This window comes from Citrus clementina, unplaced genomic scaffold, assembly GCF_000493195.1.
Source record: "Citrus clementina cultivar Clemenules unplaced genomic scaffold, Citrus_clementina_v1.0 scaffold_2, whole genome shotgun sequence".
NCBI lineage: Eukaryota > Viridiplantae > Streptophyta > Magnoliopsida > Sapindales > Rutaceae > Citrus > Citrus x clementina.
Window position 1 is genome coordinate 22787238 of NW_006262688.1, and position 72089 is coordinate 22859326.

At 34.0% G+C, this 72089-nt stretch overlaps 3 protein-coding genes and 1 non-coding gene across 4 annotated transcripts; all 4 read right to left on the reverse strand.

The window, feature by feature from the left end:
* Positions 1-4233: 4233 nt before the first annotated feature.
* Positions 4234-6706, reverse strand: LOC18050934 (plant UBX domain-containing protein 4). The gene is made up of 4 exons (XM_006447560.2): positions 6181-6706; positions 5225-5504; positions 4835-4933; positions 4234-4747 (listed from the first exon to the last, which is right to left on the reverse strand). The coding sequence occupies exons 1-4, from the start codon at positions 6663-6665 to the stop codon at positions 4388-4390; spliced, it is 1224 nt and encodes a 407-aa protein (XP_006447623.1). The 5' UTR covers positions 6666-6706; the 3' UTR covers positions 4234-4387.
* A 13779-nt stretch (positions 6707-20485) lies between these two features.
* On the reverse strand, positions 20486-24166 carry LOC18050936 (pyrophosphate--fructose 6-phosphate 1-phosphotransferase subunit beta). The gene is made up of 16 exons (XM_024191306.1): positions 23907-24166; positions 23612-23776; positions 23381-23502; positions 23247-23300; positions 22998-23104; positions 22788-22893; positions 22578-22641; positions 22375-22463; positions 22053-22184; positions 21786-21956; positions 21567-21682; positions 21348-21459; positions 21171-21255; positions 21033-21077; positions 20873-20941; positions 20486-20739 (listed from the first exon to the last, which is right to left on the reverse strand). The coding sequence occupies exons 1-16, from the start codon at positions 24076-24078 to the stop codon at positions 20645-20647; spliced, it is 1704 nt and encodes a 567-aa protein (XP_024047074.1). The 5' UTR covers positions 24079-24166; the 3' UTR covers positions 20486-20644.
* A 7948-nt stretch (positions 24167-32114) lies between these two features.
* Positions 32115-32218, reverse strand: LOC112101259. Its single transcript, XR_002907386.1, has one exon. It is a non-coding gene; the product is annotated as a small nucleolar RNA R71 (small nucleolar RNA).
* A 16710-nt stretch (positions 32219-48928) lies between these two features.
* On the reverse strand, positions 48929-51275 carry LOC18050937 (protein NRT1/ PTR FAMILY 6.4). Its single transcript, XM_006447566.2, has 5 exons — positions 51215-51275; positions 51003-51117; positions 50693-50910; positions 50040-50587; positions 48929-49937 (listed from the first exon to the last, which is right to left on the reverse strand). Exons 1-5 carry the CDS (start codon positions 51215-51217, stop codon positions 49100-49102), a joined length of 1722 nt encoding a protein of 573 aa, XP_006447629.1. The 5' UTR covers positions 51218-51275; the 3' UTR covers positions 48929-49099.
* Between the last annotated feature and the right edge of the window lie 20814 nt (positions 51276-72089).

The following is a 72089-nucleotide window of genomic DNA, read 5'->3' on the forward strand; positions in this document are numbered from 1 at the left end:
CAATGATGATGAGGATCTTGATCCAAGGATTATGGAGGAGTGTCGACATAGAAATAATTGGCCAAAGTGAAAAAATATTATTTAACCAGAGCTAAATTCACTTCCAAAATTAAAAGCATTTGGACCAATAGTTTTGACACATGAATATGTCAAATTTGTTGGATATAAGTGGGTATTCGTTTAGAAAAAAAATATGAGATTGTAAGATATAAAGCAAGGTTAGCAGCAAAAAGTTTTTCTCGAAAACCTGACATTGATCATAAGATGTTTTCTCCTATTGTGGATGTAGTTACATTTCAATTTATGGTTAGTCTCGTAACCTTTAAAGGACTTGATATGTACCTTAAAGACATTGTGACTACCTATCTATATGGTTCTGTCGATGCATATATTTATATGAAAATCCTTGAATGATTTAAAATGTAGGAATCAAACAAAATTTAAACCTCTTAGTTTATATTCTTTAAAGCTATAATGTTCCTTGTATAGATTAAAATAGTCTGGGCGTATTTGGTATAATTGTTTAAGCTACTTTTTATTAAACCATAGATATGTAAACAATCCAATTTGTCTTTGTATTTTTATTAAAAAATCTGAAATTAGATTTGAAATAGTTGCATTATATGTTGATGACTTAAATCTCATTCAAACTCTTGAAGAACTTTAAAAAACAACTTCTTATTTGAAAAATGAATTTGAAATAAAAGATCATGGAAAACAAAATTTTGTCTTGACTTACAGATTGAATATTTGCCAAGTGGAATGCTAAGTCGAACACTCTTACATCAGTTAACATACACTAAAAAAGTTTGAAGCATGTTTATATGGATAAAGCCCATCCATTAAGTACTCCAATTGTGGTATGATCATCTGATGTGGAAAAAGATCAATTTCATCCTAAGGAAGATGATAAAACAATTCTTGGTCTTGTAGTACTATATTTAAGTATAATTGGTAGGGGTGTTCGCGGAACGAATTTTGCGGACTTCAATCCATATATAATCCACGATTTTGTGGATTATAAATTTTCAATCTAATCTAATGCACAGATTAGTTAAACTCAATTCAAATCCAATTTATATGCCTGCGGATCGGATGCGAATTTGACCCAATTCATATCCAATCCATCATTTGGCGGATTGATTTGTGAATTAAAATTTTTAATTTTGTCCAATCTATGAAGTAATTTAATTTAAAAAATATAATACAAAAATAATTTATTAAATTAAAAAAATCTAACGTAAAAATAATTTTACTACCAATTAAATTCAAAATTGAACAAAATTTAAATAAATTAATTGTTTAAATAGAGCTAGAATAATACATTCAAAATTTCAAAATACAACACACCGAAAAAAAAAAATCATTTGTTTAGATCAATAAATAAAAATTAACTAAAATTATGAATTTAAATGTTGAAACTTGAGAGTTTGGATGTAATAGGAAGAAATTAAGAAACTTGAAGAGCTTGAAAAGAAAGTAAGAAATTAAGTTTAATTACCTCAAGTGGTGAAGTGAAACAGTGATGGCTTGTGTGGGCGGTGAGGTAGAGATTTGGTGTTATATGCCAAAATGTTTTGTTTGGCTTAGAGTTTTTGTTTTGCTTTAGAATTTTTAATGTTTAGGAAGCTATATTTGTTTATTTAATTATTCAATTATTTAATTATTTTTGAGTTTATATTGTTATCGAATAAGATATAATATTGTGTTAATTTTGCTATACTTTAATTAATTAATTAATTTATTAGTAAGTAGCATTGCTAAATTTGTGAGTTTTTTTTTTTGTGGATTCACTGATTTTTTCAGATTTACAGAAGTAAATCTATATCCAATCCATCGACTGTGGATTTTTAAATTTTCAATCCGATCTGATCCACTAATACACGGATCAGATTTTTACAGATCAAATTTTTACGGATCAGACAAATTAAGTGGATCAGATTGGATTCTGAACACCCCTAATAATTGGTACACTCATGTATCTTGCAAACTGTTCTTGTTGTGATATTACATTTTCAATTAATTTATTAGCAAGATACAATTCTGCACCAACTCATAGGCATAGAATATATAAAGCATGTATTTCGCTATTTCCATTGAACATTAAAAAAATCCCTACCAACTATAACATTTAAAAAATTAATAGATAAAATTGGGATGCGTCAACTCAAAGATTTTGTCCAGATCTTGAAGCATTTACATCAAGATGAGGGGTAGTATATTTGTTGGGAAAAATAATTTATTTTGGAGGAAATTTCATGTGTGTACTCTTTTTTCTCACTAGGTTTTTATCTCATAAGATTTTTCCTAATAAAGTTTCAATGAGACAACTTTATACCTTCAAAATTATTTGTTTTAAGACATCAATAAATAATATGCTCTTTTTCCTTTACTAATATTTTTTTTTCCTATAAGGGCTTTTTTAGTAAAGGTTTTAATGAAACATTTTCTTTTGTAATGAACATTCAAGGGGGAGTGTTATGCATTTTAAAAATAAATGTGGATGTTCATAAACATACATCTCTTAGTCTCCCCTCAAGAAATTATGATCTATAATGTTTCCATTAATTTTATGTAATGATTATATAACAATAAAAGGAGAGCTCATCTCTATGTTTTGTGTACACTTGAAATGAATAAAATTATTTTATAATATATTGCTCTCTTATTTCACTCGTTATTTTATGTTGCTGGTTAATAGCTTTTTCTAATAAATAACTCCCTTCGTTAAATACTCTCCCTTCAAAATGATATGCCTACTTCAATGATCAACTATATTTTATTGTAATGTGAAATAATTTACAAGGTCAGTACCATCCTTTAAAAGTTCTATAATTTGATACATAATCATTAGCCCCATTTGCAAATTTACCATTGTAACTTCATCATTTCAAACTATGTAAGAAACTCTGGACTACTTAAACTTCTAGTTCATTACAAATTATTTCAATTTTTAATTTTTTCACTTCGGGTGGTTCAATATATATATTGCAATCATTAATACTTAAAATGGTGAACATTGTAATGTCGATAACTTTAGTATGGCACGTCTAGCACTAATCCCACAATTACCAAATAAACATTTGCTTCAAGGAATGTAAATATATTACTAATAATAGTAAGATGAGACCAATTATTTATTTCAAAAACTTAATATTTTGTTCATATATAAAGAGAAACAATGGCTTTAATATACATTTTGACAATCTCAGTTTGCTACTATAGGAGCATAAATGAGCCATAAAAACTTTTACACATTATATGTTCTCTTTATATATATTGTTGATGATTTTCTCCTCATATGTAAAAGTTAGAAAAACATATGAATTTTTGTTCGATATTTTGGTGCTGACATATTTCTTTAAATTGTTTTAAAGAAACAATACCCATTTGGATATTCAATTTTCATTCCTTCAAGAAGATAAAATCAATCACCATTTTAATTCAAACATTGAACTTTTCCATTTATTATATTATTTTTTCTTAATTTTCTTTCATTGTAATCAAGGTGAAACTTTTAATCCCAAAAATACAAATTGCGAAAATTAAGCATATATAATTCAAAGCAAATCATGTTAAATTTATACCCTTCGAAGAAAAAACTCTAGCTTGAAAGACGGCTACATTTTTGTTCAAGCTGGGTCTTTGGAGCACTGAAGGCTTGAGTTTATGAGGCCGTTCTCCATCGCCTCTATTAAAGATGCAGCCATGATACAGTATTGAAAACTTGTTCCTAACACTTAATTATCACCATTTCAAATTACTTCACATGTCATAATTAGTTACAACAAGATCAGAAACAGTGTAATAAGTTAGATAGCAAATAAAAAGCATAGAAATAGAAATAGTTTAGAGACTATTTTATATTCATTCTTAAGTATATACAAATGAGGAGATGAACTATCCTTTTATAGTTACATAATCATATACATGAAATAAATGACTAATAAATATATACATCATTAATTATAAGTTTTTATGAGATAATGAGAGTTAAAGAATTGTTTGATAGGGAGATAAAAGCTTATTTTGATGATCAGCCACATAATTATAATTGTTTCAGGAGGAAAATATTAAGGATAATTGAGGGGTGTTAGGAGCCCGTCTCGTTTTCTAACTGCGATTTGTGAAGTTGGACGAACCCAAAACACAGACACACATGCAATGGGCTTGAAATCAGTTTCCATGTTATGGGGCCAAGTCACTGTTATCAAAGAATTGTGAGACGCTAAATTCTCTCTAAAAAATAAAACTAAAAATTAAAAAGAAAAAACCACGGACACTGAATCTTTACCTCAACAAACAGAAATCCAAATCAAACTCTGAGATTTTTTCTGTATAATAAATATTAAATTAAGCAAGTACTACTTGGAAGCTGACTAAGTAACTACAGTTTCTGGATAACCACTGAGTTAGCAATGCCAGCTTGCTCTACAGTCTGGTCTAGATCGGTGAGTTGCTTTGGAGGGAACCCCATTGCCTGTAGTTGGTAGTTTCTTGCACTGCCGGGTCTTGATGCATCAATGAATCTGTGAATATCTCTGATAGTATGGTGGTGGTTGAAGCGAGCAACCATGCGAGTACCATCTGCTAACCTCAGCTGGACAGAGGTAGTCGGTAAAGTTGCATCCACAACTAGACCAGATGATGGTGATGGAGCAGTGTTTAAGGCAGCAGAGGCAGGAGAGTCACTGCCACCCAAAGTTCTCCCTACACCCTGGAATGCAGATCGGCGCTTCGGTGGTTCCTACATGAAACAGTGGAGTTAAGTAGTGTTGATGCAAGATGGAAACACGAGAACAAATATTCAGAAATGAAGGGAGCAAAGGCGAACAGAGTAGTCCTCCTCTCGCTTATTGATGAGTTCAACATGCACACGAGTTTTCTTATCAGCTGGTTCAAGCTCCCTTGGGCACTCGGACCTCATGATGCTCTGCATTGAGATGCAACCAATACATAAGTATAACACATCTGTATAAGTAAAAGAGAGAACCTACCCAGTCCCCATAACAACATCCAATTAGGAAGCCAGGTTTTGAGAAATCTCAGTAAATCGTTATTCCCTCCTACAGTAGGTACAATTCCTTTTCATTTTGGAAGTTGAATGTGAAGGTCAGGTTGCAACTCAACTCTTGTAATACAACTAGCATAGCACAAGCAATTTTCACAGTGACAATGATAGCAAAATCATGAAAGTAAGGGAAATATTATTGTCAAATACTACCTCCAAAAAGGAAGCATTTGCAGGATCATCCATCCCCCGCAATGGACCATCATCTACAGTGAACCCATTCCTCCAAAAAGTGATGTTGTGTGAGACATTTTCAGGCGGAGGAGCTGGAGCAGATGATACTGTCTCTCCAGAGAGTAACCTTGCTGTTCCAGTGAAGGCTTTTGAGCTTGATGATGCTCGAAGGTCAGGCCTTTCTACAGCTGATTGTCTAGCTTGATTGAAAATTTCATCCACTTGATTTCCTTTGGTAGGATCTTGGACCAGCATCCCGCTGCAACCATAATAAAAGTAAAATTTAAAAATAGTTACTTTTAGATGAAGAAAAGTAGAAAACCCCAATAAAATTTTTAAATCTAGTGTTAGAAAAGGGTTGAATTAATGAACAGTTCAAAAAAATAAGCCATCAAATTTATCATGCAATGTGAATACTTGGTACCATATGCCCCCAATTGCATTTCATAAATGGATTATGAGTGTCTGTGGATATATAAGTTCTCAGGCAAATATGATTAATCAGATTTCGAAGAAAGTTTCCATGTATTAAATAACAATCTTCTCAACTTTGTTTCCACTCTTCAGCGGAAAAATCAAGATAAGTTATCAACGTAGATGTCAACATACAAATTTCAGCCATTAAATGAAATCGAACAAACTAAAAAATCCAGAAAAGATTATCACATTTTTCATTAACCCTCGTATAAGCTAGACATTAAGCTCAAGGGTTCATATAAGTATCATACAATTACAGAAAATTTAGCCATTCCCATTAGAGAAAAAAAAACGAATATAATTATTAATAATCAACCACATTCATTAATTAATCATAACTAAGCAGTTAAAACTGCTGATCATATGAAAAAAATTCTTAATTCTCATGGAATTAAAGCAGAATGAAAATTAAAAAATTTTCCCTTTTTTTTTTTATATTTAAAACATTTTAATTATACCTCTTCTCACCACCAGTATAATACTGCTGCGGCTCGTCGTCGTCGTCATCGCTATCGGCCCCACCAGGAGGAGTCCTATTCAGATCAGCAAGAGTCCGAATGCCCCCACGTGATGTCCCAGTCGCCGCCTTCTTATCCTCCTTCTTCCCCGGTCGGCTTCGGGAACGCAGCTCGTACGGATCGCGAGCCGCAGCAGGTGATGGCGACCGAGACCGGGACGGGGAACGAGACAAAGACGCAGACGGAGAGGTCGAGGGGGAGTTTGAAAGCGATGGGGAGTTAACGGCAGGGAGAGTAGCGACCGATTGAGACGCTTCGGGGGAGGCAGTGGCAGCTGCGGCGTTGTCTAGAAAAGTCGAAACGGCGGCGTCTAGATTCCACTGATGAGACTCCAAGAAGAAGAGAGCTTCGTCTTTGGTGGATGATGTGATCTCCACGAAAGAATTGATTAAAGAAGAGTTAGCTTCTGCTGTTGGTTTCTCCATTGATCCGATTCGTTTTCGATTTTTCGATTCGCTGAGGACGATGTCCGATCGATCGGTTTATATATGTATCTGTTTACTTGGTATTGCGGGTTACGTCAAACGACGTCGTTTCCAGAAACAGTAGAACAGATATTGTTATTATTATTTTATATACGAGCGTCTTGTGCCGTCGGAGTTTAGTCCCAATACAATACTAGTATGACATTGATTAGGGGTGGATAAAAAAATCGTAGTGTTAAAAAAATCGAATCGAATTGATAGTTTTTTTTAATTCGGTTCGATTTTTATTTTTTAAAAAAATTAAATATACTGTTTGTAAAAAAAATCAAAATGTTGGTTCGGTATTCGGTTCACTTAGCTGAACCGAAAAACCGAATTATTTTTTGATTTTATTCAAATCAAACATGTGTTAATAATTTTATTCAAATCAAACATGATTTTATTCAAATCAAACATGTGTTATTTCTCTTTATAACATTATGATTATGTTTATATAGATGGAATATTAGAGTTTGGTTATGTATTTTGAAATTTTAATATTTCATATTTTGGGAGTATCTTATTAATAATTAGTAAGATATTAGTGATAAAATGTGTTTTGAATACTTTGCATTTATTGTTAATATTTGTAATAAAATTAGGATAAATTAATTGTTGAAATTTTTTTTACATTCATGAGGCCCAATGGACTAAAAAATTAAAAATTCAAAATAAGCCCAATAGGCCCAGAACCGAAAAAACCGAACCGAACCGATCCGAAAAGAACCGTTTGAGTTCGGTTCTTATTCGGTTCTTTTTATAAAATAACCGATTTAAATCGGTTCTACTTAATTTCGAACCGAACCGAACCGTAGCCACCCCTAACGTTGACTACACTACCTCTACAAGAAAATAATCATAATTTAGGGACTATAATATTTTGAGCGCGGATATTTATGCCGGGTCAAACTCCAGGTCAAATTTCAAAACTGACTGAAACGACACCGTTTTGTATATTGATTTTTTTTTTTCATTTGCTATGAACGACGACGTTTGGCTTGGATAAACATCAACAGAACTTAATTGCTTCTTCTTCTTTGTTCTTCTTCTCCTCATTTCACGAGACAGCCACGTTTCACCAGCAACTCAACTGCTCAACCACAACCCAACTGCAGATCGTCTTGCCGCAGCCTCTGCATCATTATCATTTACCAAGCCCTGGAGTCTGGGCCACTTTCCCAGGAAAACTGGCAGTCATTTTTTTTTTTGGCTCCACGATGCCACCTTTTTTTTTTCCCTCCAAAATGATGGTTTGTGTCAATTATTACAATTGTCAGCATCATTTGAATGTGAAACTTTTGGGATTTGATCACTAGTCACTCCTTTTGACTAATTTAATTAACACGCAAGAATCAACAATGTTATCAACACGCAAGAATCAATCTTCTATCAGGGACGATGCCAAAAATCAATCTTCCAAGGACAATGTCGAAACTTGTCCAAGTTGAAGCCGCTGATGTTTGCCTGATTAAGGGTTCTGCAGCAACGAAGTGGAAGAAGCAATTGGGTTAAGAAAATGAAGAGGAAGGAAGAAGCAGTGTTCTGTTTTTTTTTTCACTTTATACAAGGCAAAATGACATCGTTTCACAACAAGTCAGGACAAAAAATAAAAGCACTGAAACGATGCCGTTTTAGTTGTTTCGGGGTTTGACTCGGGGCAAACATCATTTTCCTAATATTTTTCATTTACAAATAAAAAGAATTTTCTCAACTGATAAGAAAGAAAAAAGCTTTTGTATTCCATGAGATAATTATTTTTCAAAATGTTTAATTCAATATGAAAAATAAGCCCATTTCTGATTTCCTCACTTCAATTCAATATAATGGATATAGTTGATTATTACATTAGATTAAGATGGTAATTAAAGTTTTGATAATCGACCAAGTTCATAAAATTAAAAGTATATAGGAAAACAAGTTTATGATAGTATATATATGTTAGAGCAATGATATAGCCACAAATTCTTGTACAAATTTATTTTGTACAAACTGATGTGACATTAATTCATTGGTTGAATTAAAAATCTCTTGGTCCACATGATTTATTTCTATTATTTTATATTTTCATTCAACCAATGAATTAATGCCACATCAATTTGTACAAGAGTTTGTAGCTGTATCAACACTCATATATGTTAACAATATTGTTTACATCAAAGCTAGTAATCTAAAAGGTTGTAAACAAGTGTTGAGGGGAGTGAGGTTTCATTGTGAACCTCCATAAGGCATAGATGGTTCATGAGTAAGGAATAAACTATACTTTGCGGAAAATGGTAAACAAACAAATGAATGAAAGAAGGATGACAAAAACAGCAGCCAATGTTGTCGTTTCATGCGTTTCTTTTTCCAATTTTTTTTGTGTGGTTGACAACAGATAATAAATAAGTTAAGAAAATGGAAACAAATAATGAAATATTTTCTGATAAAGGAAACCAGATTCACTCGTTCCTTAACACTCACTCCGTCCTCCCTTTCTTCACTCGTTCCTCAACACTCACTTCGTCCCCTCCATTTCCTTTCTCCACTCATGCCAGTCACCAACCAACGCTCTAAACAGTATCATTTCTCGTCCTCAACGCTTGCTAACAATCGATCTACAATGGAGCCGCCACCAGTAGAACAAATGCCATAACATTGCAGCCAGAGTTGCCACCACCACATCGACCTATAACGGAGCCGATAGAGTCACTACTACCACGCCAACACTATCAACGTGAAGGTCCCATTTAACTCTCTCTGTCTTTCATAATCAATTTTTTGTCAAATAATTAAAAATAATAATATTTTTTATTTGAATTATGTGATATATTTAATTTGTGATATGATAGTTGTGTGAAAGGAATAATGATAATTATGTAAAAAAAAATTAATTACGTGATTTGTGATAATTTTTGTCTGATAAGTTGATTTGGGAAATATTTGGCTCTGAAATGCACTAAATTTTTGCATGATATTTGATTTGAATAGTCGTTTTTCATTTTGCATAATGTTTAATTTAAATGCCGATATTGATCAATTTATACATATTAAGAAATAATTGGTGATTATTTGTTTTGTTTATATTTTTGCTTTTATCTTTATTATTCAAAATTTGTTATTTCTTTAAAATGTTAATAAGATGCTCCTATAGTGTCCTTGGTTTTTCTTGTTTAGTATGTTGTTAATGAGTTTTATGTTATTGTTATTGTAAGGAATGTTGGAAATGATTGAACTACATTCAATTCTTCTCTCTGCATTTGCTACCCAACACGATTGTGTGAAGTGTCCAAGTGTAGTTTTGTATTGTTCCTTAGCCTTCACTTAAGTGAATTGCCCATGCTATACATTTATAGCTTAGAGGTTAGTAACGGTTGTAAGCCGGAATATATGCACGCCATTGTATGATTCACACCATTAAATGAAGAGGATAGTTACTGAACTTTTCACTCTAGCAGTTCTATATTAAGAAGATCATGAGATGCATGCTTAGAAATTTAAATTTATTACTAATGTTAAGGAACACAATTCTATAGTTCAATATTCCTGTCAAGTTAGCTCTTACTAAGCATTTTGCATATAATTAGGAATGCAAGTATTAATTTGGGCATATAATATTTGATCTGAATTTTTCAATGAAGAAACCAAATTCCTACTCAAATTTGTTATGTTGTTTTTAAAGGATGAAAGTCGGTCATATATAATTCTTGGCCTGAATGCCAAAAATAGGTAAATGGATTCAAAGGGAATGCTTAGGCCCCGTTCGGTACCCTTTTTCAAGCCATGTTTTCGTTTTCATTTTTATAATACACACATAAAACATGTTCGGTGGATTTTTTTCACAAAACAAATTACAAAACACAAAATCCGGATTCATTATTATAACTACACAACTAAAAACAAGTTAAACGTGTTCTCCAAATTTTACAGACTAAACCTAAAAATGAATTAAAAAACAACAAAAAAATCGTGACCCTGCAGCCCTCACTTTTCTCTTTACTGCAGCCCTCACTCTCAATCCAGTTCACTGCAGCTCCCTCTTTCCCCTCAATTTTCTCAATCCAGTTGCAGCAAATCTGCACTCTCTCCCTCCCCTTATCTTCATCCAACATCTTTCTCTCCCGATCCACTCTCTCTTGGTCGCTCTTGGTGTGCTAGCCACTGCCGCTGCTCTTTCTCTGCCGTAACCGTTGCTGCTCCGACTCCGTCTAGCTGCTGCTACTCCGACTCCGTCCAGTTGCTACTACTGCGTCTCCATCCAGCTACTGCTACTTCGTCTTTGCTCTCTCGGATCTGCACTTGCTCTCTCGGATCTTCGTCTACTGCTGCTTCGTTGTTGCTCACTCGGATTTGTCACTTGCCGCTATTTATTTTGTTTATGAGCTGAAATTTTTTAGAGATGATTTGAGTGATTTTTAAAGCTTCTGGAAATTTTTGAGGTTGTTCATATGTAGTGACAAATTTTGGCCAACCTACTAGGATTTTTCCTCATTTATTTTAGAGATTAAATCTATTAAAACAAACAATTGCTTGTGAGAATTCTTTTATACAGATGCTTAATTCAAGCTTATTGGTTTATTAAAGGGATCTCAAACAAATAGGAGATGTTGAATGTGAAATTATAATGCATATTTGACGAAATGGCAAATGTTTTAATTTTTATTCAATTATTTTGTCATCTCACTTTAGTTTCTCTAAGAAAATATGGTAAAAATTACCCTATAAAATAAGGAATTGGTCATGACTGGTGATAGAACTCGTGGGTTGAATAGGTTCCGAAACCCCCTTCTTTTTTTTGTTCAGCTAATTAATTGTTTTTAATACGATGATATTGTAGATTAATAGCATGTACTGAAACTAGAGTATTGTAGATTAATCGTATTGGGGGTTATTACATTACTGAAAATTGAGTGGGGGATTAATAGCATGTACTGAAAATTGTTTGTTTATATCTAAAAATTTAATAGCAGTGTTTTTAATTTGATTAATATTTGATATATGTTTTATTTTTTATTTTTTCGGGTACCATTCAGTTTTTAATGTATGACATTTTGCTGAAATATGTATATGTTATGTTGAATTTGATCATTATTTGATATGTGTTATTTTTTCTAATTTTTCAAGATATGGATTCACATGATGTTGATGTTGAGGATAAGGCTGATTGGTCTAGTCGGATCGAAACCGTTTTTATTCGTATTGTACATGACCATGTTAAAAAGGGTGATTTACAAACATCAACTTTCACTAAGAAAATTTGGAACACTATAAGTGATGAGTTGTTAGAACAATGCCAAAAAAGATTCAATGTAGGGCAACTTAAGTCCAAGTTTAATAGGTTGCGCAAAACACATCGAGAGTTTTCTGACTTAGTAGCTCATGCTGGGTTTGGTTGGGATCCTGTTTCAAATACGGTCACAGCATCGGAAGCTGTTTGGGCTGAATATATTAAGGTAAAACTATATTTGTAGTATATTAAATAGTTTCGTATAAAATTAAAATATTATTTTTTGGTTTTATACACTTATTTTTTTCCACAGAGAGTGCCTGGAGTGAAGCCATATCGTTAAAAAGAATTAGAGCACTATCAAACCTTAGGGGAGATATTCAACACCACCACAGCTTCTGGCCATTTACGTTTTTCCTCTAGCCAAGTTCCATTGTCCTCGGATGAGGATCGTGAATTGGAAGAAAATTTTCTTGGTCATGGAGTTCATGTTGATATTGAGGATGATGATTCAATGGAACCTCTTTCCGAGACTAGGACAAAAAAAAGACATCGTCGGCCAGTTACAACTTCAACTGACCGTGGTAAAAAAAATAAGAGTGAGTTCGACAGTTACTTTAAAATGGCTAGTTCAGTGATGAATGCTAGAATGAAGATGGTTAAATGCAAAAGTACGGAGTCAACTTCTCAATGTATTGAAGAGTGGTCTATTGAAGAGTGTATTGAAGCTGTGGAGAAATTGGGAGATATTGATGGAGATACATACAACAAATTGATGGATAAGCTAGTGCCCAGTATTGAGTGGAGAAAAACTTTTTTGAGCATGCCTGAGCATAGGAAAAAATATTGGTTAACTAGTTTATAGTTTGTTTTTTAAAATGTAATGTGTTTAACTTAGATTTTATTGGTTGTGAACCGTGTGCTTGTTCATTTTATGGTTTGAACTTTGTAGTACTTTTATTTGTCGAACTTTATGTTATTTTTATGAGATGAGATGTAATTGTTTAACTTTATTTTATTTTGGTGAATTGAACTTTCTAATGTTTTTATTTATTTATTTGGCACAATATTTTTAGATGGTGAATGATTTTGTATTTGTGTGTTTATTTAATTTTTTTTTTGGATCAATTATCATATACTTGAGATATAAATTATGATTTTTTTTTAATCAGAGTAGAAAAATGAACAACAACAACAACAATGAAGATGATGATATTGATAGTTTAACAGATATTGAGGAAGAGGTTTTATAGGTAGCTATTGCTATAAAAATTTATGAGAAACAACAGCGTGCTATTAAAAGGCAAGTGTATACAGGACAATTATCTGGTATTGAATTTGTTGAAGAATTGTTAAATGGTCATCCGGATAGGATGTATAATATGTTTCGAATGGATAAGGAAGTTTTTATTCGGTTATGCTATACACTTGAACATCTACAGTTATTAGAGAATGACAAGGAGGCTGTAGCAATGTTTGTATCAAGGAGGCTGTAGCAATGTACTTGTATGTATTGTCCCATGGTGCTGTTGTGCGGGTTGTATTTGAGCGTTTTCAACGTTCAGGGGATACTGTGTTTACACACTTTAAGCGTGTGTTAAAAGCACTTTGTCAATTGGCAAATCACATTATAAAACCAAAACCTCAAGGGGAAACGCCATCAAAGATTAGAAACAATCCAATTTTTTTTCCATATTTTGAGGTAAGAAATTCAATACATGTTACTTCAATGTTTATGTGACATTAACATTTCATATTTTCACAGAAGTGTATCGGTGCAATTGATGGAACCCACATTGCTGCATGGTCACCAGCACATAAACAGATATCATATCGAGATAGAAAGACTCAGGTGACTCAAAATATCATGTGTGCATGTTCTTTTGACATGATGTTCACATTTGTATATACTGGCTGGGAAGGTACCGCCAATGACTCAAGAGTGTTTATGGATGCCTTAAATAGACCAGAATCTGGGTTTCCACGTCTGGACGAAGGTAAGAATATTGAGATTTTTATATATGTGTGTGTGTGTGTGTGTGTGTGTGTGTGTGTTAATATCTTTGGCCTTTATTTTTTAATTAAGTTATGTTTTATTGTTTCTATATTTTAGGATATTACTACGTTGTGGATTCTGGATACATAAATATGAAAGGATTTTTGACACCATATAGAGGTGAGAGATATCATTTACGTGATTATAGAGGATCAGGTCGAGCACCTAGAGGTCCCCAAGAATTGTTTAATTATAGACATTCATCATTGCGTAATGTAATTGAGCGATGTTTTGGTGTTTTAAAAGCGCGATTTTCAATTTTAAAGGATATGCATAATTATAGTTTACGTAAGCAACGTCTAATTCCAATTGCGTGTTGCGCTTTACATAACTTTATTCGACCAGAAAATGCAAGTGATAGGTTATTTGGGGATTTTGATGTGCAAGATTTGGTTACCAACGTAAAAGGAGACACTAGTAGGCCACTTACTAATATTGATTTATCTCCAACAAGTGTCGCCGAGATGAGTGTTACAAGAGATAGAATTGCAGCTTCTATGTGGCATGATTATATACGTAATGTATAATGTCTATCATGTATTTTTTTTATAATTATTTTGTTTAAATCATGTGTTGTAATATATATCTTAATTATGATGTAAAAACAATGACAATGTAATTTTTTTTAATTAATGTTAATTCTAAAACTTTATCATTATGTAAATTTTTTATAATTATTTTGTTTTAAATTATTATGTTGTATTTTTCGGATCGCCGTTATCTAGATGTCGGCTCGCCGTTAGTGTCCAGAGACTAATCTTCAATTTTGTTCGATGTCGGATCGCCGTTATCTATATGTCGGATCACCGTTAGTGTCCAGAGACTACTCTTCAATTCTGTTCGATGTCGGATCGCCGTTATCTAGATGTCGGATCGCCGTTAGTGTCCAGAGACTAATCTTCAATTCTGTTCTATGTCGGCAATCCGTTATCTAGATGTCGGATCGCTGTTAGTGTCCAGAGACTAATCTTCAATTCTGTTAGATGTCGGTGAGCCGTTATCAAGATGTTGGATCGCCGTTTTATACAGTAACTGCTACAGTAACTATTTTGTAAAATTTTATTTTGACCCCAAAACTTTATAAAACTTATCGATTAGGTCCATTTTTAGGATTTTAAGCAATACTTGTTATTATCAAAAATCTCAAAGCTTTTTCAATTGAAACCATTAACATGAGAATAACCAAAAATATTTTCATAGAATATATAATAAAGCCTTTATAAAGTGAGAATGATGATTTAAAAGTATATGAAAATTATTTTGAGCTTTTAAAAGATTAATAATAAATCTTAATCAAATTTGTTATCATTAAAATCAATAATAAAGAAATATTTATGTTAACAGTAAATGCTTAATAGTAAAAACTGTTTTTGAAAAAAGTATTACTGAACGCATATTCTCTGTTTTTATCATTTTCAACTGTGTCTACCGAACGCATGTTACTGTTTTCAGTTTTAAAATACAGGATACAAAAAATAATACCAGACGCATACTTAAATTCGAAATACAGCAACTGCAAAACACCATTTTCATTTTCATTTTTATTCTCAGAAAATCAAAATTCAAAAACAATACCAAACGAGCCCTTATCAATCTTATAAATCTTTGTTAGATGTCGAAACAACATACAATGAGTACAAACAAATGCATGAAAAATTGCTAGAGACATCTAATACATTAGAAACTACAAAATCTATCGTGGAAACACGTGAAAAGAGGGTGCAAACTAAAGTGCCTACATGCGACAAAGCTGTACAAACTGATAAAGTCAGAAATGATTCCAGTATTCTGCCTATTTAATCCATTGTCTATTGTATTTTAGGAATAATCATTGCTATATGTATTTTGCATAAATAAAGAGATTGTACCCCTTGTTATGTATGAATTACGATATTTAAACAAAATGATTGTTATGTATGAATTGAAATGTTTAACTGTGGGAAGAAGGGGCATTTCCCTCTGGACCCTATACATTTCTAGAGATATTATTTGTATCAAAAGAAACAACAATAAGGAAATGACTGATAAATATTGATTCCACCGAATTGGGATCAGTACATAGGTACCTAATCAAATAATAAAATATATGTAAAATCCATCTAAAAAATTTTAAAACTAAAATTTAACTAAATAATTCTTACATTGTAGTAGCCTATAATGTCGTATTGGTTGAGATTTTCATGAACAATACTTCCTTCTCGTAGCGTCTACATATGGTCAATCTTTAGGGATGACAATGGAAAGGGGAGGGGACCAACATCCCCGTACCCATCCCCGATGTTTTGCATATGTCCCCATCCCCTCCCCGTCTCCGTCATAATTGTTTGAGGGGATCCTCGTCCCCTCCCCGAATAATAACAGGGGATCTCTGAAGGTCCCCGACCCCCGAATAACTTATATCTTTTTAGTTTTCGAACTTAATTTAATCATATTGACCTAAAAAATATGAAATAAAATGAGAATAATCGTGAATGAGCCTTATTTCATTCTACTCCTTCAAATTTTTGGTATATATAATATTTAAATAATAATTTTCAAAACAAAATTCAAATAATGTCATTTTATACAATATTGATGTGATTGTTGTCCATGAGTAATGATACCTGCTGATAACTGACTATAGCGCAACAAAGCTGCATGTGCGGCTGTTAGTTGACATTGCGATGAGCTAGGCTACTCGGCCATTGACAACCCGGTGTACTACTAGGATATAATGAGATGAAGACGAGTTGGATGTTTGCTACTGCGCGAATAATTTGGAAAGGATGGGCAAGACTGTAAGAGAGTGATTTACTATTTGATTTGTGAGTTATAGGCTTGTGTGATTGTGTGCTTTTGGTTGTAATTAAGTCTAAATTATATTAAATATTCTATATTAACTAATATTTATATTATTTGTATAAATATTTTGATATTTTTATTTACACCAATATTTAATATTTTAAAATTTAAAATTTATTCATTAATAGTTATAGAAAAATAAAATAAAAAAAATTAAATAAAGATTAAAAATAGGGAAATAGGGGAAATAGGGAAATAGTGAGAGGATGGGGATTCTACTTCATCTCCGTCCCTTGCCGAATAAGAAATTGAGTATAAAATCGTCCCCATACCCTCCCCAAATAGGAAAAATTCCTAAGGATTCCCGTCCCTGTGGGGATTTCTGCCATCTCTATCAATCTTATACTTAGTTCCATATCCTCGAAATAAAAGAAAAAAATTAAAATAAAAATTCACAAAACTTACCGTGGCCATGCTGCTCTCCTATATGGAGATTTCATTAGGCACATGATAAAACGATGGAGCATTTTCTTGTAAATCCTGTAAGATTATTAAACACAATTAAACTAAAACCAAATGAATTAGAAAATATATATTTGTATTTAAACAAACCTTATTTTTTTATGCAACCTTGTTCTTTTGAATAGATTTCTTACGAATTGTAGATTTTTTCCTTAAGTAAGGTGGATGACCTTTATGACGTGTCATTGCTGGATAATTCAGTACAAGTTGACCATTGTTCCTGCTATAACTTACTTCACCAGTAACGGTTCTTTCCACACTTTCACTGTGAATTTGCTTGTTGCTTATACAACTTGCTCCACCAATAATAGTTTTTTCCACACTTGCACAACGAATTTGCTTGAGCAAATTATTCATTGCTTTCTCAATCCAATCCAATACCATTTTGTAACTATTTTCATCATCATAAGCTGTGTGCAACCTCACTGAAAGCACTACAAAGTTTTTCATATCTGTCTTGCTAGATGGACAAATTTTGCACACCATATCTAACTTTCACCTTACTATAACATCTCCTCACATCTTTCCTCTGCCTTGATAAAATGTATATTTCTAGAAGTAATTCAACAGAGTTACATATCAGCACTGCAAGGGCATGTCTATAAAGAATCCCCCTAAATTGGAACTTTGAACAAATACAATTAACTTCACACTTATCTTCTTCGAAAATAACCTCAAAGATTTTTTTCTTACCTTGCCCGTGTGATTCACTTATTTTATATATTGATCCCACAGAGTTCGGTATATCATAATACATCAGTGCCGTTAATTCTTTTTGGAATTCTTTAAACTTAGAAATGGTGTACACCTCTTCAACTTGCTTCTTCATTTTATATCTTGTTGCACATGATGTCCTTTCACTAAAACACTTAGCATCTGCTTGATATTCTAATTCAACTTTCCTTCTCAATGCATTTTCATATTGCTTCACAAACTACTTCAGATTTGTTTTTAAGTTAACAAACCCATTAAAAAATGCATTCATACTTTCACTTCGCTAAGTAGTTGACATTCCAGCCCAATAACAATCTTTCAAATAGCATGGAATCAAATGATGCCTCTCATCACATTTAAACTTCCTCGAATGCAGTAGAACTCAGTGAATCATAAACAACAAAAAGCAGTAAAGAAATAATATCTTCACATTCTTTAAAGACCTCTAACTTCTTAGGTACCTTATTCATTATGTGCTATAAACATCACTGATGCCTAGTAGGAGGAAAAATATTTTCAATTGCCTTTTGCATTGCCTTGTCTTGGTCTGTAATGATACCAAATGGATGAGAATCAGACATGCATGATAGTCACGCCTCAAATAAGCATGTAAATGTCTCCGTATCCTCACGTGAAATCAATCCGCATCCTAACAAAATAGATTGGCTATGGTGATTAACTCCGAAAAAGGGAGCGAATGACATGTTATACTTGTTGGTTAGATATGTAGTGTCAAATGTGATGACGTCTCCAAAATATTTATAAGTTGCCCTACTCCTCGGATATGCCCAAAATACATTCTTTAATCAATCTTGCTCATCCAAATCAATGCTTTAAAAAAAAAAAAAAACCCTTACATTCACTTGCTTTTTCTAGAAGTACTTTAAAAGCACCATAGCGTCTCCTTCTGCAAGTTGTAATTGCCTTGTTTTGTCAACAAAATTTCTGCAATCTTTTTCTAAGAATGAGACATTTTCATGCCCACCAGCTTCAACAACAATATAATGAAATTTTGGGCAATTTTAATTCCCGCACAATCATTCATTTGAATTAGTTTTTTAGCACTTGCACTAATTCTGTGATTGTAAGGGAAATACCTAATTTTGTCTGGATTCAATCCATGGTTGTGTTGAAAATTTAAACTTTGAAAAACCCATTTTCCATCTTCATTTAGACAACTTTCAATTTTCGCATCACAACCATTTTTCACATTAGGTTTTGACTTCAATACATTAGCATATTTACTTTCTGACTTGTCGCTACGACTACATACAAATTATGCATATTTGACAATCCCATCAGTCCCTTTCTTAGTAGTTCAAACCTTCACAAAAAATCTCTCTTATTTACCATAGACTTTGTAAAATGCAAACATTTCTTCATGACTATCAAATAACATTCCAAGAGTTTGCTCATTTTTTTGCACAATTTCAACTGCATTGTTGGCTCCTATTTCTTGTAAATCTTTAAATGCATGCTCATTTTTCAAATTCTCCATTTCTACAAAATAATTAACATTTGTATTAAGAATAAGTAATTAAAAAATTTTATAACATTTTTGTCCAGTAACAAAAAATCCTAACAATTTAAATATATAAAATACATCCAATTTTTTTTATAAATTTATTCCAATATTTCCAATAATTTAAATTAAATATATAAAACACATCCATAAATTTTTATTATTTATTCCATTATTTCCAGCAATTTAAATTAAAAAATCATTAAATATATAAAACACATCCAGAAATTGTTATAAACTTAATCCATTACTTTCTAACAATTTAAATTAAAAAATCCTAACAATTTAAATATATAAAATGCACGCATCCAGGAATTTTTACAAATTTAATCCATCACTTTCTAACAATTTAATTGAAAAAAATTCTAACAATTTAAATATTTCGAACACAACCAAAACTAATTTTATTTGAATGTAATGGGAAAGTGAAAGTTATCCAGCTACAATTTCATCAACATTGTTGGCATGGTCTTTGACACCAAATTTAGATCTTTGAATGCAGATCTCCGGGATAATGGCTGCTGGTTTTATTTCATTTTTCTTCTATTAATGCAAATGCAGATATGAGTTCGGCTTCATCGGGTTTAGGGATAATGACGCTTTTTGCCTTTTACCATTACTTTCTTATTTTAATGTTTCGTTTTCGTTACTTTTATGTTTATTTTTCATTATTTTATATTTTCTTTTTATTATTTTAATTTTTTAAACGAAAAAAAGGAATAGAAGTAAGATTCATGGAAACTGCAGTGCCCGCTACCCTTTCTACCGTCCCTTTGTTCATTTAGCACTACTGATACTTTGCAAAGAAGTGTAAATGGGGTTATGAATTTACCTAACCACTCAAAAAATTTCAAATTTTGACAAGAAACAAGAGAAGACAGGCGAAGATTAATCTGCAAATTTTTCCAGTTGAATCACAAATGGCTATATATAGATAGTCATAAAAGAGACTAAGAGATGCCGATCAAGTAAATAAGCTAAAATTTTAACAACCTGTATCCTTATTTTCCTTGCCAATTTTCATGTAATTAAGCAAAACTGTAAAATTTGCCAGTGAATAAATATTAGATCCATGCTGCATGCACACTCTCAAAATAGTCTAGAGCTGCACCGGGAATTAATGAACTGGAAATAAACGGAATTCATTTATTCAACTTTGCTTGAGCGGGCGGTCCAAGTTCCAGCTTTAGAGTGTGATTGATATCATTTGCATTTGGGCCAACAAATTGAATTGGTCCTGATGAACACAAAGGCAACATATCATCAAGACATTAATGATAAAATTTTTTGAAAAAGGAAAAAAATAGCTAACTGGTGTACTTTGCAGTATCACTGGAGAAAGAGTGCATGCTCAAAAGAAATTTATATACCTGGACTGACATAGAGATTCTTGATTGTCCAGTCCTCACGCAAAGATGCAAATGTCTTAAATGGTATACCTGACATTTCACAAATACAGCAAAAATTAAGTAAATTCACTGCTTCAAGAAACCAAGGCAAAATGAAGAGGTTAAATATTCAAGATGCTACCTTCAAGTTCCACCATTGCCTTCTTAATCACAGGCTTGAACTTCCCTGAAAGAGTTATAAGAAAAAAAAACAGAGTTGATAAATGAAGAACAAAAGTCCAGAGACCAGAGTGACTCCTGCATTAATAGGAATAGCTACCATGTCTACGCTCGACATCCATTAAAGATGTCAATGCTGTTCCTCCCACTGTCCATTCTTCAACAGGCTCACCCAGATTTCCCACCTGTGATTTGACGCCGAGGTTTTGAAAACATAAGACAATATCACAAACAAAGTCGCAATGAAAGGGGGAACTTCAATGGAAATAATACTAACGGAAGAAATCAATCCAGTCTTTCCAGCATGGAGGAGAGCTGCAGCAGCATAACCTAATGCATAGCAGTAATTTGCATCGAAGTTTGTGGGCAAACCGCATCTGCCCTCATAACTGCTCGGTCAAAATCAAGTATAATGTGAGTTCTCTATGCAATGAATGTAAAACATCAAGAGACAGCTGATTCAAGATTAATTTTGAAGAAACAATATGTTGGTTACCCAAAGAAGTGGGACTGTCCATTGAACTGCCCTTTATATGCACCCTTCTGCTTCATTTTATTCAATTCAGTTTCTACCATTTGAATAAGCATTTTTTCTGTTTCAATCTTGGCAACCTACACATGTGACACAAACATGTTATAACAAAAATAGAATTAAAGTACGATGAATTATGACAAACAGGTATAGGATAAAGCTGTCATAAGCCAAAAAAAAAACCTGCACATTCCCATGCGGATCTCTTTCAAGCAATAGTTGCTCCTGAATTGCTTTAGGGAACAACTCAAATAGCTCCTGAGATTGACTTTTGAGTTTCTTTTTCCACGCCCCATCTTGATCAACACCATCATGGGCTAATATTTCATTGAGTTCTGCAATAAGTTGTTGTACCTGCAAGTTGCGGGGCAAAACAAGCAATGTGATAGTTTAAGCTTCAACTTCCACGCGGTAACGGAAAAAATATAGCTTCTGCTGTCTCATATATACCTCAGGAATGAAGTCGATCAGGCCTTCTGGTATAAGTATGACGCCATAATTGTAACCAGCTTCTGACCTTTTGCAGATTATATCTGTTATATAATCTGTAACATTCTTCAGTGTCTGCTTCTTGGCAGCAACCTTCATCAAAGCAAAATGCTGATAGTGTTTACAGAAGTTGGTGCAGAAAGCCAGCCAACAGAATTGTTATATGAGTAACTTAGCTCTGAATTTTAGGGTTCGTGTAGTCTTTTTGACAAGCACTACCTATGTACTTACAACAGGCAAGTATTCAAACAAATTGAAATCGACATAGGATATCAGAACGCACCTCTTCCCCAATAATTGTAATATTCGGATGAGTTTGCAAAGCGCACTCCAATGTTATATGAGAAGCTGCACGGCCCATAAGCCTTACAACTGCAGAAACAGATATAATTAGGAAGAAGAGCAATGGTATTGCTATTCTTACATGGACTGAACAAAATGTAACTACTAAAGCAAATTCGAGAAATCTGTATCCAGAGAGCTTACAGTGGTAGTATTTTCCAGTTGAGCGAGCATCTGTCATAACATTTCCTATCATTTCTGAAAATATCTGAATTTTTGAAGCCGGATAGACCATGAACATCATGAACCATGAAAATAATTGTTAAATCTACCCATATTGATATAGAATGAAACGAGGATCTGCATTAAGCTCACTTTGTTTCAGATAATAAAAAGTAAAAATAAAACCAGCACCTTGCATGCAGTGTCAAATCCAAAACTTGTAGGGACCTCTTTGCACTTGAGATCGCCGTCAATGGTTTTTGGGCATCCAATAACTCGTGTTTTCATATCCTTACTCCTGACCAAAGTTTCAAGCAGTGAATCATATCGTGTTAACAGAACCTCATGAGATTACAGAACATGCAGATACATAGTCTTGAGGTTAAGCACAAGTGTATGAACCTAAAGTTTTCAGCAAGCAGACAAGCATTTGTGTTGGAGTCATCCCCACCAATTACGACTAGCCCATCCAAATCAAGCTTCTTTGCTGTTTCTTCAGCTTGCTTAAACTAAACATCATGAGCACACAAGATTAGATATATACCTGCAATCAATTATTGCCATGTCTTTCGGCTCATGTCCTTCATAACAATTTGACGACAGACCAAAATGGTAGACAAGAACAATTGTAAATAAACAGAGTGCACCAACCTGTTCTGGGGTTTCAATTTTGTCTCTGCCACTGCAAATCATATCAAAGCCACCCTGCCAATGGAGTGCATAGAAGATCTTTATTATAAAAGAATTCATAAAGCAATAATATAAGCACTGATCAAAATCCTGACCTGGTTTCTATAAGGATAGATGTACTCAGTAGAAAGCTCAACATATTTACACTTCATGATTCCTGCTGGACCGCCCTTAAACCCGTAAAGCTTGCTTCCGTTTGTGCGTTCCTGTAAATAATCTAAAAGCCAAAAAAAAAAAAAAAGGCAAAAAACAATAGATCTTCAAAATTACCCTTTTAAATATAAATGTACATAGAAATTAAAAACAAAAAAAACAAAAGCCTCTACCGAAAATTCCAGAGATGACATTGTGTCCCCCAGGAGCCTGGCCTCCAGACAGGACAACTCCGATCTTCAAACTCTTGTTCTCCATGGAACATGCCTTGGGATCACACTCCACCAGTCTTGCAGACGGCTGTCCGAATAATTTGGGAAACAACTTCTTTATCTCCTCTGCAATCACGTACAATGAGAAAATATACAACCAATATTAACACTTTTCACGTAAAAAAAAAGGCGCACATGTCTGCAACTCACATGTCTGCATTATATATATATATATATGAGATAAGGGGGACAATACCGGGGTTGCCGGAGGCGGAGCTAGGAGCGCCATCGACGACGTTAAAGGTTTTCTTGAGGACAGAAAGGAGGGGGAGGGAGACGTTCAATCTGCTGGTTTGTAGTTCACTGTAAACAGAAGCAAGGCGACCGGGTCCATCCTTTTTGACGGTGGGGGCGTTGGTGTTTGACATTATCGACGTGATGAAGAGACAGCGGCTGATAATGAATAGAGAGTGATTAAAACACACTCAGAGCAAGAGAGATCAGAGACGGCTGTTAGTGTTTTTTTCTTCTTCTTTTTTTCTTTTTCGGTGGTTTGGTTTTTGTAGAGCGTTCGTTAAGGAAAAGGGGCAAAATCGACATTGCAGTCTCCTCCCATATCGGAGTCGATTTGGATGGTTTGGTTAGGCTGTGAGTTCATGAACGTATCGAGTTCGAAAGGACGGCGTCGTTTTGGGTTGGGACCTGGATTCAAAAGGTAGTAGTGTACAAGAGCAGTCCAAATTTATAAGAATTTTACGGGTTAACCAACTGTATAAATAGAATAAATTTTAGTTGCGAATATATTTTAAAATTTTATAAATGATTGCGCGTTGCATGACATGATATTTCTTATTTTGTGGGGACTTCATTATATTAATGCATTAGAAATATTTATTGTACGGTGAAGTATGTGTTCACATTTCAGAAAGTTTTGTCTTTTGTTTTGTACAATACATAATTAGAACTAGCTAACTGAGTTAACTTAGATGAAAATTAAATATGTATATTAATTTATCACTTATTTTATATTAAAAACTATATTTACATTAATGGTAAATTAATGAAAATTATTAAATTATATGTATGAAATGTCATTTACATGTTCATTACATAGATGATATTGAGTAAAGGTAAATGGAACATGTAAGTCATGTTGTTTATATATTTAATACATGGATGGTGTCACCACCGTGAGTCATGGGGGCCAACTGCTGTGGCTTGGCTTGGGGCCTTGTGCCAAGTCTTGGCAGCATATGGGTGTGCTTGTGGTGAGCACAAAAACAAGGCATGGCTGGCTCGTTGGCTTGGGCGCGGCAGCAAGGCGCACGTTGTGGCATGGGCGCAAGAGCTGCGTGGGTGACGTACGCAGCAACTCGCAAGACTGAGGCGCAGTGGGCGCGCGGGCATGGGGAGAAGTGGGCGCACAGGCGTGAGGCCAAGGGGCACGTGGGTGCGAGGCACTGAGGCGCTCGAACATGAGGCGCACAGGCACAAAGTGCCGGGACGCGCAGACGCAGGGCACAGCAGCGTGCGAGCGAGCATGGCATGGAGCTCGCGAGCGTGGTGCTCAGAAGCGCGAGTCAGTTGCTGGATTGTGTGGGCAGTTGTAAGATTGTGGCTTAGTGGCGGGCCAGAGTGCACGCCAATGTGTAGTGATGTGTGGCATGCATGTGGGGGCCGAGTTATGCGAAAATGAGAGGCATTGTGCGTGGATTGTGGGCGGATAGTGACTACGAGACGTGGAGCATGGTTGGCCGTGATTCTCCAAGAGGTGGGCTTAAAATCAAGCATGAGTGGGAGACATGGCCTTCGAACGCTAGAAATAAGGAAATGTGGAAAGTGGGTAGCGACAATTAAGCCCCACAACTTCCTTATTTCGAGACTTATGGGTAGCGGTTGCCTTGTTCTTTAGGGGAGTGGAGATGTGCTCCCTTGTACATGCTTAGTGGGTGCGTAAAAACTTGGGGAGGGATTTGAGGTGGCGTGTGGGTGGCGCGCCGCCTAGCCTTAGCAAGTGGGGGTGTCACTTGCAAACCATGCATATAGATAGTGATGGGGTGTATGTGAGGGTGCCTGAGTTTTGTTCAGCATTGTGTCCTTGTGCATACATTACTTGAGTTATTTGTGAATCTTTTCTTTTTGTGGAACAGAAAAGTTGGGGGCTGGTGCCTCCGTAAAAACCAATACTTGTGTTTGGTGTTTGTGTACGTGGTTATTTTTTATGTTGGCAAGAAATTGCTCTTGCGTAACCTCCTTTGTGCGAGTGCTGACGCGCTTCCTAAAAATTGCTTATGTTGGGTTTTTGGGTTGGCTGGCTAAGTAGAGTCTTAGCGCCATCACGCGAGTTGCCACACGTATTTTAAAAAAGCTCGGTGACAATTTGGTATCAGAGCATGGTTTGCTCTGTTTTCAAAGGAAGCTTTAAGGTCAGAATAGGCTCGACAAATCAGTTTGTGGATGACTGATTGTGTAGTTTCGGGGTGAAACTATTTTGCAAGTGTATAGTTGTGTAATTTCAGAGAAAGTCACAACGGCAGAAACCAACATGACTGGGGAGTCAACAAAGGATAGATTGGTGCATTTGGAGACCATCGTGGGCACTTTATAGCCAGAACTAGAGAGTTTGGCGAAGAACACAGAAATTAACTCCATTGAGATGGCGGGTGTGAAACAGACTTGTGCGGAGTTTGTGGGCGAGTTTTCAGACAAGCCGAATAAAGTCATGGAGGATGTTGCTGCACTGGTAGAGGTATTGAAATGCAACATTAGAGATCTTGAAAAAGTGATGGGTTTACTGAAACGGGCAGTAAGCAACACTCCACGTGAAGAAAAGGGACCTTCGAAAGTAAAGGTGCCCGAACCAAAAGCTTACAACGAAACTCGGAATGCCAAGGAGTTAGAGAATTTTCTGTAGGATATGGAGCAGTATTTTTGAGCTACTCATGTGCCCGAAGCGGAGCGGGTCACCATTACCAGCATGTACCTTAAGGGGGATGCAAAATTGTGGTGGCGGAGCAGACTTCAAGAAAAGACACGGAAGTATAGCGACCAGTAATCGAGACATGGGACATGCTCAAACGAGAGCTGAAAGGTCAGTTCTTACCAGGTAATGCTAGTTGGCTCACGAGGGAGAGCTTGAAGAGCTTAAGCATACCAGTTCAGTGAAGGATTACATCAAGAAATTTAGTTCGTTGATGCTCAACATCAAGAACATGGTAGATGAAGACAAACTCTTTAACTTCATTTCGGGTTTACAGCCGTGGGCGCAAACGGAGTTGTAGAGGAAAGCTATGAGGGATATACCGACGACGATAGCAGCTGCCGACGGCTTGGTTGACTTCAGATTCGTGAATGTTTCTTCTTCTTAATCAAAGAAGTCTAAGGAGGGCAAGAAGAGCCATTCTTCGCGTGATGGTGGGAAAAAGAACAATGGCCAGAGCAAAACCAAGCAAGGAAATCCGCAAGGGAAAAAGAGTTCGGGGTGCTTCATTTGCGATGGACCACATCGGACCAAAGAGTGTCCGAAGCGCGAGAAACTGAACACTTTCGTGAAAGAGACTGAAGGGGAGTCTTTAAAACTTTCGGAGTCCGAAGTGGCAGCAAAGCGCATGAACCCGTTACAATTGCTGAACAACACAGAAGTTGAGGTGGAGGAAGAGCCTATGAGTAATGAGGAGCTATCGAGCATCCTCAGGGGCGAATTGTACTAAGGGGAATTGATGTATGCGAAGGTAAAGTTGAATGGAGTGGAGGTGAGGGCGATGATTGATACGGGGGCAACAACAAATCTTGTAGAGGCGAATTTGGTACCACGCATTGGGCTGCAAGTTGCCTGAGCCAATCTCGTTGTGGGTCTCACTTCACACCACAAAGTGGTTCCGAACGGCGTAGCTATGGCCAACCTGAGTGTGGGAACTTGGGTACGAGACACATCATTCGTGGTGATGGCTATGTCGAGGTATGACATGATCTTAGGAATGGAATTCCTGTACAGTGCCGAGGTACGTGTACATCCTCAATTATCTTGGATTTGGATTGGAGGCATGGAGGAGCCTTGTATGGTCGAATGCAAATACTTGAATTCGAATAGGCTGGAGACATCACTTCCAGCTACAAATCGTGGTTTAGTTGGAGGGGATTCAGCGATGATGTCGTTGGTTAAAGAGCGCGTTCAAATTGCGGAGAAGCTTGACGAGTATACCATGATTCTACAGGATTTATGGCTAGAGAGTCACAAGGGCCTTAACTAAACAAGTTGCCGGATGAAGACGCGAACCAAGATGAAGGGGAATTGGAAGCTAAGTCCCTAACGGAGGGTTCCAGTTGCTGGAAGACTCATGACAGTGAGAATGAGGGAATCATTCAAAGTGGTACCGATTGTGGTGAGTTCTTGCTGAACAAGGGTAGTTGCGGGTGCTTTCGCAAGGAAGCGTGGGGCTTAAGGCATTGCAAGTCAGTAAGCGGGGTTCCAGTGATAACTTCACAGTGGAAAGTTTGGCTCGTGTTAGTGTTGTTTGGGGTAGTAGCACTGTTCCCTGTTTATGGATGCGCATGTAAGAGTCATTAGTATCATGTGTTGGGCAAGGAATTGCGAGGCAGCAGGCTAGAGCAGAGAGGAGCATGTGTGGCTGCCGAATCCGTGGATACTTCAGGTATCCTCGACTACAAAGCAGCAATGATGGGGCTTTGTTACAGAGTCTGCGGTGTATACAAGTAAGGGCTTGGGCAGGCACAAAGACTTGATAGAAGTCAAGAGGGAACAATCGGCAGCGAAAGAGACATTCTCGGAGAGAATGGCCGGTAGGAGTGTCACTGACACGGAGTCATTGCTTGGGGGAAAGATGATTCCACACGGGCAGAACATCCGAGGGACCAAGGGATGGTGCAGCGGATGAGTGGTGAGCCCAACATTGGCACGCATGTGTGTGTCAAAGAGAATGAAGCATTGATGTTGGTGATTTTTTTATCAAATGTTATTGATGCCAATGTACAAGTGTACACAACAAGTAATAAATTGATAAATATTCAAGATCGTCTCCACAGATGCTACAGCAATCACAATAGTGCAATCTACCTTTATACGGAGATGAACAAATGTAAAGTTGGTTACTATTGAAATTGATAATTGTGAGAGAATAAAATAAAACAAAGCAGTGATGAAATAAATTAAATAAAGATGCGTCGAAGAATCAAATGAGAATAAGGTAGTTGAATGATCAAACTCTCTTTATGGGCTGACTGCTTTTCATCAAGTTAACATCAGTTGCTACAACAATTTTTATAGCACTGGGCAGAATTATTTTGCATCCTCAGCTGTCGCATATTGGAATTCTCATACCCTTAAGTATCTTAGCAATGACTAATTACTATTCTACCTACAACATGGCACTATGAACATCCATTCTCTCCGCCCTACAAGGTGAATATCTATGTCTAGTTTATCACAAATCTTAACTTCAAGTAAGGCCCTTATGCGATTCAAGATAAACTTAATCCTGGAAACTTAAATTAAAATCAAGTATTACTCTAATAATATCCACTAAGACATGCCATTTTGCGGCTCCTTCACTTGAACTATTAAATGGGTGGTCAACCGAAATAACAGTTATAATAATAACTACTAGAGTAAAATACTATATTAATTATATAGCAACTTATAAGAACAATCAAGAACCCATTAGATTGTTTGTCACTCAACTACAAGCAAGTTTAGTTCATATTCTGAAAGAGAAAAATAAACAGCAACATATTGGTCACGAAATACATTGGTTTAATTAAAGAGTGAAGAAAGAATAAGTGAAGAACGATAGATAGTGAATCCTAATAACTCTGCTGGATTTTTTAATGATGCGGCCTCGGTTCCCTTGATTTATGATCTTCTTCTTTTCTTTCTCTCCAATTTTCCCAATGATAATTCCTTGCCACCGTTTTATGTGATGCGTGCCTCTTTTTATAACTGAAAACTAGAATAAACAAAGGCTTCGGGAGTACATGAGTCAAATTAGGAAAGTGCATATTGCAATTCTGCAGCTAACCCGCGCTAAGTTTTCTCCATTGGTATTCCAGGATTGCTACAACAATGGTCGCTCCAGCAACGGCTATAACATTGTACTGTTCCCGGTTGTGTTTCACTTCTTTTGTGGCCATATTCTTTCTTCTTCTTGCTAGCCTAATATCTCAGCATCCCTTGATGGATTATAAACTTTTGAAAACATACAATTATGCACATGTTTCGAGCACAAATTACTTTAAATCAAGCAAAACTTATTAAGACTAAATTAAAATAGATGTTTATGCAAAACATAACCAAAATGCAATAAAAACACATCTTTTACTCTCTAAGTGGTCTTGATTTAAGTCTAGAATTGCTGTAATAACTCTCATTTCATAGAGTTATCAATTGGCTTTGATATGGCTTTGTGTGGAGGAGGTTAAGGCCGACGAGGATGTCGTGCGTTTTAGGTGGGGGAGGTTTGTCACCAGTGTGAGTCATGGCAAAACGGACATCACTTTTGAACCCAGGACGGTCGAAAACCTTAGGAGGAGCATAAAAGGAAAAATGGCACTGTTCACTGTATACGTTACTGTTCACGACACTGTTCACATAGACGGACCGATGACGTGGCATTGACTGATGAGGTGTCACGATCCTGTTGGACTAAAATTCTTATATACTGTTGATGGTGACGTGGAAGCATATCAGTGGACGAAAAATCTCACATACGGTGCATGCATCACACAGGATTATTTTCAACCAAACCGCGTTACTGTTCAAAGTCGGGTCAAACCGTGTTACTGTTCATCCGCGTGGTCAAACCGTGGACTGTTGACTGATGACGTGGCGCAATCCTGAGCGTCCAAACTGTTTTTAATCCGATAGCCATGATTTACTCTATGTATCTATAAAAAGAGGGCCTCTCCCCCCTAATTTGATATCTCTGAATCCATTTTTGGGATCCATTTTCTGTAATTCCTTCTCCATCTTGTATTTTCTTCGTATTTTAATAAATTCTCATTTTGCCCCTAGTTCAACTATGAGTGACTAATTTTCTTTCAAGTTTGGGTTGAAAGTGAAGTCTCAACATGTGTCATAGGCTTAATTTGGTAAATTTATTTTCTCTTCCCCTCTAGTTTTTGTGGATGATTTGACTTTTCGTCGACAAATAATAATAGTCTTGTCTAGATACCGCCTTGGTTACACCGGCTCTCTAGTATAAGGTTATTATTATTTGGCACGATAAGCCCTTAGCACCATATTGTTTAGAGCGTGGTTCATGAGGTGTGGATTCCCCCCTCATGATTTAATTGGCATTAATACGGATTATTTACCCATGATGCATGTTGATACGAATCTAGATACCCAAGTACGTCATTTCAATAGATTTCTCTTCAATTTATTCTCGTCATTGCAAGTCCAATTTTAGAATTTATTATTGTCATTTCAATTCTAATTTTAGGATAATTTAAATCACTTCCACCACAATTCCAACCACCCATTTACAAAATTAATTCTACATATAATTAAAATCCACCTCCTCGTGGGATCGACACTCGTCACCATTGATCTATATTACAATAGATTCGTGCGCTTGCGAGTTCATTAAAATTTGCACAACAAGTTTTTGGTGCCGTTGCCGGGGAGGTAAGTACTTTTAATTCATAGAATTAATTTTTGTGAATAATTTCTTTTATTTGTTTTCTTGTATTTTTATTATTATTATTAAAAAAAGTGAATCTACATTTAAAGGTTAGTATTTCTTTCCTTTTTCTCTTCTTTAAAATTCTGTAATTAAATTTTCTATTTATTTTTCTTTGTAATTTTTTTTGTTTATTTTATTAATTTAATTTTTAATTTATTTCACGTATTTATTTTTGTGTATTTTTATAGAAAGGTTGTAATAGCGCAATAAGGTTAGTATCGTAATTTCTCCCTCTTCTTTATTTTTATTTGTTTTGTTCCCATCTTTAATTTTTTTATTTGTTTTGCATGCATGGTCGTAGGTCATTATTACCTAATCTTGAACCTATAAACCTTGAACTAGAAAAAACACTTCACACGCTCAAGAACGTTAAAAATAAAATGGATTTACAAGCACCATGGGAGAGGCCATTTAAGGACTATTTTAGTCCCTTAGCTAATTTGAGCACATCATGCATAAAATACCCAAATGTAGCTGCTAGGAGTTTTGAATTAAAACCCAGTGTGCTAAATTGTCTCCCAACATTTTATGGCCTAGAAAATGAGGACCCATATAATCATCTGAATGATTTTCATGCAATTTGTCAAACTTTTAAATATGAAAATTTTTCAGACGATAATGTTAAACTCAGATTATTCCCATTTTCTTTAAAGGATAGACCTCGTTCATGGTTAAATACTTTACTTGCTAATAGCATTTTATCATGGGAACAAATGGTAACAAAATTTTTGAATAAATATTTCCCAGTGCATAAAACCAACGCTATTCGCAGGGAAATCTCGGAGTTTACCCAGAGAGAGGACGAGCAGTTTTTTGAAACATGGGAGCGATTCAATGGGCTACTCTTGAAGTGTCCACATCATGGGTACGAAAAATAGCACCAATGCCTATACGTTTTGGAGGGATTATTGCCGAATGTGCAAGAATGGCTAATGGCAACAAGTGGAGGAGAGCTAATATCAAAAAGTGCATCAGAGATTTGGGAATTCTTCCAGCGACAAGCGGATAATTCCCAACAACGGAGTCGATCACTCAGGAATACAAGAAGAATTAAGGGAGTAAATGAGGTTCACATTGGCGAGTCAAGTTCAGAAATTAAAGAAGTCAAAGCGATAATTGAAGGTCTCTCTCGACAAATAGCATCGTTATCGACTGCTAAATCAACAGAGCCACATGACCATGACTCATACTCAGATCAAGCCAATGCCATAGGTGTAATGAGAAAACCATCGAATTACAACCCATACTCCAACACATATAACCCTGGATGGAGAGACCACCCCAATTTTTCATGGTCTCAAGGGTTCCAACAGAATGGACCAGCAGCTCCAGCTCCACCAATGCAACCAATTCCGCAAATTCCTCAAGGCTCTCAGCCCCCATTTAGACCATACAATCAGAACCAGAACTACTCTCAACCCAGACCATAGGAGGATTCATTCCAGAATCTCAAGAATCTTACTCACTCTACGATTGAGCAACAGAACCGCACCATTGATGGACTACGAAATGAGTTGAGAGCGGGCTTCAACTCACAAGCCCAATCAGTTTCAAGCCTCGAGAAGATGGTGGGACAACTTGCTTCTTCAGTTCAGACCTTGGCAATGACCGTTGAGAAAGGTAAGTTTCCAAGTCAATCAGTGCCTAACCCTAAAGGAGTGCATGAAGCAAGTACCAGTTCACCACAGCAGCATGGAGAAGTCAAAGCAGTAATGACCTTGCGAAAAGGAAAAAAAGTCAACAACAAAGTGGAGATGCCGGTGACAAAAGAAAATCAAATTGTACCTGTGAATGTTGAGGAATCATCACCGGAGGAGAAAGAAGAAACCAACCCACGAGAATACGTTCCGAAAGCTCCATTTCCTCAGAGGTTAGCGAAAGGAAAAAAGGGAAAATCCACAGGTGAGATTCTTGAAATCTTCAAACAGATAAGTGTTAGCATCCCTTTACTTGATGCTATTAAGCAAGTTCCATCTTATGCCAAGTTTCTTAAAGACCTTTGTACTAAAAAGAGAAATATGCATGTTCAAAAGAAGGCATTTTTAACAGAAAACGTTAGTTCTATACTCCAACATAAAATTCCTTTAAAATGCAAAGACCCAGGCTCCCCCACTATCTCATGTAGCATAGGGAACCACACAATTGAGAATGCTTTGTTGGATTTAGGAGCTAGTGTAAATCTGTTACCTTATTCAGTGTTTGTGAAACTTGGACTTGGAGAATTACACCCAACTCCAGTGGTGTTACAGCTTGCAGATCGGTCCACGAAAATACCTAGTGGTATTGTGGAGGACGTGCTTATTCAGGTAGACAAGTTTTATTTTCCTGTTGATTTCATTGTAATTGACACTCAACCAATACAGGATTCAAGGAAGCACATCCCCATTATTCTAGGCCGACCTTTCTTGGCAACTGCAGATGCTCACATTCAATGCAGGACTGGAAATATACAGTTGTCTTTCGGCAACATGACTATGGAGCTGAACATCTTCAACATTGCCAAACAACCTCACAATGCAGATGATGGAATTGTTGATGTGGATTTAATTAAAACAATAGTTGATGACACTTTTCTTTCAAACCTTAGTGATGATCCTTTACAAACATGTTTAACTCACTTTGGTTTTGATTTTGATATTGACAGATCGGTTGATGAGGTCAACGCCCTGCTTGACTCAACACCATTTATGGACACTAATAAATGGAAGTCAAGAGTTGAACAACTAGCACCATCAGAGAATAAACTCATCCCATCATCAAAATCACCACCGAAACTCGAGCTCAAACCATTACCCAACACATTGGAATATGCATTTTTGGGAGAAGAAATTACTCTACTGGTAATCATCTCAGCATCCCTCAATGACGAACAAAAAGGTAAGTTGTTGGATGTTTTGAAAGATCACAAAGGGGCATTAGGATGGACCATAGCAGACATTAAAGGTATAAACCCAGTAGACTGCATGCATTACATTCACCTTGATGAAAATGCTAAAACTACTAGGGAGATGCAACGTCGGTTAAATCCTAACATGAAAGAAGTTGTTAGAACTGAAGTCCTTAAGCTATTAGATGCAGGTATCATTTACCCAATTTCTGATAGTTCATGGGTCAGTCCTGTGCAAGTTGTCCCCAAAAAGTCAGGAGTCACAGTAGTTACGAATGCTGATAATGAATTGATACCCACTAGAGTAACTACAGGATGGCGTGTATGCATTGATTATAGAAAGTTGAATTTTGTCACACGTAAAGACTATTTTCCTTTACCATTTATTGATCAAATGCTTGATAGATTAGCAGGCCATGAATTTTATTGCTTTCTAGATGGCTACTCAGGATATAATCAAATTCCCATAGCACCAAAAGATCAAGAGAAAACTACTTTCACTTGCCCTTTTGGCACATTTGCATATAAGAGAATGCCATTTGGATTATGCAATGCACCTGCTACATTTCAACGATGCATGTTGAGCATTTTTTCTGATATGGTTGAACGATTCCTTGAAGTCTTTATGGATGATTTTTCTGTTTTTGGTGACTCGTTTGATCAATGTTTACATCATCTAACACTAATTCTGCAGAGATGTATCGAGAAGAACTTGATCTTAAATTGGGAGAAATGTCATTTTATGGTAAAACAAGGTATTGTTCTCGGTCACATCATTTCGAGCAAAGGTATTGAGGTTGACAAAGCTAAGGTGGATCTCATTTCTAATCTTCCTCCACCCAAAACAGTCAGAGAAGTAAGATCTTTCCTTGGGCATGCTGGTTTCTATAGACGTTTCATTAAAGATTTTAGCAAAGTTTCTAGACCCTTATGCAATCTACTTGCTAAGGATGTACCTTTTATCTTTAATGATTCATGTCTTGTGGCTTTTGAAAAATTAAAGCAGTTGTTGACATCATCACCCATCATTCAGGCCCCAAACTGGAGCTTACCATTTGAGCTAATGTGTGATGCATCGAATTCCCCACGTTATTTACTATGCTATTATGACATTAAATGATGCACAGTTGAACTATTCAACTACTGAAAAAGAAATGCTAGCAGTAGTGTTTGCATTGGAAAAATTTCGATCCTATCTCATTGGTTGTAAAATAATTCTATTCACAGATCATGATGCTATTAAATATCTTCTCATAAAGAAAGATGCAAAAGCTAGACTAATTCGTTGGGTGTTACTTTTGCAGGAATTTGACTTGGAATTCAAAGATAAGAAAGGGACAGAAAATGTTGTGGCGGACCACCTCTCTCATCTCCATTTTGACACAATTACAGAGCCATTAATATTGAATGAGTCATTTCCAGATGAACAATTAATGAGTGTGGAAGTATTACCTTGGTATGCTGATATAGTTAATTGAAATTATTTTTTGCATAAGTGTGTTTGTTTAACTATTAAGTTTTCTCTTATCATTGTTAATCGTGAGTCTCATACTTAGACCGTTCCTCCTGAACATTCTTAAACCACTTCAACGTGTCAAAACTCATCTCAAAAGGCAGATTCAATTTTGTAAAACACATCGCATTTGGGCTCTACAACCACCAGAGTTAGTAGCCTATGTTGAGGGTCTAGAAAGCCAACTCAGAAATATTGAGAGAAGTGTCTACGACATCCAGTTGGTGCTTGAGGTAAATTCAATAAGAGGACGATTTTAATTTTCTTTGTGTGTTTTAATTTGTTTTTCTGTTTGTGTGCTTTAGTTTGTTACCCCGGTGAAGTGGCGGATAACGGTACTCCGTGACAATCAAGTCGGTTACTTCAGTTTCCCATAATAACTGATATTCTGAGGCGAAGGTATGGACAGAAACGAGATTCTAGCAAAACTTCACAAGCGATTCCCTTCACTTCCTCAGAATGCCCTCCTTACGATATATAAAGCTCGGTCTGAACGCATGCGATTGCTCATAAGGAATAACATACTTGCTGATATCCGTTGGTTAATTGAGGCGAAAGTACGATTGACAGGTGAGTTACCTCCAAAATTTATTGCATACATGCCTGGTTGTGGTAAAGGAAATTATGCAAGAAAACGACGAGCTCGAAGAATTTCTGTTGCTTGTCATAAGTGTGCCAGAGTGAGTTGCAATAAAAACCCATGTTCTTTAGGAATGATGTCTGATAACAGGGAAGATAAGATTCAATTCATTAGGGATGGCTTGAATAAGGAGTCATTAGATGATATCCTTTTGTCTCTTGAAACGCATCCCAGTGGATATGTGCAAGGAGCGATTCTCCAGTTATGGCCATTATTCCAGAAAGAACATGCACGATATAGTCTCGGGAATCTGACTATAAACGACCCTGTTTGCCAGTTTATAAGAAAACTGGATAGGAAGCCTATCCTCGACCCATAGAGGGCGTTCAAGCCGTTTCTGGACGTAAAACCAGAGGAAGATGTGAGCCACAGTCGCAACTACCTGTAAATATCCTTTTACTTTATTGTTATTTTATTTCACTATTGTCTTATTGTTTGCTTTATTGTCTTTAATAATTTTATTACTGTTTGCTTTTTCCTTTTTACTGTTTTCTTTTTAACTTGCGAGCCACGTGCTTTACGCGTTATTTGACACCGACATATTACCTCATACACAACCATGACCCACTATCACCGAGACTCTTAAATGTGATTTCTTTTTTGTCAAGCACTCACAAATTATTTTTGAGAAGTATCACAATGTCAGCTACTCCCAATAGACAATTCAAGAACATTTGTGTGCTTTCTGGATTTATATATGGTAAACATAAAGAGTTCGTTGAGGCAGCCATCGATCTTGGTCGAAGCATAGCAGAGAGAAAATTACACTTGGTGTATGGAGGAGGTAACTGAGGGTTATCAAAAATGGTCTCAGAAGCAGCTTTTATCAGAGGCAACCAAGTGTTAGGCATCATCCCAAGAGCCCTAAAACCTTTGGGCAGTTCGTCTGACTCATCAACTGGAGAAGAGTTAGTCGTCTCAGGTATGCAAGAAAGAATAACTGAAATGCTTAATCATGCTGATGCTTTTATTTTCCTTCCAGGAGATCTTGCAACACTAGAGGCACTTATCACACTAGCATCTTGGGCCCATCTGCACATCCACCAGAAACCCATCAGTTTGTTAAATGTCAATAACTTTTATGATGGCTTTATCGCATTTCTTAACCATGCAATAAAAAACTATTTCGTTCCTTCTAATGTGAAAAAATTTTTTATTTGTGCTCACACTGCTAATGAGCTACTTGATCTGTTACAAACTTATAGACCGGAGCCAAACCCCTGGACCTTTGTGTTGGAGCGTCCAAATAATGATGGTAACAGTAGCAGCAGTAAGAAGTACAAATTAGATTTAACTCTCCGCCTGTAAATATTTTCTTCTGTGTTGCACCACCCAGGTGATGTCTTCTAAACTCTACTTCTTTCATTTCAAACATTGAGGACAATGTTTCGTTCTGGTTGGGGGGAGGGAATAGTCGACAATTGTGGAATTTTGGTTGAGTTTTTACTAATTTTTTGTTGTAGAAACTAACTGTTGCTAACTTTTTGTGTTGAAGATGGCTGAATATGGAGTGTAATGACTCTAGAAATGCATCTTCATCGTTTTAAAAAAAATTAAAAAAAAACTTTAAAAAAAAATTCAGACATTTTCTTTTTCTTTATTATGTGTTTATGTTTATTTTTCTTCTTTTTAATTTCTCCTCTATAAATATACATTTTCTAACTTTTGAGTCGAAGATGACTGAATATGGAGTGTAGTTCCTCTAGAAACGCATCTTCTTTAAAAAAAATAAAAAATCATTTTCGTTTTCTATCATTTTACGTGTAACTTTTCTAATTAGTTTTTATGCATCATTTTCACATTTCTGCATGCATATTTTCCTTTCATGCTTAGAATAGGTTGGGGAGTAGAATGTTGTTTGAAAAAAAAAATTGTGTGATTTCTTTTAACATTGGATGACATGATTAATTTCAAATTTTAGTATTTGTATTATCTTTGGTCTTAAGTGATGTTACGTTATGTTTGCTACTCTACATGTTGATGTCGGAGACAAATGTGAGTTGCTTGAAGGAATGAACATGTCATAATAAGTACCAAGTGAGTTTTTGAGCCTATTATTTTTCTTGGAGAATAACCCTTTTGCCCACTCTTTATACAGCTTAGCAGTTTATTATTTTACACACGATCTCTAAATTGCTTTTGAGTTAACCCTTAAAAAAAATTGTAAAATAAAAAAAATGTGTGTTGTTACATTGGGAGGCCCATCTAACTAGTAGATATAGATGATTATTTAGAGCCCTAAAAGACGAAGGAAAGGCCATCTTTGATCCGTTTGAGCCTTTCTAGCCATCCCTTTTATTAAATATCCATAGTTAACCCTTTTGAGCCTTTAAAAAAAAAAACATTTTCTTTATCAACTTATCATCTTGACCCACTCTGATTTGGAGTATTACCCGATGTCTTATAAGTTCCATCACCTATTTATGTTTGAGAAAAATGTAAATAATTATTTTGTTCAGTGAAGTTATGCCAAAAAAAAAAAGAAAAAAAAACAAAAGTTGTTTCAAAAGAATAAAAATAAAAATAATAGGTGAAATCCACCGTGCAACTTCAAAAAAAAAAAAAATTTCTCTGCATTTTTCTCAAACATACACTTTATTTTCCTTATTTCCCTTCTTTGTTAGCCATGTCCCTAGCCTACGTTACGTCCTAATAAAAGTCCTTTTTGATTTTATAGAACTATAGTTTGAAGTAGAAGCTAGTTATATGGGCTAAAAAGATGTAGTGGTGCATATAAAAAAATAAATAAATAAATTGGGTTGACTAACAATTTTTATTTGACTTGAGATCGTATTATTTTTAAGCTGAGGGCATATTTATTTCATCTTGATGAGAGCATGTGATATCACTTCTTCATTATTTTCTCTCAATTACCATTCATTGGAGTGACTATTTTTATTGGGTTTAATTTCTTTGTGAGAGTGTCACTACTTCCAGTGAGATTTTGGGGTTTGACATGTCATTCTTGAAAGTAGCTATAACAAAGTCTACTGGGCTGATTCATGTGGATGGTTGATGTGGGTGTGATGTTACTTTAGACTGGAGATAATACTTATACTTTTATTTGATTGCTATCATTAATCTGATTGAATAAACACGAGTGTTTCTAAATTTTAAAAAAAAAAATTATTTTGAATTTGAATTTTATTTTCGCTTCATTTGCTAGGGACTAGCAATAAGCTGGTTGGGGGTGTGTTGAGTGTTAGAAAATGCATATTTATAAAGGAGAAAACCGTCATTTTACATTTCAAGTCTTACTAATAACCCTTACTTTTATGTATTTAACCTTCTTGTGATTTAATTACATGTGTTTTATTTTAATTAAGTATTTTATGTATTTTAGGGGCATCATAGTCATTTCACAATAAACGAGAAATCAGATGACAAAACGGACATCACTTTTGAACTCAGGACGGTCGAAAACCTTAGGAGGAGCATAAAAGGAAAAATGGCACTGTTCACATGTACGGTACTATTCACGTGTACGGTACTGTATACGTTACTGTTCACGACACTGTTCACATAGACGGACCGATGACGTGGCATTGACTGATGAGGTGTCACGATCCTGTTGGACTAAAATTCTTATATACTGTTGATGGTGACGTGGCAGCATATCAGTGGACGAAAAATCTCATATACGGTGCATGTATCACACAGGATTATTTTCAACCAAACCGTGTTACTGTTCATCCGGGTCAAACCGCGTTACTGTTCAAAGTCGGGTCAAACCGTGTTACAGTTCATCCGCGTGGTCAAACCGTGGACTGTTGACTGATGACGTGGCGCAATCCTGAGCGTCCAAACTGTTTTTAATCCGATGGCCATGATTTACTCCATGTATCTATAAAAAGGGGGCCTCTCCCCCCTAATTTGATATCTCTGAATCCATTTTTGGGATCCATTTTCTGTAATTCCTTCTCCATCTTGTATTTTCTTCGTATTTTAATAAATTCTCATTTTGCCCTTAGTTCAACTATGAGTGGCTAATTTTCTTTCAAGTTTGGGTTGAAGATGAAGTCTCAACATGTGTCATAGGCTTAATTTGGTAAATTTATTTTCTCTTCCCCTCTAGTTTTTGTGGATGATTTGACTTTTCGTCGACAAATAATAATAGTCTTGTCTAGATACCGCCTTGGTTACACCGGCTCTCTAGTATAAGGTTATTATTATTTGGCACGATAAGCCCTTAGCACCATATTGATTAGAGCGTGGTTTATGAGGTGTGGATTCCCCCCTCATGATTTAATTGGCATTAATACGGATTATTTAGCCCATGATGCATGTTGATACGGATCCAGATACCCAAGTACGTCATTTCAATAGATTTCTCTTCAATTTATTTCGCCATTGCAAGTCCAATTTTAGAATTTATTATCGCCATTTCAATTCCAATTTTAGGATAATTTAAATCACTTCCACCACAATTCCAACCACCCATTTACAAAATTAATTCTACATATAATTAAAATCCACCTCCTCGTGGGATCGACACTCGTCACCATTGATCTATACTACAATAGATTCGTGCGCTTGCGAGTTCATTAAAATTTGCACAACAGCTTGGCTTGGGGCCTTGTGCCAAGTCTTGGCAGCATATGGGCGGGCTTGTGGTCAGCGCGAAAACAAAGCAGAGCTGGCGCATTGCCTGGGGCGCGGCAGCAAGGCGTACGCAGTAGCATGGGCGCAAGCAATGCTGGGCAGCGAGCGCAAGAGCGTGCGTAGGTGGCGTGCGCAGCAACTCGCAAGACTGAGGTGCAGTGGGCACGTGGACATGAGGCCAAGGGGCGTACGAGAGCGAGGCGCTGGGGCGTGCGGACATGGGGCGCGCAAACACAAAGCGCTGGGACACGGTGACATGGGGCATAATAGCGCATGAGCAAGCATGGCATGGGGTGCGCGAGCGTGGTGCTCAGCAACGCGCAAGTCAATTGCTGGATTGCGTGGGCAGTTGCGGGATTGTGTCTTAGTGGCGGGCCAAAGTGCACACCAATGTGCAGCGATGTGTGGCATGCATGTGGGGGCCGAGTCATGCGAAAATGTGAGGCGTCGTGCGTGGACTATGGGAGGACAGTGACTGTGGAACGTAGAGCATGGTTGGTTGCGATTCTCCAAGAGGTGGACCTAAAATCAAGCATGAGTGGGAGACATGGCCCTGGAACACTAGAAATAGGGAAACATGAAGAGTGGGCAGCGGCGGTTGTGCCCCACAACTTCCTTATTTAGAGACTTATGGGCATCGATTGCCTTGTTCCTTGGGGGAGTGGAGATGTGCTCCCCTTACATGCTTAGTGGGAGCGTAAAAACTTGGGGAGGGATTTGAGGTGGCGTGTGGGTGGCGCGCCACCTAGCCTCAACAAGCAGGGGTGTCACTTGCAAACCATGTATATAGATAGTGATGAGGTGTATGTGAGGGTGCATGAGTTTGTTGAGCATTGTGTCCTTGTGCAAACATTACTTGAACTATTTGTAAATCTTTTTCTTGTTGCGGACTAGAAAAGTTTGGGGTTGGTGCCTCTATAAAAACCAATCCTTGTATTTGGTGTTTGTGTGCGTGGTTGTTCTTTGTGTTGGCGAGAAAACGCTCTTGCGTAACCTCCTCTGTACGAGTGTTGACGCGCTTCCTACAAATCGCTTTCTTTGGGCTTTTGGGTTGGCTGGCTAAATAGAGTCTTAGCGCCATCAAGCGAGTTGTCACACGTATTTTGAAAAAGGCCAGTGACAGATGGCATGTCAAGCTTTTTACTTCGAAACAAAAATTGTATGGTTCGTTGCTTATAAATTCATTATATAGACAGGGATGGAGGCTTTATAGGACCATAAGGGGCCATGACACCTACTAGCTCTTGAAATTTTTTTGAAAGTTTTATATGCAATATTAAACATTAGTTTTAAAAATATCAATTTGTCCCCTGTACATTTGATATATAAACTTACTATATATAAATCTTATATTTTGTGAAATAAAATTACAGTGGCTCGATTGTTTGATTTTCATTTTATTAAATACTTTTCCATTCTAACAAAATGATAAATAGCCTTGTAAAATTTGATAAAATTTGGGCCCAACTTTTTTATCTTATTTTGCTAATCACTTTTTCATTTTATTTTTCATTTATAACAGTTGCCTTATTTATCAATCAAAATTACTGTAACTACAAGCAAAATTCTAAAATTTTCAACACTACACCTCAACCACAAATAGAAGATTTGTCTAAAATTAATCTATTGCAAATAATTGAAGCTTGAACAAGGTTCCCTTAGAAATTTACTCCAAGTTTCGTCCTTAGATATAGGTTGCATCTCATACACTTAGGGTGCATTTGGCACACTGTATTGTATTATGCTGTATTGCATTATTTTAATGCTGATGTATTGTATTATGTTGTATTGCATTAGCATTGTATTATAACAATACTGTACAATGTTTGGTGCTACATTGTACTGTATTAATTTTTAATTAAACTATATTTGGTGTTACATTGTATTGTATTAATTTTTATGATTAATTTAATTAAATAATTAAAAATTATATTTATTAATACTTAGAAAAATAATAAATATAGAAATCTTAATTGTAGAAATTTAACAATTTTTTAGTAAATATTAAAAATTAATGATTAAATTTCTAAAATTTGTATTATAATTATGATAAAATAAATTTATAAAATTTAATATTATATGTAAATAATAAATTTAGATTATAATTAATATTATAATTGTTAATATAAATTAATAAATTATTATTCAATAATATTAAATTATATTTTAATTTACAATATATTATTATTTTACATTTTAATATATTAATAAATTTATAATTTAATATAAATAATTATAAATATTTAAATTTGTATAAATTTAAATAATATTAATTTTAAAATTAATATTAATGTAAATAATATTATAATATTCATATATTATTTACATTAATCATTAATCATTAATAAATAAAATAATATTATCATATAATTTATTTTATATTTTATTCATTATATTAGTATTTAATAATAAAATAATTTATTTTTATAATATTTTAATAAAATAAATTTGCCTCAATGGAGGCATTAACTGTTGCCTCAATTGAGGCAAAAAGCTTCCGCATTACACAAACCCGAGGTTCCCTCGGGTTTGCGTAATGCAACCCCATGCCTCATTATGCTGCATTATAATGCAGTATAATGAGGTCTCAAATTTTGCCAAACATTTTCTTGGTAATAAACTAATGTGAATAGTGATATAATACCACACAATCCCATGCACCAAACACGCCCTTAAGGATATGGTATGAATTGTCATTTATAATTTAACCACGTAGATGACAACATGTTGTAATTAATCCTTTGGAGTAAAAGTTATATCACCAAAAACAATGGTATCTTCAATTAGAGCCCCTCAAGGATGTAAAATATCATTTACAATTAATGACAAAGACAACATGCCAAAATCAGGGGCGTTTCCAGGACTTATTATTACCCCGGGCTAAATTTTAAAATTTATATTTTGAAACAAACATAAAAACTTATAAGTAAAAAGAAGTACATTAAATAAGGGGGAACATTAAGAACTCTATCCCCATAAATACGTATTATAAACAAAAATAATTATAAAAAAAGAGTAGAAAACAAAAGATAATTTAAATATCAAAACACTATTTTTCAATTATGGAATCTGATGCTGCAACTTATAATAACATGTAATTATATAAGGATTAAGAAATCAATTAAGAATTTCAAACTAAAATAGATTAATATATGTAATTACAATCAATTAAAAATTACAAGTAAAACTCTTATGTTCGAAATCAAGTATTAAATTTCCAGGCTTAATAAATTAAACAATTAAAATTTATTCATCCATTCAAATTATAAAAGTATTATTAGTTAAAAGTTTTAATAATAAACTAAACTCAATTCAGCAAAAAAGGTACTTGGATGCTGTTGTTTCTTTATCAGGTGCTCTATCTCTTTTTAAAGAACTAGATGTTGATAATCCTTCTATCAAAAACTCCTTAAAATATTCAAAATTTTATTTTCTAAAATAAAATAATGTTGATAATTCATATAAAAAATTTATGAAAATGTTGATAATTGTTACTATATGTTGTTTTATAAGTATTTTTAATATCATTGATGATGTTATATTAAATTGACATACTTTTTTTTCAATTAGAATTTTTTAAAATAAATTAAACCAGTAATAAAATTTTAGCCCCCTAATATTTACAATCTATTCAATAAATATATAATTTAATCATTTTATAAAATAAGTCACTAAATTCAATTGAAAATAATATAATCGAATTACGTACATATTTGAAAATAAAATAAAACCCTATTATTATATGAAATTGATGAAAACATAAGGGTCATTGAGTTAGGGACATATTTGAATATAAAATAAAAACTCTATTGTTATACTAAATTGATGAAATCATAAGGGTAACTGAATTATGGACATATATGAAAGAAGTAAAAATTCTATTATTTTACTAAATTAATAAACAAATTTTTCTGTACAGCTTGGTCTAGCCCACGCATAGATTCGCTACTGGCTGGAATTATTCTCAATATTTATATGATAACCTATTTATTTATTCAACATATTGATGACATGACATATTATTCATTAATTAAATTATTTAAATAAAATTAATTTAAGGTAAGTTGTTTTACATCAGTACGTCTAATAAATTACACTACAAGAAAAATGGTGTTCAGTAATATGAAAACAATATTAAGTTTGTAACAAAATTTGCCCTAATACTTCTACACCTTGACCTTCATTATTTTCCTACCTACAATCATGGCATGACATATTGAACTAGTTAGTATGCTACATAAATTAAGTCTTGGACATTTAGAAGAAAAAAAATACTCATAAATTACCTTATTATTGCATGCTACAATTAACTTGGCAACATATTTGGTCCACTCATCACGAAGTTATAGAAGATCATCCATAGTGTACTCATCACATCCCTTAAACTTCAAATCTAAATACTAAGTCAGTATATGTTACAAACTTCAGAACCAAAATAGTATTATACAACCAACCGCTCAATATTTTCTAGAGATTACAAAAAGAAAGAACATACAAATAAATAGTACCTCACTGAACAGTACCTATTTAAGACGCCTAACAAGCTCAAAATTAATAGTAATCATTTTTATTATTTAAATATTACCTTAGAAGCACAGCAAAAGACATTAAAAATTAGTTAACTCCACCAAATTCACAATCACCAGTATATAAGTAAATAACTAATTAAACATGGTATTAAAATAACAAACGCCTCACCAAGGGATGCAACATGTCTTCGTAACCCAATCACGCGGGCACTTATTTTTGGTACTCTGTCATTTAAACCACTGAACCAATAGACAATCTAATTTGGCCATAATAGATGTGATTAAGTAGTTTACTGAACGCTAAACCATCCTTTATAAAGAGAGGAAAAAAAAACCACAGATCATATCAGCACCTACAAATTGCTCAATAATTCTACTTCGAAGATCTACATCGCACAATGCATTTAACAAAATATTAAAGAAACTTATAGAGAAACTTACAATGTTTTCAAAAATGATCAAATTTCAAGTAATATCTTGAATGTACTTCATGACACAACACGTACATCTAAAGGTACTAGCTTGACATAGAAGCCAAGCATTACAAAATTTCCAAATGGAAGGCAAGGTCTAAAATTTGAAGTCAATGCATCATTAATAGGGCTAACTAGCAAATAGAAAAGCTATTATTACAAAATTCATCTTTTGAGTTATGGATTATAATAATAATTAAAAATACTCAAACTTAATTAGACTAGAAATCTTAGATTTTCAATTTCAGAAACAGATCCTAATAATCAAGATATCGCTTCATTAAACACAAAACTCAAATAAATCGTAAACCCTACAAATCGATAATGGGGCTAATTATAAATTAAATTATTTCAATAAGAAAAAAGATAAAAGAAAAAAAAAAGACGAACCTTTAAGAACATTCTCAAATACAATGAAAAAAGATTTATGGTTTTGGTATTTTATTTGCAGTCACAGTGTGGACACATATTTTTTTCTCCCTAAAAAATATCAAAAGTTAGCAGATTTTCACTAATCAAATTCAATTGGAAACATTGACAACATGAGTTTCAAACTTTCTTTAAAATTTATTACTTCTTGAATGTTATGAAAACTTATAGAACATATTTAGACATGTCAATGCTTTACATATAAAATTCTCATGTCTTTTGCACAACTCTATATTAGGTTTTTGTGTGATAAACTATAAGTCAAAACTACTTATGAAACCACAATAGCAGCAATAGGTTTTTGGATATTTATATATTTAAATTACTAAATATATCGGAATGATACTTTCTAGATTTTAATATGATTCAACAACATATTAAAATTTGAGGAATCATATCACATTCGTTTTTTGCCTCTAGAAGATCAATGACTAATAGATAAAGGGCCGTGGAACTATAAACAATAGGTGGTAACCTCTTTTAATTCATGAGTAGAGCACTTGAACTACTTAGAAAGAACTAGTTGGGACAATTCAAATAGAAAGAAAAATTGACACCCATCTTCTTGGAGAACCAATCAGGAGACATATAAACCCAGCAATCCAAGTTTTGAAGGGAGGCGGCCATCATTCTGATATCATTAGGCTGATGTTTTATAAGATCAAAAGTTAGCGAAATATTCTATTAAAGAACTTACTACAGAAGTAGCAGAGTTTGAAAAATCATTAAAAATAAATTACAAGTTCAATCAATCTGAAATTTCCTATATTTGAATTATGCATATAGGAGTTTAGTTTTTCCATATTTCTGCTTATTCCGATGCTGGTAGACCATTCGTTTGCAACACCAAATATAATATATGAGTAATTTCTAATAAACTTGGACAGCAACTAATCATTTTGAAAAATCCATTAAAAATCAAATACAAACCCAATTCAATCTAGAATTTTTAGAACTGAAATGATACACATTTACCTTTAGTTTCTCCAAGTTTCAAGTCAATCAAACATCATTTAATCAAGTTTTGAAACAACGAAGTTTACAACAACCCATCAACCCTCAAATTTTTTTTTTGTACAATTCCATAAATTATTAATAAAATTTTTACCTTAAAAATCATGTTTCTGACATCTCGAATATCATCAATCCACATGTTTAAAGCAAAATTAGACATGAAAAGAAACAATAAACTTACTTTTCACTTTTAAACTATCTAAAAGTAAAAGTCTTAAGCACTTGAAGCTATAAAGACATAACTAATCAATGAGGTGATTCAAGAACTAAAATCTCAAATTCACCAATTTTAGTACCATAACCTAAGTGATTTATAAATCATAAACCACCCAACAAAGAAAATGGTTTTACGAGACCAAATGAGGATGAGATTGTTATTAAACACCTCTAGCCTAAATTTACAAAATCATTCACTTAAAACACTAAAATAGAAAAATCAGCCACTTTAGTAAGCAACAAAACCCTAGATTTCCTAAGAAATACAAAGTTAGTTTCATTCACACTTAGTAATCACATAAATCAATTAACACATAAACACTTAAACAATATGAATACAGAGGAAGGTAAATATCTACCATGAAGCTAATTTGATTCTTAAAAACCTAATTTTGCCCAAATAATTTTACATTTTCCTCATGATGCCTTCTAAATTTTGACATTATATTCTTCGCCTTATGATCCAGTGAATCAGTATTATTAAAAAGCTGAATGGATTTTATGGTAGATTATTTATATAAAAAAAACTCAAAAAGAAAGAAAAAAAATATCATAGTATCTTCCTTATTTTAGCATAGGCCTTCATAACCAACAGATTCTCTAAGTTTTATATGGTAAGGTGCATGAAAATGATAAAAATTATAATAAGAGTAAAGTGGGGATTAGATGAGAGATATTGACAGATTTTTATTTTTAATTTTTAGTGGGGTTGGTTAAGACGTGGAGGTTGATGAGATAAACTGAGGAGCTCAAATACCATCATTCTCGGTGATAATGGGTGGACCAAACATGAATTATATTAAAATTTGTTAGCGTAATTCAATTCTAAACTTTTTATCTCTGAATCAAATGCACTCTTAATGATTATCAAAGCTTTTTACGTGTATTTTGTGACGAATTGACGGTGAGTTATCTTTCAATTTATATTTGTTTACGAGGGTAATGTTTGTGGATTAGCAAATGGGATAGACGGTAGATTGAGAGGTCAAAAGGAAAGAAAATGATTTTTAAAAAATCCATAATGCACACATTGAGTTTTATTTTTTTATTTCTTATAATTTTTTTTTTCATTTTCATTTTCTTTGTATAAGAAATGGGCTTTAGTGAATTGCAGTCTCGAAAACCAAATGAGCCCACGGGCTTAAGAACCAAAAGAGAGGGCAGTTAGTTTTGCTGGATGAACAGAACGCATAAAATAAATAAATTTGAGAATTTGGAATCATAAAACTTCTTATCATAAACATTTAATTAATTAATACATACTTAAAAAAAAAATTAACACATCACAAGATCTTTTATTTACCACAATGCTTAATAGGGCACACAAAAGAATGCTTAAAATTAACTAAATACAACCTGGCAATATACTGTTACATATTTAAGCTCAAAAGCAAACACCAACTAGAGCTCCATTTTTCCCTCAGCAATCCAATTGTTCTCCAAATCTTAAACTTTCCCATCATTGAAATTCTCAAGCTCTTTATCTCCCTTAACACGATGCTGCACATTATACTGATGCTTCATTGCAACGAAAAGAAACACCATGAAATTCAAAAGTCCTAGCACTGCAAGTAGCCAATAGAAGTTGTTTAACTTCCCTTTATTCAAATTGCTTCTCAGCCAGTGCTTATTGGTTATTTTGTCAACAATAGACACCAACATGCTGCTAACAAACATCCCCATTGAAATGGCACTTAGAAACAGCCCTGTGCTCATTGATTTCATCCTCTCTGGCCCTTCCCTAATGAAGAACTCAAGTTGTCCCACATAAACAAAAGCTTCGCCTGCGCCGACAAGAAAGTACTGAGGGACTAGCCAGAAAGCACTTATTTGGATGTGCTTTTGAACTGAAGTTTCCCTCCTTTGCTGCTCAATAACGGCAGAAACAATCATAGCAATCACTGAAAAAATTAGTCCAGTGCCAACCCTCTGAAGGCTTGTCATTCCTTGGATGGAGTGTGTGATTTTTCGAGCCAGGGGAACAAACACTTTTTCGTTTAGTGAAGTAAAGAGAAGGATGGTTATGAATAGAAAGGCTGATAAAGAACCTGAAGGCACAGTAAAGGAGCCAATTTTTCTGTTCATGAAGGTTGCCTGCTCCACAGTGAATGTAGTCATTTGTGAATAAACTGTCCAGAAAAGTATACACGTGGCCCAAATTGGGAGAAGCTTTAACACCATCTTCACTTCTTCAACTTCAGTCACGGTAGAAACGATCCAAGAATTGTTTTTGTTTTCATTGGCAACGGCATTGTCTTCAATTATTGCAGCCTTGTCCAGGCACCTATTTATATTTTCACAAGCACAAGGAAAAGAAGTTTCTTAGTTGCTGGTCTAATGAAAGGCTTAAACATATGGCACAATACTTATTAAACTTGTTACTTACTTGAATTTCTCTGTGTGGGGGACCTTCGCATTTTGGTACTCATTCAATAAGCTAGGATGATCAGGATAAGGGTGACTCCTCTTCTTCCAAGCCAAGAGCAATACCCTCCATATAACAGTTAAAGGGCTGCCTCTAGGCTTTTTGAACCGGTACCAGGGCGTCCCAATTAGCAATATAGCTGCAGCAACTACCATAGTCCCTGCTGAAATACCATATCCCCAGCCTCTTCCAACATTATCTTGCACATAGACCAAAACTATCACAGCAAATAAAGACCCTATGCTAATGGCAAAATAAAATCTGTTAAAGAAGAATATCATGGCCTTTTCTTCTTTGGGGTCTGATGTGTCGAATTGGTCAGAGCCAAAGCCTGAGACATTAGATTTTATTCCACCACCACCAAGTGCTATTGTATAGAGTGCTGCATAGAGCATAGCCAGTTGCTTGCCGTTTGCCTCAATGCATTGATGATGCTTTCTTCTGTAATCATCACATTGAGGAGGCCTCATGCTAGGAATGCTTGTGGCCGATGTCAATAATCCCACTCCCTGTTACAAGATTTGCAAAATAAAATAGTATTAATGATAAGTTCCCACTGATAATCAATTTTGAACATGATAAGTAGTTTGAACTTTGATGAATCAAAAACCTACCAAAGCAGTGACGGATGCAAAGATTGCGACCGTCAAGTATCGGCCAAGTTTTGCATCAGCTAAGAAACCACCAAGCAGACCGAGAAGATTTAGTGTTCCCATGAAGTTGGTGACAATGGTTGCAGATTTTGCCGATGATAAATGCAAATCGCCAACCAAATATGTCACCAAGTTCATTGATATGCCCATAGCACATATTCTTTCAGAGAGTTCAGTTCCTGCAACATCAATTTGATTGATATAAATGAATGAATTAACATGAAACAATTATTAAATACATTAGCTCTGCTTCATGTAACTAAAAAAGCACCTAAGATGAGGCCTGCAGCTAGCCATCCACCAGTTTTGGCCTTATCAACAGGATTCCCTCTGAAATCCACCACATTTTCTGCTTCATCTTTTTCACCATGAGATGCAACCAAGACCTGTTAAAGCATTAAGGAAAAGGGAAACCATTTAGCCTTCAGCAACATGATTAACATTAAGCATGAAAATTAAGCTGTTTGAGGAAGAATTAGTTACCATGGTTAAGTTGAAGAGAAGAGGATAATGAAGCTGTAAGCTTGTTAGCCTTTATAGGCAAAGGGCAATATGCAAGTGCATGATTGATTGATTGTCCGCAATTTCTAGTGGTCCAGGGCAGCTTGAGTGTTGCAATTGTTCATCTTTCTATTTTGATTTTTTGTTTTCATTTTGTTTTAGTACAATTTTGGAATTATTGTTGCTATCATATTTATGGCTTAGGTGGTTGCAGACCTTTAGTGAACATAATTCTGGAAAGTAAATGTTCTTATTTCCAATCTTTAATTATCATCATGAAAAACATGCTAGCTTTGACCAGAATTTTGTAACTGAAATTGTATTTTGACCATTGTAGTTAGTTTTGTTACAATATTTACTGTTGAGGATTTCATTGAAATAAAACATTAGTTAACTCGGATGGTAGGGTGTAATTCACGAGATATCTGTAAAATTCTAATATGTAATCGTGACCTTTTATTTGAGGAATTCTCAAAAAATTCATTTGTAATAAATTTCTCTCCACTCATCCATAGAATCTTAATGATTGGTCAAACTGTTTACTGCAATGAATTGCTCGTAATATGCTACTATACTTCTTTAAAACTTTAAGGTTCAGAGAAAAAGAGAGAAGGAAAATCAATAATGGAATAGCAACTTTAAGCAGAAAATCTAAGTTATTTTATTTTTCTAATCAACAGCGATACCCTTTTAGAGTTTTATGATTAACCAAAAGCAATTAATTGATTAGTGATAATTGAAGAGTCAATACCCAATGGGACCGTGAGATTCCAATTGTGGCATTCTCCAAATGCAAAATCGTTAACATTTGAAACTTATCTCTCTTTCTTTCAGGTCGGCAAGACAATGATACCCACTTTCCATTAAGATCCGATAACACAGCAGTGTTCAAGATAACACAGCAGTGTTGTATTATTAATGAGATAAGATTGAGGCCACGAAAAGAAAAAGATAATTTTATAGAAACCTCTAGATGCTGAATCTTGCAATAGGACCTCTATGTGAAACATGAAAGGGTGAAATTATTTGTACGGTAAAACTTATTTTGAATACTCATATTTTAATAAAATTTTTATTACAAAAATATCTATGAAATAAATTACCACTAGGTAAGATTTATTACAATAAAAAATAATATTATTAGTGCTCCAAACACTCATTTAATACATTCATTCGACATTATCGATTCTTTTCCTTTAAAACTTTATAACTTTTCTTTACCTTTTTTCTTGGCATCATCACAAATAATTCTTTTTATTTATTCAATTTTTATGATGGGACAATGCAAGTCTACATTAGTTCGTTGAAATTGTAAGATGTTGATTTTTTTTAATCATAAAAAGATAATAAGCATTATTTATGACAAAAAAATTCATTCAACTCTCTTAGAAAGAATAGAGCATTTTTTTAAGGGTTATTATCATTTTACTACTTTAAAAATTATCAAATATCAAATGATTACAATAAGTATTGTTTCCTATCATTTTCTTACTATATCTTTATAAAAATATCATTTTTCTACTTTTCCGTTATAACCGTTAGTTGACTAATAAAATACCAATTTCACCCTTTATAATTAAAAAAAATTACTTGAAACTTATTTACAAAATAAATTTTTAATATATTTATTAAAATGAATATAAAATACCAATATAATTCTTTTTGTTGGAATTATGAAAATGAAGCTTATTTACAAAATAAATTTGTCTTATTATTTTTTAATGAAGCTTTTTTTTAATCATGAAGGGTAAATTTGGTATTTTGTTAGTCAACTAACTGATCAACTAACTGATCAACTAACGAGTCAACTAACGGTTGTAACGGAAAAATAGTAAAATGATATTTGTTATAACGGAAAAGTAGTAAAATGATATTTTTATAAAGATATAATAGGAAAATGATGGAAGACAATACTTGTTGTAGTCATTTGATATTTGGCAATTTTTGAAGTAGTAAAATGATAATAACTTTTTTTTTATAAAGGGATTAATTTCGTTAAGTAGTTATGGTACTGTAGTTGCTTGCAAATCAAAATACTAAACGTTGCTTTGATCATGGTAATATGAAGGCGAAGATAAGACAAGTGGTTGGTGAGAGAAATAATGCATATAAAAACAAAAGGAATTTGTTGTTTTTTCATAATTGATTTCCTGACCCAATAAATTTCAATAAAAAGGTTATTTTTTGTCTGCCTCCACCTGTGTCAATGAATTTTGGCGTGTACTTTAATGTTTCAACAATTATCAACGTAAATCCTAATCGGTAAATTTCACCGTTAACTTTGATGGAACTAGGATAAAAAGGAAAATGATGGTAACAACATTGTGAGATTTTTTAAAACAACACATTAGCGCATAAAGTTAATGGCAGAATTTATTGATTAGGGTGTGCGGTGATAGTTCTTGAAACATTAAGGTGTGTGCCCAAATTTGTTGAAACATATGGGGATAGGCAAAAAATAATCCTTATAAAAAATAGGTTTTCAAAGTTATATTTAGAGTGTACTTAATGTTTTATGAGTGTGTATAGTAAATAAAGATAATTAATTTAAAAAGTTTAAGTAAAGTTTTTTTCTTTTCTTTTTTATAATTTTAAAGAGCGTACAAGTAAAAACTAATTTCTTAAATTTGTTAGAAGAGTGTGTAAAATAATAGAATATTTAGAGCATTTTTTAGAGTGCAAATAACCTCAACTAATGTGAAAAATGTTTCATTTCCCTTGAGGGACAATTAGTTAAGAATTTTTCTCCTCTTAAAAGTAAGAATTAGTAAAAAATACACTATGCTAGATCTAATGGTTTAGCAAATTGTTGTAATTAATCTGCCTAATAAGCACAACTGATACAGTGTTTCGACTTTGCTTCGAAAATTAATCTATTATCGACATAAAAGGAACTTATATCACTTTCTGAATTGACAACCAGTTATATTTCATTAAAATGCTCGTTCCCACTTGCACAGATAATGATTCTACTTCATAGCAATTGCAAGTCAAAAGTCACTACATGGCTATACCGCTGTCCCAAATGAGTTCTATCTATTAATTGTCATATTATCAAGAATACCTGAAAAATGTCATGCTGCAGCCCCCCCCCCCAAAAAAAAAAAAGACAAAAATCACCTGCCACCCATATACTTGTTATCCATCCTTGTTAAGAGCCATTTAACTCTCATGAGATATGGCGTTCAAGCCTGATGGACATTTTTTTAAAAATTGAAGCAGATAGATATGAAGCCTCAAAATGCGCTCAATCAAACATGACTCAAAATGACATGTAGTCCAAACTTATGAAGATGTAACGTAATAAAACTAATTTAAGTTAGGTGTCTTTAAATATGTAATTGATAGAGAAAAGCAAGTATCATTTCCCAGTAAGAAATGTGTAAAATGTGTCACGAATGACACGAGTGGAGATATATGAGCAATGATAGGTAGTGATTTTCGTGATCTAAAATCCTCATCGGCCATGAGATGATAGTCTCTCCAATGCATGGCTGTAGGAGTTTTAGCTTTTTGGCTGAGACTTAACTCTTAAGAAAAGAAACAAAATGAAGAAACTGCCTGCAAATTAACGCTCTCATGGATGAATTGTCATTTAAGGGACACCCCCCCCCCCCCCCCAAAAAAAAAAAGAAAAAAAAACAAAACGGTTGGGGGGACAAATTTTTTTTTCATTTTGACTGTCCAAATCGTACAATTGTCTGTTTCTTCTGTTTCATATAAAAATTATGGAGATATATCAATTTCTTGGGGTTTAATTTCACTTTTGTCTGTTTGAAGAAAGTGACTCTCATTCAAGTTGCACTCTCGCTATTATTATCTTTATTTCTATTCGAAGAAATACTCATATTTGAGAACCTTCTGGTAACATTTTTTTTTTCCATAAAAGGTATTATCATTCAGACTGAAATCTCTTCAATTAGGCGGTAAAAAAATATATATATATATATATTGTCTTTTTCGAATCCACATCCAAAGCAAGAGTTGTACAATAGCTCAATGAGATTATTGGGTTATTAACATTAAAAGTCCCTATTGTTCATGCAAAATAAAAAAAATCAAAAGTTTTAAAATTATGACATATAAGTCCATAATATTCTATTTTTTGTTTACACTATTGAACTAGGTTTCCAATCAAATGACTTACTCTTATATTTATTAATATCTATTTAAATTAATAAATTTACATATTAATTAATATATTGACTAATTTATTATATAGTTAAACTATGTATATTATTTACTAACCATAATTAATGATAAATATAAATATGATTTTTTTAATTTTAACATTATGACAACCAATTTCCTCTCACCTATGTGAACAAGGTTCAAACCCCATAACCTTTTTTTTTTTTTAACATAAGAGATTTTACCATCTCAAGTAGATAGAATGCACAAAATAGGAAAATAAATTTAATTTCATATTCTATTAGTTAATGATTTATTTTTTTTGTAACCTAATATTTATTTAACATAAGGTCAATTATTTAATTATGTAGTAAAAATATGTTAATTTACTAATAATAATGAAGTGTTAGTTTATGAATTTGTAAAATCATTTTTGTTTGTTTGAACAATGAGTTTTGTATTTTTGGTTTCGTGTTTGTCCTTAAATAAAAAAAGAATAAATTTAATTGCACACTTAAATAAATTGATATTTGTTACTCCACCCCAATACTTTAAATAGTCATTAATACATATCCATACAGTTAAGATCTTTTATTAACTTATTTGAGAGAAGGAAAAAAAATCTAGACAATTACTCTATTTAAAAATAATTTAAATATTTCTTTAGTAAAAATAAACTAAAAATAAGTATTTTTTATTCTTTCTTGTCTCTTGCTAACATCGCACACGAACAACAATACAGATGACAATTTAACACATATCTATCAATTAAAATATAAGTCTATTAGTATAATTAATTGTATCATAAATGGGTTATCATATTAGGAGTTTTAAAACTCAATATAGTTATTAATTGAGTTGACAGCTAGGAAGAGCAAACAAATCCATTCAAGTTGGATATCTAAGTATTTGATCCAAATAGATTGGATAATATCCATACAAAATACTCCGAATTTGATTTATCTGATATCCATCCATGAACTTGAATATTAGTAATATTTAAGCGTATGAGACTAAAATTGAATATTATGATTAATATTTAAGTTTTGTAAATTAGATGAAAAATCAAAATAACATTGCTAAAAATTATTGCATCATTAATGACAACAATGACGACACCATCACTAAGAAATAGATGTGAGTGAACAGAAACAAAAATACTATCAACAAATTCAAAATTCTCCGATCTATATAATGGTGACAATGTTGTCGAATAAATGGATATGCGTCGATGATAGATGCACCTTCCAATGCAATTATGCAAACAATTATAGAAAGACCCAATGATTAGATGGCGTTTCAAGGTTCATTGCCTTTAACAACCAAATTGAGGGTCTCTAACTTGAAAAAAGGTGGCAGTGTAGTGCAACTTGTTGTGTTTTTGTAGTGTAGTTATGGTTGTAGTTATTTTGGAAGGGGCGTGCCAGCTTTACACATCACCATTTTCTGGCATTGAGACTATCGATGTGTAGATCATCCAATTTCAAGTCTAATGGTACCCTTCATGACCCCTTTCGATCAATAATGGCGTTGCATGCGAAGAAGCAGTGGTCACCAATGATTGTCTATATTTTTTAATGTAAAATATCTTTTTTAATTAATTAAAAAATAAGAATAATAATTTTGTTTTATTATTCTATTTCTATATTAAAAATAATCTTAATTATCTTTTAATTAAAATGGGTGAGAAAAATGATGTCATTGACGGTGCAAAATAAGTGAGAAAAATGATACTACGTGTGGGTATAGGACTAATGTGTAAAAATTTAAAAGTTTTTAACTTTTTTGTTGTTGTGACAAATAACAAGATTCTATTCTAGTTGACCTTAAAAAAGACAAAAAAAAGGGATACCAAAGCCATGTTGCAGAATAGTTTTGCCCATACGTGTGTGTGTATTTTTTGTGTTGTGATGAAAATACTCGTCATTAATTTGGATCCAGCTAGTTGCACTGCACCTAATTTTTAATTGTGGAATGTGTTCATTTGGTGATTAATATTATTCTCCCTATTGTTTATTGAGAAATTAAAAAAGTTAAAGAGAATTTACCAGCGCATTTAGTGAGTCTACCACCACCCAGCAAAATCACACCGACCACTGCTATTACTGATCAAAATCCAAATGATGCTTGAAGATAATCCTCTTTTTTTTTTTCAAAAGGGATATATATATATATATATATATATTGTTTGGGAAGGATGCTTGAAGATAATCTTCTTAATCGCATAAAACTAAAATCTTTAAATTAGTTTGTCCATTTTCTTTTAATTGGATTCAAGCAGCTAACCAATTTAAACAATTGCGCATATTCATAGAAGTACATGAAGTTTAAATATTAAAATTGAGTGGGCATTTTTTTTTTTTTTGACCTTTAGAATATGATTTTTTGATTGTGCAGTGAGCATTTTTCTCATTTTATTTTTAAGATTGAGAGCTCAATTTTCTTTATTTCGTGGGTGCATATCTTTTCCTGAATTTCTGTGCTAACTTTTAATGCACGTAGCGTGTGTTGTGAAAGTATATAGCATAAACACCTTTTATTTTTATCATATATTTTGAAAGGACACCAAAATAACACCTTTCTCCTAAAACAAAAATCCTATAATTTTCTATTCAACCAAACAGTGAAATGTCGACACATTCTTTCTTCTTTTGCTTTTGTATTAATTGCTTCGGTTATCTCATTCCTATTGGTAAGAACTGGTGTAATAATATAATATTTTAGATAGTATCTTACTAGATATTTTGGCAACTAGAGTGAAAATCAACCTTTACATAATTATTTTTCTCGGGAAAGGACCAGAGAGAAGCTGCCGAAATTTAATTGGTATTTTCCCTGCAAAATATCTGACATTAGGGGACTGTCGCTCGACCCGAACAAAACCGATGCAAGGAAATCCCATGCAGTAAAGCTGGAAGGGTGATTCATGGTTATCAAAATCACTTTTTTAAGAACGTGGATTTCCTGTTTGCTTTCAATTCTATTTTTAAACCAAACGTAACGCTTTCGAGATTTCTTTTAGCAATTTCTGAGTCAGGGATTATGCGCCATGCCACGGCATGGGTAGATTCTTTGATGATTAGTTATCTACATTTGTATATAAATTTGAAGTATCGCTCTAAGTTACATTTATCGTAACATACAGCCAGTGAAATGATTAGTTGACCAATAAATACATGCCAAGTGAACATAACAGTGATAAATTAAAATTGATTCAAGCGGTTGAAGCCGGTCACTAAAAATAGTCAATGCGAAAGGCTCCCTTCTACAGCCGGTCGTGACAAAATCCTCCTCAAAATTCAGACCTCCACCATCAAATTCCAGCCAAAATCAATGACTCTATAGACCATCGAGCGAAAGAGAAACAACGGTGAGTATATAGAACTACGAAGTTACAGCTTACAAGACGACAAACGTTACTCACTCTTGTGTCGGCAATTTCTCCAGCCCGCAAGCACTTAATTTCATCATTGCGTAATGTCCCTTCCTTCTCTTCTTATTCTTCTTATTATCTGTTTATTTTAGTATTTATTTTATTAAATTAATTTCTTGTCTCAGATATTTTGTTTAATTGTAATTTCTAGCTCTAGGGTTTTGATTCATCCAATTATTATTGGTTCTATTTATTTCCTGTTAACTGACCTTCTATTAATTTAATCAAGAAAATTTTCTATGGTTTGGTTTATAAATTGCTCATTTATGATTCTTGCTTACTTTTTAGTTGATTATTATTGTCGTTGTTGTTGTTATTAGTTTATACATTTGTTCATTATTAAGTTGTAATTCATTTTAAAAGTTCAATTTGTTCCCCTGCAAGGGACTTATACTAATGTAATGGAGAAATAATTTGTTCCCATTCTGTGTATATTGCTTTGCTTCGGAACAGATTGTGCAAAATCTTAAACTTTTTTGGGTTATATATTTGCTGAAAGATCTGTGAAAAGATTGTTGTGTGGTTCATTCTAGTGTCATGAGTACAAATTTCTACTAATTATTTTGCGCAAATTTAGTTGGATTTTGTGTTGAAAGTGTGTTTTGATCCATTGGCAGTCTATTTATAGTTCAATATTCTTTTAGGAGATGTATACGTATCGAAATACATTTGCTTACTCCTTAGGGTCTACAGATATCATTAATTAGTTTTCTTCTTATATTCTTGCATTAATGTGCCCGTTAGTGCTTCAATTGGAGCCTTGAGTGTGTTGAGTTATGTTTTTCACTAATAGAATAAGAATATAGACGCACTTTATACTAGGACAAGGCTTGTTGATGTTATGTGTTTCCGTGTTCAGCCTAATGTTGGATGTACTGATATATGGAAGAATTACAACGCTTGAACTTTTCTGCCCTTATGTGAGTTGCCATTTTTATTCTCCTAAGAGTTATACAATTACAGCTCTAATATTGGTTGTGGTTTGATTTTATTTTATGTTTTGTGCTCATATCAGGGTGAAGCATAAGATTTTCTATTTATCGCAATAGAAAGATACATATTTTGTGTTCTTCAGTGGGATGCGGAGTCATCTAAGCTTATTACAAGGTTCAAGCATTAAAAAAATAAAAATAAAAATAAAAAAGAGTGACAATTAGCTTTCATGATGTGATTAGCAGATGTTTGACATTGTTTAAGCTCATGTTAAAAAAGGGATATCTTAACAATGGCCAAGATTTTGGGATTCGTGGCAATTGTGAGAAATTTGGTCTCTTATATGGGCTACTAATATTCTGTTTGTTCCTTTTAATTATCATTTACCTTAGTTTCCCACGATCAATTTTCTATCAAAAGGTCGACTATCCCCGTCGAAACATTCATGAACGTCAGAAAGTAGCTTGAAGATCTTTTCATTTTAAAGAGTTTGTAGATTTAGTCTTTTACGTGTGGGAACTGATTAAATGTCTTTTCCCCACCTTGTTTTTAATTTATTGATATCACATATCTATTGCATTCTTGCACTGATGAAGTTTTGCACTTATTTTGTTGAGCTATGAAGGATGTCTCTGATTGTGGCAACACTACAGTCTGTAGTGGATGATCGAAGAAATCGGACCAAAGACGATAACTTTCCAAAGAAGAAAGACATGATGGATGCCCTATTGAGTGTTAAGGATGAAAATGGCAGAAAATTGAAAGACGAGGAGATCATTGATGTTCTGTTGATGTACTTGAGTGCTGGCAATGAATCTTCTAGCCATACCATGATGTGGGCTACTATTTTCTTGCAAGAACACCTTGAATTTCTTCAAAAGGCTAAAGTAACCCCAACACAAATAATTTAAATGCCTTTTTACCAATCCATAATGAATACTAACAACTCTTGTTTTCTTTTATTTTGCAAGTTTTACATTGTCCTTGTAATTTGACTTTTGCTTACTTTTTGTTTTATAGGCAGAGCAAGTGATTATTATTAAAAAAAAGGTCACCTACATAGAAGGGTTTGACCCTCAATAAAATTCGAGAAATGGATTATCTTTCTAAGGTATATCATTTGACTGTTTTGATGAGTCAATCAAATTGAATGTTCAATCCAAACTTAAAATCCTTTTCTTTGTGTTTTTTTTCCTTTTTAGAACATTTTTCCCCTTCTTTGAAGGTAGTTGATGAAACGCTTCGTATAATCACATTCTCACTCACAGTGTTTCGAGAAGCCAAAACAGATGTCAATATAAGTGGTCAATTCAATTTTTGGAATTTGTTCCTCAATATATATATTTGATGAACATGAAGAAATACTTTTACTAGTCTCCCCTGGCCCTGGATAAGCATGATTTGATAAGTCAACACACACAAGCTAATGGTTTACTTAATCAAATCGAAATGCAGAGTGGAATGTAAACTTAGTCTTAGGGTTCAAAGAGATGGAACTTGCACAACAGGCTGTGTACTTTAAGAAAAAGAAGCTCTTTTAGAGATTAGAGAGAAGGGAAAAATAGAAATTGAAAGCACAATTCTCGAATATATGCAACATGTGTTTGACGCAGATTTGATGGAGGCAGAGATGAGGATTGTAGAAGAAGAATTGCAGCTAGAATTGACAAGAGTGGACAAGTTACGGGTATCGAGGGATGCAGCTGCCAAGAAGAAAACCCAACTGTTGGAGCACACAAACAGTAACTTATACTTGCTCTCAGAAAAGACAGAAGAGGAGCTAAAAAACATTTTGTCATATAACATCCAATCAAAGTCACCACTCATGTAAGAATGTTCCAATGACCGGGAAGTCTTCTTTCTTATTTGTCATGACATGTAGAATACTTGTGCAGAGAAAATGGGTCTGATTCTAACTTTTATTTATCGTAGTTAAATGAAAACTTCAGTTAGCAATGATATTTTGATTTTTGTAATTATACCAATGTCAAGTATTCCTTGTAGTAGTCTTTTTTTTTTTTTTTATGTATCAAAGTAGTTGTAATTAAAGCTAATAGATGTAGCCTTTTCAAGCTACTAAGTGTTGCTATGCTAGAATTGATGTTTAAAGAAGAGTGAAATAATAATGGCCTTTGAAATTGAAAATATACACTTCTCGTACAAATATTTATGCTTAGGAAATTAACTGACAGTTTCCATAAAAAAATACGATCTGCAACCAGCAACATTTATGGTAACAAATCAAAATCTGCAACATTGTCATCTTTTTGAAGATGTTACAAGGTAGTAGTGGCAATAAAATCAAATTGAATACATGCTCAACCACCCAATAATAGCGTATGGAGCAAGAAAAGTTTAAAACTTTTTTCAGCAAAATGCAAGGCATGCAGCTATCAATTACTCCAAGACAATCAAGTCTGCAACACCTGAAATTTCAATAAGAAAGCAGAATTTCAATTTAAATGCCTAAATTGCCCCTAATCTTCACTAAGAAATTTTTAGAAATATTGATAGACGAGTAAAATGTATGACGCATTAAGTTATTTCGGCATTTCACAAGATAGGAGGTTATCACATCCATTGAAACTATCAATAAAATGACAACATCAGCTGTAATGGTCGATGCAGCCACAAAAGCAAAGGAACTACTTATAATAGTTTAATCAAACTTTTAAGAAAACGATTTTGTGTATTTCGAACTAACAATTCAAAATTTGAGTTTATTTTGATATTTATAGACATGTGCTTCTTAAGATAAAGAGTAAGTTTTGATATCTGTAAAAAATCTAGCATCAGTAGCAAATGGCAAACTTTAGGAATTCACACACAAGTAATCATGAGTTTAAATCATGTGAAAATTTCCCGAACTTAAATTGAGACTCACATTGTGGTATAATACATCAAAATTTCAATTCATCTTAACATTGTTACATTGTTCTTGTTCAACATCAAATGTCGCATGGGAGTAATCTTTGTCAAAATTTCAAGTAAGTAATAATGAGTGCAATCCAGCAAAATCAGTCATAAACCTATCTGAATCCACAGTTTCCAGAACAAGAACATAAAAGCATTTACTTGTCATTTCCCAAAATTTGTCACCAGTAGAACATGAATACGAAACTTTTAATGCAACCAAACACAAGGCATTACCGTTGATATGCTGAAATAGAACTCCTAACTTAAAGAAAACCCTTAAATCAAAACCTACAGCTTCCATTTTAATACAGCACAATGGAAACACAATTGTCATAAACCCAAGTCCCTCAACATGTTAACACAACAAACTACTCCCATGTGTCAGCAACATAAATAAACTGAAAAACTATAAACTCATAGCGTAGGCAAAATGTTACCTTCTCAGTTGAAATAAGTGGTTAGCAAGCCATTTTTATACATACTTAGTATGCTGAATCATTTCCAAACAGATTTAGCTCGGTTGGTGTAGTGATGCCAACAGCTTGATTATTGTTAAGCCATGATCCTGAAGCTTGAGTTGGGGTAGGTTCTGAGCTTCTATCGATATATATGTTAGTCCAAGTAGAGGTATTATGGGGTGATTCTTCCAGGCCATTGTCCGACATGTAGTCGCTGCAATCATTCCAGCCATATATGTTTGTTGGAATTGGTGATGGATTCTTAATGTAAGTTCTAACTTTATGACCAAGGTTGTTACATCGACTGTATTTTTTTTTTTTTTTTGGGCCCATTTTCACTACCTTTGTGCCTCTTTTGTTAATACAAGCATTGGGTCTTGAATGAGATTAGGATTTCTTTTAAAATCTGGTTCAGTTGTTCTGTTTGTTGTCAAGGACATAGATTGTAGCCGTAATATCAGGCTGTGGATTCATTTCATCGCTTCTTTGTACACTTCGAGGCTCTACCCAATAAGATACTGCAAGCTCCTGCATGCTACATTGACTGACCCTATACGCACCAGTTTCCCCATGTACACCTTTTCTACTTGGTCATCATTTTGCGGAGGGTTGTTTATCTTTACAGTTTTAAGCCACTACATTAGTTGCATACATTCTGGAATTGATTGAACATCCTCAACTTTTAAAACAGTAAATGAATGTGAACAAGGTATGCCCAGCTACTCTAGAAGTTGGCACTAGCATGCAGCAAGCTTAGATTGGTGATGGAATACAACCTTTCACTCTTTGTTTGCCTTTCGGAACTCCCTGATGCTGTAAGTTCGGGTGTTTATGTCATCTACATATCTTTTTATAAAAAGTAATCCCTCCTTATTCAATTCTACCTGATCTTTCTCAAACATGGACTTCATATAAATCTCCCCAGCTTGCTGCTCATATTGTCTTAAGTGGGTTCACAATACAGGTGACCCATATGAACTGTGAAAATCATCATTTCCGATCATCTCTTGCCATTTGTTTATTAACCTGTCAATGTAACCCATAATTCTTTTAAGCGCAGTTTCCTACTGACATAGTAGTTCAAGAAATCATAAAATCCCTCGCATCTTTGTGTGCTTCGCATCCCTCCGAAAAATTATCCTTTGAAATAAGGTTATGCCCATAACTTTCTGTCAATATACATTTTCTTCACCCATTCATTGTTTTCAACTTTATATTTACGCATTATCGCATCCAATTTGTTTTGAAAATCTTAATGGTCATTTGTGTAGAGCATGCAATCCTTGAAATCATCCTTAAATTCTATTTTACCGACATTTGTTTGTGCATTCCTCTCAAGATGCCAACAACACAACCTATGGATCGATTGTAGAAGTGTCTTTGAAATTGCTTTGCGCATTGCTTTGTCTCCATCAGTCAAGACTACTATTGGATGTTTGCCCTCCATAGCATCTAATAATGTCACCAACAACCACGTATAGGCTTGTTCAATTTCTACCGTCAGCAAAACGAACCCAAAGATTGTTGTTTTATAGTGGTGGTTAATACTTACAATAACAACTAAAGGGTTGTGGTAAACATTTGTGCGGTAAGTTGCTTCAAATGCAATAACATCCCCAAAATATTGGATAGTCTGCCCTACAATTACCATCACACAAAAAAAATGTCACCCAATTTATGTTGGTCATTAATAGTGTACTCGAAATAGAAAGAATGGTCCGAGCTTTTTTTCCCATTAATATATGGTATGCATAATTCAGAATCAGAATCATGTTGTTGTTTTCGCTTCTAACTTCCAACCTCATTTTCAATATCCCTTCTCATGTAGCCGACCTCGCTATATCCATCAGAACATTGAACCATGTACTCATGTATCTGAGAAGGCCTTATGCCCACACGATGCATTACAGAAGCGATAGCCAAATCTACCTTAGAAACTTTCATGTGTGCCCGAATGTAGTGAACATGATGCAGTGGGTTCACGTTATGATTGTGATATACAGTAAAAATTATTAAGATCCAAACACATTTTTTCTAATCAAACAGAACTCGTAGTTCTGCCCTACATCCATTTCTAGTAACAGACCTTGCAACCCTTTTTCTATTGGTGTTCTGCATATACTTACAAGGCCCGAACCCTTCCCTGCTGCAAACTCATCTCCTGCCCTTCACTTTGCCATTTCTATTAATGTGTTTCACATATTTTCTTACTCCAACACCCTTCAACTTAGCATACATGAAATACAAACTCTCTATCTCATCTTCAATGGAAAATTTACTTCCTACAGCGAAACGATACTCCAACATATCATATGTACCTTCCTATCATATGAATGGATGATGGAATTTAAATCGGAAATGTGGGCTTTGCATTGCATGCCTGCTTGGGCAAAATGTACCCATGTTACGAACAAAATGGGAAAGAAGTTTCAATTGTGGATACATGAATACTTTGCACAAAGCATCATGAGAAGAATGGAAGCGATCGTGAGGAAGACAAGACATTTGTTCGAGATGAGGTACTCAGCGTGTTTGTCATGGAAAGGCAAGCTTCTACTAGTTGCCCGTGAAAAGGTTAATAAAGCAATTGAGACTACAAGAGAGATGAACGTGGAAACAACTGAGGGATAGGTCCTGTGTGTTTTAGAGAATGGAATTAATTGAGTCAGCGTTGATATTAATAAACAATTTTGTGAGTGTGACGGATGGCAGTTTAGTGGAATCCCTTGTGCTCATGCATCAAAATGCATCTTGAATGTAGGGAGATAGGTCAAGGACTTCGTTGATCCATTGCTAACAAAATATAGATATTTGTCAACATATGCCTTAATGATGCAACTGTTTCATAAGGAGAAATGTTGGCCAAGTTCGAAGTTTGAATCAATATGCCACCACAAAATGCCAACATTACCCAGCCGACCATACATAAGGCCAAAAAGAGCGGATTCTGTATTTTGAAAGTAAAAGAAGTTAGTGTGGTAATATCTCTTTACTGAATTCAGCCATGTAGATTATCTGAATACCCCTAGTAACATCAAGTTAAATTTCTGTCTAGTACTAGTTTGTAATTTCATTCTTGCTCCATGTCTGTAGGATTTGCTTGAAGAAGGAGAAATTTCTACTCCCACCAGCCTATGTGAAAACACGAACATTGACTGTAATTCAGAGGACTATAGCAGTAAGTTGTTTATAACTTACTCCACACAGTTGTATATTCAATTTAATTCATGTTATGGTGTGTTTTTCGTCCATACTCTTAATATTTAATTGATAACAAATCTACAATTATGCAATCATTATTATGAAACATTATCCTTTTGATATATGATAAACTGAGCAGTGATGGTATTTTGCTGACATAGAAGAGGAAGTGCACAAGACTGCATTTGTTTTTGTTATTACAGCTAATATTATCGTTTGTAATATATACACAATCGTCAAGACTCTGGGCAACTTTTTGTGACTTTAGTTATCGTACTTTTTGATGTAGTAATGATGATGATCATATTGTAACCATATAACAATATTTTAGCATCAATATAAATGGGAAGAATATATGTGTTGATTCGATTGGGTGCAAGTGGATTACTTCCTCATTTTTGTTAAAAATTATGAAGTTGATAACTATTTCTATAGAGTGCAATTAGCTAATGTAGCAACATCATGTACACGAGGAGATTTTGGTTGAAAATTTCCTATTTCCAGCTGTTATAATAACAGTGATAAATTGTCTAATGTAGCTGTTGAATCAATTGTGCAAGGCAAGCAACGTCGGCAATTGTAATTTTTTTATTTGGATAATGCCTTTGGTGGTTTCGCATTGTGCGTTTTTTCATGTTGTGCCTATTTTTCTGAAATTGCTTCATTCGTTTGCAGTGAACCCAGTTTACTTTTTCTTATGTTCATAGGCGTGAATGCTTATATTATGTGGTATTGTTAAGATGCAGGTAATGTGATGTTAAGTTTTGGTAGCTTAATGGATCTAAGGATTAGGCTGTGAATATGTGTGTCATCATTCAAAGTATTAGTGCTACTTGTTTGTAAATACTGTTTGAATGTTGTAGCCCTAACTAATATTTGTTGCTTCCTTTGGGCGATTGATCCGTAAAGTCTCATATTTGTAAATATGATTTTAACATATTTTAAATTAATTAAACATGAATTCTTAATTTCAATATCTTTGGTATCTATTATTTACCATAGTCCTCTGCCGCTTGAGTAGTTATGCCATAGCAACAGCAGAATTGTAACATGACAGAAAGTGCAACCGAAATAAAAAATCGTTTCCTTTTACATCTAAGTTATTTTCCTCACTCCATGCAAATCAAAAAGAGAGAAGAATAATAATATTAACAACAATCTTTCTAACGCACAAGCAAATTGTTTACTGTTGAACATAATTGAAACTGGCAGTTGTCAAAGAAAATTTTCCAACTTCACTACTTTAAATGTTGGCAAGAATTTTTTTATGAGGATAAACATGATTAGGGCTAAACATTTTCAATCATATAATCTCTTACATGAATTTTTCCCTTTTAACTGCAGTTTTTGTTAATCATTATGATGTTACAAGAGTATCACTGAATCAGCGACCCATCAAACTTTCTTCGATGACACAATACTAAACATTTCCTGAAAAGAAGAAAAATTTTATCAAGCGGGTATCACTAGCCTGCATTGAGCAAGAACAGATCAATCTAATTGGTTCGGAAATCAATAAATGTTTAAATAAATAGTTTAAGTAATATGACTTATCTATATAGAACTAATCATTGAATAATCAGGACAAGCCTAAAACATATGACATACCACAGTGAATTTGCCACATATAGAACTCTGTATAGGAGTTCTTATAATTTTTGGATTCATTTAGCAACAGAACTAACATATGCACAAGGAACGTAAAAATCCTAACTCTAGGGAATCTGAGACCTGTGCCAAAAACAAATCAGCTAGCAAGTAGCTTTTTAGTTCTGTCAATTAGTCAGACTGCACTACAGTTTCAGGTCACTCACAGTCGTACAAGTGTTTATTTATTGATACTTTCAGCAAAAAGGCTTATGGTCCACGGAGCAAGTCAAGATGTGGAATTGAATTTCTAAATCTATCATTTCCATTCAATTGAAAACAATGAGTTGAAAACAACAGAACAAGTCTTTGACATTTCAAAAATTGAGACAATCCATTTGGTTTGAATAATTTAGGTAACCCAAAATTTTTACTCTTGGTGTAAATTTTGATTGATATTTAATATAAGTAAGAAATAAATATACCTCAGAAAAATTGTCATCTGCTCTGATATCAAAATGTATAGAGATGGAAGTAAGTACGCAGTACCCTTTAAATCGTTCTTCTCTCTCTCCTTGTTTGCATTTATTAAGACATTTTCTAGGAGAGCTTTTGCCTCAAGATTAAGCTCATTGATGAACTTTGAAGGTGATGGCTAGACAAGAGGCTCTGCAGATCCAAGATTTAATGAGGCTGCACAAGCTCCATGTTTGTGCTTCAATGCAACAGTGAATGGAATCATCCTACATAGATATCACCATTTCATAGCAAAACCATTAGCTGTAAATATTCAAAAAATTGAATCTGAGAGAAAAGAAACTTGCATCCATTTTTTGAAGAAAACTGATTGAATGGAACAGATTGCACGTGACGCAACACAAAGATACGAGCTATGATAAATGATCAACTTGTAAATGAGTTCCTACAAGTGCTTCTGTTCTAAAACTTTTGGTCATTTGATGGCTTCAATTAAATGTAATAACTTTATTTTAAATAAAACTAACAACACCAAAAGTTTTCCAACTTCACCGGAAATCCAAATGTGCCATTTTGCACTTGTTTTGAAGCTATTAATGTGAGGTAGTGATGAAAACACAATCACAACACTGACTTAGCAAATTATTATAATGAAAATCAATCGATGTGATCAATCAAAAAAGAAATTAAATCTTAACCAGATGCATCTTTATAAAGGCGATCTGCAACCCATGCCAATAGCTCGCCAATGTAATCAATAAACTCCTCTTTAGCTGCCAAGTGAAGAGGAGTGCTTCCTTGGCAAACAAACAGATAAAGAAATAAATATAGAATAAAAATGAAAAAGAGGAATGAACATCAATGGATGAAGAATTACTGGACTCTATGTGATCCCAAAGCTTCTCAAAGATCTCGCAACTTCTATACAGTGAAAATATGGCCACAACGCCATGATTTGCACTTTTGGCTTAGGGTTGTTGTGTGTTGATTGAAGGCTGTGAGGGCTAAAAGTTTTCTTGTGTTGAAATGAACGAACATAGAGATCTACTTTAAATTTAGCATGCGTATTAAAAATGGTTCAGATTAAAAATAAAGAACCACCGACGGTAAAGACTTGTAGGCAAATCAATTAGGATTTTCAATTTGCCACCGTATCTTTTCTCCACTCCACAATCCCTAAATATGATCTCCGTCTCAAACAATGTTGAAAGTTAAAATCGTTTGATCCGGTTGCCCATCTATTACAGCTAACCAATTCAACCGGTTCCCTATTGTTACTATTTCTGCATAAACTAAATTTCATCTGTTGGATTAAAATTGAAGATATCTAATGGTGTAAGATTAATGAGCTATAAGTTACGTTAAATGTAACTTAGGGATTGCCAAATTTGAATATTTTTCATTAGAAAGTTTTGGGTTTTTGAAGTGCATGCACACCCACTTGTTATTTGTATATTTGTTGGATTGGTCTTTAATATTTTTAGACTCAATAAGTTTAAGTTTTTGGGTTAAGTGATGATTTATCTTACAACACAAATGCTCTTTTACAATCTAATGAGAAATGGTGTATATACAACATCAAAAAATTTTGAATGTGGAGTAATAATTGATATGAAATTGTGGAATATTTATCGGCTAACATTAAATTGTTTCAATTCAATTTTAATGACCAAAATAGTAGCTTAAGCATTGGGTCAAGCGATTAAACTATCATGCTATTAGGGTCAAAATTTCAAGCTTCTTAGAGTGCGTTTGGTATTTTTTTTATTGGGTTTTTCGGTTTTTCAAAAATGAAAAACACAAAAACATGTTTGATAAGTCTATTCTCTAATAATCGATAAAAAATTTGAAGAATAAAATATTTTTGTTCTTCCACTTTTCTTCACAAAATTGGAGAATAATAAATTGGCGTTCTCCATTTTTTGAATAAAAATTAGAGAACAAACAAAAAAATTAAAGAAAAAAAGTGGTCTCTTGGCCCACTTGCCACTATTCTTCATTATTTAATTATTATTTTATTACATTAACAACTATTTCTACTATTTTATTACATTAACAGCTATTTCTAGCACACCATTACTTCTAACTTATCTCTTCAACTATAAAAACTATTTCCTTTTATCTCTTGTAGACAGAGCCAATAGCCAATATACAAGTTACTTATATCTCTTGCACACTCTTAATTATACATGACATAATGTGTATGTCAAATTTTATTTGTTATATATTTAAGCTTTTGATCTTATTATTGTTCTTAAGTACCATAAATCTAATTTTTATTTTGTTTATTTGTGGGTGACGGCCATTGATTATGATCTTCATGTTGGAAGGGATAGATGTACATATTTTGGGCATTTTTTGGATACAAATATTTTATACGTGACTCTATATTTTCTATTGTAAAATATAATTAAGCGCTGATAAAATACTTAAATGTCGGTAATAAGTATAATTGTAGTACAAATTTTTATTTTGTTATATAATAATTAATGCTATGTTGATTGTTTTATTTACTTTTTTCGAACTTTATTTTATAAAAAAATCTTTAAACACATTTTTCTAGTTTTTTTAATTTTTCCAGGCAAACAACTAAACACATTTTTTAATTATTTTTCACATGTTCAGTCAAACAAACATGTTTTCACTGTTTTCTTTTTCATATGTTGTTTTGAAAAAAAAATCAAACAAATTTTCATTTTGAAAAAACCACATCAGAAACATCATTCTTCTTCTCCAAAAGAGGGGCAAAAAACACTAATTAAAAAACATTATCAAATATACCTTTAGTTTGTTATACGAAAATGTTGTTTTGCTTGGCTTGAATTATGTTGAGTAGGTCAAACATCGAAAGACCCTATTTTGATGGGGACGGGCAATAATTCGGATGTTTATATTGGGATAGTAAAACCATCAATTTGTTTTCACCCTAACTAACAACCCAACATAAAATACCTGGTTCAACCGACCAACCCAAATGATTGAATAAAGTACTACTTATAGGCAGTATATACCTTTGAAGATCTCACTTAAAGAGCTTTACTATACAATTAGGGATCGAGGTTTGTTGTACCATCCGATATTATTTTCAGCGAGATCCACTTTTTGGGGAATATGAGTCGAAGCATTTTCAATTTTGAAGAACACCACAATGTTTCCATTTATCGGTCTCATAGACCTTTCAGTCCCCAATTTCACTGGTCTTAAACCGGCTCTTCACGCCTAGTATCATGAGTGAAATACGGCTGAGAGTGATAGGAGAAAAATGGGACCTCTGGGAAGTGATGATTGGGAAAATGCTCGATGAATGGTTAGGTTTTTGCGGATTTTTTATGATGCGACATTAGTATTTTTTGTTTCTTTAAGGGTGACATCGAGTAAATGCTACAATGAGATATGCAAAGTCGAAAAGGCTTTGAATTCAATGTCTAAAAATGTTGATCCACATTTAAAAGGGATGGCATTGAACATGGAGGAAAAAATTGACAAGTATTGGGAAGAGTATACTGAAAATAAACAAGTTGTTGATTGTTACGACCGTACTAGATGCACGAAGAAAAATGAATTTCATAGTAGTTTGCTTTGAGAGTTTATATAGCAAGGATAGTGCGAAATGTGGTGAGATGAAAAGTAGAGTGAAAAACACTTTGCATAGGCTTTATGAAGCATATAATGCAAAACACCCAAGTGCAAGTGCTAGTGCGAGTGTTAGTGCAAGTGCAAG

Bases quoted from the DNA above. Each gene is read 5' to 3' on its own strand.
- LOC18050937 (XM_006447566.2), bottom strand. The intron at 50,911-51,002 runs GTGCTTTTTTAG...TTGATGTTGCAG, and splicing joins AGCTGCAGGCCTCATCTTAG to GAACTGAACTCTCTGAAAGA. The intron at 49,938-50,039 runs GTAAGTAACAAG...AAATATAAATAG, and splicing joins CCCCACACAGAGAAATTCAA to GTGCCTGGACAAGGCTGCAA.
- LOC18050934 (XM_006447560.2), bottom strand. From the start codon at position 6,665: ATGGAGAAACCAACAGCAGAAGCTAACTCTTCTTTAATCAATTCTTTC. The intron at 4,934-5,224 runs GTAGTATTTGAC...ATCTCAATGCAG, and splicing joins CAAATGCTTCCTTTTTGGAG to AGCATCATGAGGTCCGAGTG. The intron at 4,748-4,834 runs GTTCGCCTTTGC...TGTTTCATGTAG, and splicing joins AGCGAGAGGAGGACTACTCT to GAACCACCGAAGCGCCGATC.
- LOC18050936 (XM_024191306.1), bottom strand. From the start codon at position 24,078: ATGTCAAACACCAACGCCCCCACCGTCAAAAAGGATGGACCCGGTCGC. The intron at 21,078-21,170 runs GTAGCTATTCCT...TAACTCTTTCAG, and splicing joins GGATGTCGAGCGTAGACATG to GGAAGTTCAAGCCTGTGATT. The intron at 20,740-20,872 runs GTATATAAATTT...TGTGTTCATCAG, and splicing joins GAATCTCTATGTCAGTCCAG to GACCAATTCAATTTGTTGGC.